Raw genomic sequence first — 72,089 nt, 5'->3', positions numbered from 1 at the left:
CCATAGTGACTGAATGCAGATTGGTGGCTGCCAAGAGATCTATAGGAGGTGTGAATGGGGAGCGATAGCTAAATGGGCTTGGAATTGTCTTTTGGGATAATGAAATTAGTTTGAAACTTGATAGAGATGCTTGTTCTATAACATTGTGGATGTACCAAAGGCTAGTGAACTGTAATATTTAAAATTGCTAATTTTATATTATGTAAAATTCACCTTAATAAAACAGGAATCATGTACATTTCCAATTAAATAAAGGGTAATAAAATGAAAAGGTAGTCAAACTGAAATTATTGTATTATATTGCACTATTATTTATGCTCAAGGGTCCATGTTTAGCCATCATATATGTACAGAGGGCAAGCTACAAACTGATGTGTTACTATGCATCTCTTCCCAACTGAAACTTTCTCCTGGAAAATGAAAGCCTAGGCATTTAAAAGTGGTTTTAAAAATAGTGATTTATCAGAATTATCCTGTAAGTTCTCAACTTTCTTCTGTAGTTGGAATGGGTAATTTTCAGTTGGCTATTTTACATAATGAAAATGAGTAAATGCTACAACCAGGAATTACAGGCTGGGAGTACAGCTCAGTGGTAGAGTACTTACCTAGCATGCACAAGGCCCTGGGTAGGATCCCCACCAATGACAAAATTCCAAACCAAGAGTTTCTTCTCCTGAGAGTTGTTAGACATTTACTACACGCATGGAATGGAACTTTCATGGTCTTATCTGCTTCCCTTAGACCATTGACTATGACCTCAGGGACCACAGATAATTCAACTTTCAGTTTTGAAGACAGACAACAGTTTCTGGCAAAGATTGAGCATGTTCAGGAATCAGAGAATGTGCTCTGCCAACTTTTTTGTCTCCAGGCTTCTGCAGTTTCTTTCCCTGTTTTCTATCTGAAGTTCCTTTGAAAGAATTCTAGCTGTATTCTGGAATAAACTAAGGGAATTTGGTAACACATTTTTTTTTCTGGGAGAAGAAAAAGAACCAATGATTCAGGAAACCATACCCAGCTTTGACTAAAAGGCATTTAGCAATGTGGGGCGGAGAGAGAAAATAAGATGGTAGCTGTCATGATTGCACTTTTCCTTGTGGAGTTCTCTAAAGTTAATAATCAGCTGAGAATGAATATTTCTTTCTAGTCAATGAGTTATGATTGACTAGAATATTTCTTTCCAGTAAATCTCTACTAAAAACCAACTTACTTTTTGAGCTACATAAGAAATGTAGAAAATATGTCATGGACACCTATTCCATTATCATTTTGCAAAAATTCTGCTCACTTTTTTCTTCACTTTTTCCTAATATAGTATAAGTATTCATAAGGTCTGCTCTTTTATGATGTATAATAAAATTTTAGTATTGTATTTAAATGTCATAGAAAAATCTCTTGAAATAGATTCTTAGAAAACTGAAGATTTCCTCTTTTATTATATTTACAGAGATATTTGTCTGACTGAAAATATATCAAGAATAGCAACAATGAATATTATTCTTACTCATATGATCTAATCTGTGAATATTTATAAGTATTAACTTTTTCTGGTCTCTGTTAATTAAATTGTAAGGCAAGAAGTCTGGTATTTTTTTTTAAAAAAAGGAAGAAGGCAAAAAATATTCTTTATCCTTGGTCTCAAAACCATGACTTCATTGTTTAATTGTCATCAGGGACAAGATCTGAAATTTTGGTAACAGGTATGATATGATGATCTTTCACTAAAACCTTAAAAACATCAAAACACCAAAGTAATCTGGTACATAAAGAACAGTTTCAAGAGAATGAGTTTGGTAGAGTGCTATGGATCAAGCCAGAAGTTGTGGAGTAAGCTTTAGGATACCATTCTTTACAAAAACTAGCATGAGACCAATGTATAGGATAGTAGTTTATCTGAAAGTCACCTATGGATGTGGCTTGTGTCCAATGGAGTAAGGCCCCAATGAAATATATCACAAGTTCTTGAGAATATTAGTGTAAGAGGACAGATAGATGAGAATGATGGAAACACTGCTTAAGAGAATAATTGTACACAATTGGCCCACAGTGCTGACCCTCTTCATATACATGCTTTCTTTGCCAAAAGCAATATGCCGGTAGCCCTTCATAGTCTGAGTGGACAGGTTATGTCACATTCCTCAGCAAACTGAGGCAGTGGGCAAAGGTCAGTCCATCATTGTAGGTAGGTAATGAATAACTAGGATGAGGGCTGTTTATCAAACAGAGGACAATGGGTTGTAACTCTCTCTCTCTCTACCCCATTGCTCAACTTGTTTTTCACCTACTTGTCTCCTAAAGGCCAACAGTCTGTCAAGTGCACTGCTGAGAGCAGTTTTCTTCCCCAAGTGTGGGAAGCTGAGGATTCACAGCTGAGGATTCACACTCTGGTTGCTAACAACTAACCCACAATTCCCTGCTTCCAGGAACACACATGGAGAAGAAAGAGAAGACAATGAATAAAAGGGGGTTCTGAGGTGTATAGGAGAACAAGATGTGCACCCAGCTCAGGAGCCCCTTCTCTTAGGAAAAGTCTGTCTCTATCACTTCCTTAACCAAAACTGGCTTTCTACACTTGCCTCTGCATTTCTTGATGTTTAATCTTCAACACCAGGGAACAAGGACCTGTTTCTGATATCCAAGACACATATCATTAGTACAACAGAGAGCCTGCCAGCTTGAACTGAGACACGATTAGTACAAAATGAAAAGTGTCTGTTATAGCCTATCATCCCACCCCCAAATTCTACTGATAGGAAGCAAATGACAAAACGGTCAACTCTGAACATTTACTACTTTTCATGAAAAAAAAAGGGTGACTCACAGGGCAGAACCAGGAGCCCAGGGAGCAGAAGCAGAGGCCATTATTGCCCTTGGATATGGAAACCTAATTGAGGAACTCCAACTGCAGTTTCCCATCTGGATTTCAGAATCATCAAGTCTGGTTCTTTAAATTTCTCCGTCTCCCCCATTGCTCAACTTTGTTATTCACCTACTTGTCTCCTTAAGGCCAACAGTCTGTCTTCATGTTGCTCCAGGAAAAAAGTGCACTGCTGAGAGCTGTTTTCTTCCCCAAGTGTGGCACGCTGAGGAGTCACAGTTGCATTCAGTTCTGGCTTCTTTCCTGGGAGAGGGGACTGAACTTCATCTCAGGCCAAGGCACCTCCCAGTTTCTCTTTCTGTTGTGGGAGGTTCTCTCTTATGCATGTGATATCCTTAGTCTTACACAAAGTGAATTAAATGTATGGCTGTTCAACCCATGTGTGATGATTGAAAAAAAACTTTCATATCTGAACTGGTTTCTGCTTTTGTTTGTGGGGATGAATTTGATAGATAGTAGCTACATTGAGCAGTAAAACGCAGGCAAGGCCACAAGTGTTCTTTAAATTCCTTTATGTTCTTCTTAAACTACTTCTAGAATAAACATGAAAGCAAAGGGTGGTAGTTAACTTGTATAAAATAAACAGAAGCAAAAGGAGCTAATTGGGAAATATGTCAAGAGAAAAGGATAATGGGACTAACTCTTGACAGGATCCATTGATGCTGACATAAAGCTAGGAATTATGGCTCTAAGTGACTCCAATTGTCTGGGAAGACAGTTTCCTTTAGTAATGCAGGTGCACTAAGGTAACTTCTGAGCAGCTATTTTCCGTAGTGCCCACGTTAACATGGGATTGACTTGTAGATAAAGCCCCCCTAAATAGGATGGCCACCATGACAGTTTCAGGGAGGACCAACTAAGGTCAAAAACTGTAAAGCCCAGGAACTGAACACCTGATTGACAAAGAGAACAGAAGGTGGTCCCCAGTTCTCCTGGTAAACATCAAACAGTGATAAAATTAGGGACAACATTTTCTCTTTGTCTTCTTGGAGATATCCCACTCTCTCCCTTGAGAGCGCTTTTTGCTTAAGCCTCACTTTTCTTTTACTTTACTTTCACGTCTAATAAAATTCTCCTGAGTGACCTTTGGTGTCTGACTTTAAATCTTCTGTCATTGGAACACACGAACCAAGGTTTGGAGTTTCATCTCCCTGCTTTCCTGTGACAAATTGGCGTGAGGAACACAGGGGATATAAAGAGGCTGACACAGTGTATTACCAGTAAGACTGATCTCCCTTTTCATAGGAGCACTTTCTAAAGAGGGAGAGTTTTAGTATTAGTCAAAGCTTTAACCCAGGATTCAAGGTACTAATGAGGGAAATCAAAATATCTCACTGTAAATGTATTTATTATTTTTTTATGGACAGCATGCTTTTATTTTATTTGTTTATTTTCATATGGTGCTGAGGATCCAACCCAATGCCTCACATTTGCAAGGCAAGCACTTTGCCACTGAGCTACAGCCCCAGACCAACTGTAAATGTATTTCTTTGGTATAGTTTGAGTTGGTTATTTAGTGACTGCTGATCTCTTAAACAAAGGAAGGCATCTGAAAACTTTTCCTTTTATAAAAAGTATTCTACATGTACCTGCCCTAGTAAAGTACACTGTGGACTCAGGCAGAGGCTTTTCTATCTGATACCCTCTTTCTATCTACAAAAGATCTTTTTCACAAGAAAAAGAGATGGGGAGTCTGACACCATGCCCAGACAGAAGTTACTAGTGGTGACTGCTACCTGGGAAATTCACCTGCAAGAAAGACAACATTGTGCTCCTCCTTCCCTGCCTTTCCAGTGCCTGTGACACTCCCCCTCCCAGAAGTCCAGCACCTTTACACTTGTTCAGCTCTCCATGAAGTTCACAACATCTTGCCCTCTTTGAGTCTCAAACATTGTTATTAATTCCATGCTTAAGCAGATTAATATCCTGTAGGCATTTTTTTCTCTCACAGTATGTATGTTGTAAATTTATTTTTCTGACTAAACTTATAAAATCTGTGGAGGAAAAAGAGTAAATTTAAAGCTTCCCTACATGACCTGTCTGTAGGAAAAGAGCAGGCAAAATACTGAGAAGAAACTAAATGGTGGATGAATTTGCTAGTGGCAGTACTATTATCTAACTCAGTAACAGTATTGAGGACAAAAGGAGATGACATTGATGACTTCTACCTCGTCCTTGTTCTGCAGTACATGTTCAAATATGAATTCTTTTCTCCCCAGCACAGAGTTGACTTTGAAGATCAAATGTGTCAGAAGAGGAGGTACTGGGGAGGCCCTCTCCTGCTATCATATTCTAAGAGTTTAATTTAAACCTATGACACTTATCCTATGACTGCCAAAATCTTTGATTTGTTGGGGCTTAGAAAATGTCATTCCCCAAAGATTGATTTTTTTTTTTTTTGGCTTGTTGAGCAATTTCATGTAAAAGGAGAAGCCACCTGGATTTTTTTTTATATGCATTAAGACTAGACTGCAAAAGGGAATGAGTGCCTTACTCCCACCCTAAAATCCCATTATCTATGTGAAAAATAGGGGGGATTGTTTTGACCCCTTGTGCTGAAGATTTTTTTTAATTTTTTAATTTTTTTATTAGTTATACATGACAGTATAATGATCTTGACATTTCATACATTTGAATCAAATGGGGTATAATTTCTCATTTTTCTGATTGTACAGGTTGCAGAATCACATTGGTCATACAGTCACGTATATACATACAGCAAGAGGATTTTATTGGTGCCTGTGTTCTCTGCTGCAGGGGAATACAACTACATTTGTATGGACTTTCCTTATAAGATTCTGTCCTTTGGGCTCTTTCAAAATTCTAAGACACCCTCCTGGAAACCACCTTCTCGACTAATAATAATTATAAGCTCTCCAAAATATCTACCTGTCCCAACCTCCCCCTACCTATATAAAAAGGGATATGTTACTTTGTGCATAATGCTAAACAGGTGGGTAATCATACTCTTGTGATTGTCTCTCATGCTGTGATTTTTCTAATTTTCATCATAATCAATCCATATGCCTTTTCTCCCATCTAATCTTGTTTCTTCCCAGTGGTCCTCAAGAGGGCTAAGGGGAAATTTCACATTGCTTCTACACAGCTCATGGGGGGGATTGTCTTGACCCCTTGTGCTGAGGCTTTTATTGGTGCCTGTGTTCTCTGTTGCTGTGCTAGGAGTTCACAGGTGATAGTCTGTGTCCGATCCCCCTGAAATTTCTTCATAGTGAGAGCACACTGCCTGTACATGGTCGGATCTCAGTAAGGGTTGTATCAATTGATGAAGTTGGTAAAACCCACCATTCCACCGTCTGTCTGTGTCCTCAAATGCTGGCTCATTCCCAGAACTGAAAATGGACTTTGTTTCTTTTACAATCCTCAGAAAGGCTTATATTTAACATGACTGATGACTTGTTTCCTTGTAAGCAGTTTTCACTAGGTATACCTGTCTTTTCTTTTCTTCTTTCTTTATTTCTTCATGTCAGTTTCCTAACTTAAATCTACTTGAAAAATTCTGACTTTTTTATGATGCATTGAAGCAAAGGGAATTCACCTAGACCTCCCTAGGGAACATTGGAGAATCCTATGACCCAGGACTACCCAGGGGGACAAGGAAATCTGAGAGCTTTTGCTCAAATACTTATCCAAGGTGCCTCACTTCTCTCATCCTATTTTCAGCCCTCGCCAGGCTCCGACTGAAAGCTTTGTGGATTGGGCCAGTATATTTTTCATTCATTGTTTAAAAAGTGAAGGGCAGCTAACTTTGCTGGTTCTTTCTTGCCTGGAATTTACCACTAGCCTTTTCCTGAAAGCAGGCTCAAACTTTGTTAAGAGGTTATTTTATAAGGGCCTCCTGTTAATCACTTGAAATCTATGAGCAATACTTGACAACAAAGAGAACAAGGGAGAAGAGGAATAAAAATCAAGAACTCGTGGACAGAGAGGGAAGATCCTGCCTTCTGTGGGCTTCTCTCCCCACCTCTGAGGGCAGTGCCAGCTGCAGTCAGTAGGCTCTGCTTGCCAGAGGAAGTATAGAGGAAGAATATCCCCCATGCCCTGTGTGTTTGGAATATTTTCTATTTCAACTATCCAATCATATGCCCAACCTGCTCACTTTAGGATGCATGAATTTCTGAGCAAATTATCAAGTGTTGCCATCTTAGCATATGGGCCCCTCTCACACACTGTGCGGGGCTGAGTAGAAGGTGTGTGTTTCAACATATTTGAGCTACCTCCAAGTTCCAGAAAAACAACTTGGGCAACTGGTATCATTTTGACCTACAGGTCAAAGGTGTTATCTATAGTGAAGCTAGTGGCAATATATTGTTTCACTCTGTGACCTTGAAAAATTTGTACCATTTTATCAATTGGCAAATTGGTAAAATCAAGTGAAACTACAGGGTTTATTTGGATTTCCTGTGAGTTTTATTGATAAAATTAGATTATTCTAGTGGCACACCCAAAATAGGGGATCACATCACAGGTGCCTTTCATGTCTCCCTTCCATTTAAACAGGGTAACCCTTTCTTATCAACTCAATCTAAGCCCTAAGTGAGGATATTAAACCTGACTCTGAAAAACAGAATATAGATCTCAAGCAATCTTCTGCCACCAAGCCAAGGGGAGATGTTGTACTTTTCTAAATATCACTATCTTTCTGATAATCTATGGTAATAACTGCTATAAATATAGGATAAGTATCCACAATTGGAGATCTAGAGGAGTAGGTAAGGAGAACTTAAGGTGAGTGAGGACTTAGGGCAATTCCCTTTGCAGAGAGTCCATGGAGACTGTCAACATGGCCAACCTTAGAAGTGCCCACCATAGAAGTCAGTGATAGGGATGGGCATGGAGGACAAACTACAAGCTGTGTGGCAGCAGTTATGGGCTTTTTAAAAATTGATTTAAAAAAAAATGACAGCACAACGCATTATGATTCTTATGTATACAGCACATTTTTTGTATCTCTGGTTGTATATAAATACGTTGACACCAATTTGTGTCTTCATACATGTACTTTGGATAATGATGTCTATCACATTCCATCATCCTTGCTAATCTCCTGCCCCCTCCCTTTCAGTTTTGGACTTTGCTTGTCCTCAAAGGGCTTCAACTGCATTCTGACACCACTGGTCATTGTGGAGAAATACTCCCTTTAATAGAAGAGATTAGTAACCACCAAAAATACTCCATGGGTTTGGGATCAAGTTTGAGGAAGAAACTGATTCAGGGATTTTGTTAGTTTTGCCAAATAAGATTTGTAGTTAATGGAATTTGTGATAACATTTTGAAATGATATTACTAAACCTTCCAAGTCAGGAACCTGGAAGAACACAGCATTTTCATATGTAATCCAAGCAAATTCTGATGGTGCTACCATCAGAATTCTGTATATTCAAAATGCATGCTGATTCAGAAGACTTGTACCATATGCAGCACTAACCACCACCCTTATGCAAGCTGCCATGGTCTCTTTCCTGGCTCATTACACAGTGTTCTAGATCATTTCTCTGTTTTGCCATTCTACTCTAATACACCTCATCATATTTATTCTTCATATGGCAGCATAATTGATGGTTTTAAATTGTTAGGATGGTAGTTCTCTGCAAAGTAGACCTCCAAGATTTTCCTGCCTCACTCTTAGCAAAGAAAATACTCCTTTTAATGACTCCAAGTCCCTAGGCCATCCTACTGTGTTCCTTGGCCAACTTCTCTCTGACACTTTCTCCCTTGCTTATTGTGCTACAGCCTTACTAGCTTCCTTGTTGTCCTGAGTCACCCTGGGCACTCTCCCTTTGGAGGTCATTGTGATTGATCTCTTTGGTTGAAAAACAATTTCACAGCTCCCTTTCTGATTCATTGATCATGGTCCTCCAAATTCTCCTCATATATTCCCACTCAAAGAAGTCAGCCCTAATGACACAACATAAAGTCATGATCCTCCAAGTCTAGCATTCATCATTGCCATATTTTTCTTCATACAAATTGATGCCATCCAACACACAATTTTATATTAACATTAAAGTAATTAATGTCCTAATTAATTAATTAATATATAATTATATATTTGCAGTACTGGGGACTAAACCCAGAGGTAGTCTACTTCTGAGATACATTCCCAGCCCTCTTTTGCATTTTCAGTTTGAGACAGGTTCCTGCTAAATTACCCAGGCAGGCCTCCAATTTGGGACACATGGGTTTAATAAGTTAATTTAAAAAGTCTCCTTGGAGAGGTAAAGAAGTTTCCCCATGTAATGTAATCAGGTTTCTCCTGGACAAGGTGAATGCTGTTAATGTCTGCAAAAATTACATGTGATGATAAAGCTGTGGAATTGCCCCTGGCAGCTGAGATAGGTGCACTATGTCCTTTGATGGTGGAGGCAAACTGCAGTTGGGAGGTTATGAAACAGGTTTCACAGAGAACATACTAGCCATTTGTACAGGAACAAAATATCCACTAGATGTCAATTAAATATAATCAGTAGTTCTAATATTTTTAAAAATTAACTGTGGATAATAATGGAGAGATGAACATTAAGGTGTAGTAATGCATCTTTGGATGAACTTTGTGGGTTTTTTTCCTTCTTAAATTAGGAATGGGGAAAAGGTTGGGTTGTTAAATTTAGCAGAAGAGTAGATAATCGCCCCTTAATTATGGTTTATATAATAAATTTTAATTCTTTAGGCCCGGTTTAATTTACAATGGACCACATTATGTATCAACTCAGGGCTCTATTTCATCATGACAATTTGTAAATGCCAAAATCTTAATTTAAATTTATTTTTGGGGCTAACAAATACCAAATGTCTTCTTTGATATAATGAGAGCAACTATGAACAGAGCAGGGAGGAAGAGCAGGAAGAAAAGATTAACATTAAACAGAGACATGAGATGGGAGGGAAAGGGAGAGAAAAGGGAAATTGCATGGAAATGAAGGGAGACCCTCATTGCTATACAAAATTACATATAAGAGGTTGTGAGGGGAATGGGAAAATAAACAAGGAGAGAAATGAATTACAGTAGATGGGGTAGAGAGAGAAGATGGGAGGGGAGGGGAGGGGGGATAGTAGGGGATAGGAAAGGTAGCAGAATACAACAATTACTAATTGGGCATTATGTAAAATTGTGAATGTGTAACCGACGTGATTCTGTAATCTGCATTTGGGGTAAAATTGGGAGTTCATAACCCACTTCAATCTAATGTATGAAATATGATATGTCAAGAGCTTTGTAATGTTGTGAACAACCAATAAAAAAATAAAATTAAAAAAAATTATTTTTGGTGTGAGAGCATCTATTATAAACATTAGATATTTAGCATCAATGAGCATATTACTATTAGAAAAACAGGCAAGGTTACAGTTAGAAGGAGATTCAATAGTTATTTGAAAATATTTAATTACCTTCTCAAGATCATTGAGGCTGAGTATTTACATTGAGAGGGATCCTCAGGTATAGGCAGAAGTTTTGAACTCAGCATTAATTCCATGAACTTTTGTCAACTAGTACATTTTAACAAAGGTTGAAGTAACATTGAATCCTATGTTGTAGAGGCACAAAAGTCAATCAATGTGCTTTCTGTCTTTTTTGTTACATGAATTCTTTAGCACATAAATTAATGTATAAATTTCAAATTTTCAATGATTCACACTATGTAAAATGTATATATAGTTTATCAATTAATTGTATATTTATAATGAATTTCATATATAATTTATTTCTTTACTTTTATCTCCCTTTGCTTAACCCCTGCTTTTAAAACTTTAGTTGTTATTTATTTAATGTCTTTTTTTTCTTACTTTTTCTTTCTAGTATCTTTTTTTTTCTTTTACTAATAGAAGCCAATAGAAAAGTCCTTAGTTTCTGATTTTGGTTGATAACAAGAAAAAAAGACAGATGGGAAGAGGCCCAGGCCTTCTAGTAAGTAACTCTTATCTTTTGGACTGCACCCAATGAGAAGGTAGTGAGACCAGGGCAAAGAACAGGTTGCTGATTATCAAACAAAAGATAAGGATTAGATAGAACTCCCCATCACCTGGTTACTAACAACATCTAAGGGTGGGGAAGGATAATATTTTACAAAATAAGTAATCACCCAGGACGGCTCTCTCTGACCCATTTGGTCACCTCATAGGCAGGATGGGAGAAGGGGCCATGAGAAGAAAGGAAACCTGCAATCTATAAAAGGGAAAAGACACTCTCACTCCCTTGGGTGCTAGCTCTAGAACTCCTACTTTCCTGAAGAGACTATGTGTCCCTTCCTTCTTCACTTACCACCCCCCACCTTCTATACTAAAAATAAAACTTGTTTTCCTACCTTGACATTTCTAAGGTGTTTAATTTTCAACACCAGGAAAAGAGAACTAAGTCCTGATTTTCAAAGCCCATTTCAATAGTCCTTGTTTTCATTTTATCTTAAATAAACCCTTTGAAATGGACTTCATTTGAAGATGACTGAATCTCATCTGAATCATTTCCTGAGTGCTTTGGGTGGTATAGAAGAGGCTCTAGTCCATTTGATCTTATAAATTATTACTGGAAAACATTATTGATATCACGTATTCTGCTTCTTGGGTGCATATACATTTCAATCATTATATCTTTTTGATGTAATATCAATTTATCCTACTGTGCTGGCATTATAAGCAGGCACTTGCCTTCCCAGAGTGTTCCAACTGACCTCTGAATGGATGAGGGATGCAAAACCAAATCTGCAAGTGAGGCAGCAGTGTAAGGTGGTGCTAGCCCCAGCAGCCCAATTCTAGGCATGAACCAAGGTACTCAGGGAAACTCAGACATCAAAGCAATCTGCTCCTTTCACCCTGGCTCTAGTTTATCTACCCCTGAAGCAAACTGTCTTATTCAACTGTTACTCAGGAGAAATTACTACTTCCCTGGAGCCTGGTGGCTTTTATCTCTATCACCTTCAAGACTCATCTTGACCAGTGTGGCCTGGCACAAGGATTCCCAATGGCCACTACCAATAACTCAGGTCACTGAAATAGGACACATGTCATAAGTTTCAAATGGTGTCCCTCTGCGGTTCAGGTTGCTGAGGGAAATGTACATTTTATCCTGAATTTGCCTCCTTTGTTTTCAGTGTTGCCCATCACTTCAGCGAGTTGTGTACAGGTACCACAATTTCAGGAAAATCTGAAAGATAGTGCCAGATGACAGCAGTATGCAGCTGCACGAAGTAGCACAAACACTAGCAATCTCTAAGAGGACCACCTTTGAGGACAAGCAAACATCACCCTGTCTACACTTATGCACATGCCTTCCCTAGACAGAGGTCATATGTTTTTCTAGAGAAACATACCGGATTCAATCTTATAAACTGAGGATGAAAATCTAAAAATTGTTCTCACATATATTTCAAAGGGTGTATAGCCACAAAACCAAGAGCAAGGAAGGCCCTTCATTATTATCTAAATAATAAAAGTTGTATCCAAATTTATTCTTAAGCCCATAACTTCTAAACCCTTCTACTCACAGTCCATTTCCAATGCTAAACACTCTGACTCTTACTTCCTGTTCTAAATACCCTGAAAAATCTCTCTCCAACTATGCTCCTACCCATGTCTCAAACCCCAAACTATAGACATTTCTCTTGAGAGGAACTCTTTCAAGCTTCCTCAGTCTGAGATGACCACCCATCACTAGACTTTTTCATTTTCTTTTTTACACTTTTGGCACTTACACTTGTTCTTTAGATGATCTTATTATATGAGACTCTAGTGATCAATAATATCAGGGTAGAGGACAAGAAGACTAAATAAAGGTGCCCTGTACTGTCTTCCTCACAAAAACAAACAAATAAACAAAGTTTTTACACAGGCATTTTGAAGTAAGTAAAGTGATCAAAGAGAACTCTGGAAATCACAAGAGATACTGGAATCTTGTAAGATTCATTGACATAGAACAATAACACAGTAAGAGAAATAAAATACCCCGATGTCTACCACCCTGTCTCCACAGCTAGGAGAATGGGGAGTCTCCCCTTTGCAGGAGGAAGGGTGTAAAGGAGAATCCCTGAAAACTCCATTAGTGTGTGTGCTGGCAATCCTAGCTACTGGAAGGTTTCACAACCCACTCAGATAAGAACACTGAAATCTGCACATTAGCCTTACTTTGGAAAAGGATCTCACATCATCTCCCTAGGTGCTACAGCCAGGTTTCTATCTTGAGAATATAGTTATTTTCTGAGTTTGGACGGCCATAGGGATCATAAACCCCTGCATGTTCTCGGTTTGTGAATGCACAGACATTTGACTGCACTGGTTTGTGAAGGGGGATTAATGCTTAGAGAAACCCACCTGGTTCAGCAGAGTGACACTGACTCAGAAGCACTGGGGGTCCTCAGCTATGGTTACATGTGTCTTCTATTTCTTTCTTTGATTGTTTGTCTAAGTGTCTATCAATTTTGTTTATCTCTTAGATTAACAAACTCTTAGTTTCACTAATGAATAGTATTGTTTTTTAAGTCTCTATTTCATTAGTTCATCTCTTATCTTTATTATTTCATTTTCCAGCTAATTTTAGCTTTTAGCTTATTTTTTAATTTCAGCTTATTTTTTATTATTTTTGCATTCAGGGCTATCTCTCCATTTATGTCCTGTATCATTTGTTCATAAAATTGCATATATACAGAATGGAATATTACTCAGCCTTAAAGAATAATGAAATTATGGAAATTGCTGGTAAATGGATGTAACTGAAGAATATCATGGTAAGAAAAATAAGCCAATTCCAAAAAAACCAAAGGCCAAATATTTTCTGATATTTGGATGCTAACTCCCAATAAGGTAGGGGGAGAGGGAGTGAAGGAAGGGGACAGGGCATGGGAATAGGAATGATAGTAGAATGAATTTGACAATAATACCCTAAGTGCATATATGATTACATGACCTCTTGTAACTCTACATCACATACAACCAGACGAATGGGAAGTTATACTCTGTTTATGTATGATGTGTCAAAATGCATTCTACTGTCACATAAAACTAACTAGAACAAATTTAAAAAAATAAAAATCATGTATTTTGGTTTTGGGTGCATATATATTTCAATCACTATATCTTTTTGATGTAATATCTTTTTACCAAGGGTAGTGATCTTCATGCTTTAGAGTAAGTGTGCCTTGGAGTCAGTTTTGTTGGCTATCATAAAATTCCAAATGGACTTAATTGTATAGATTTCCTGTGGCTTTTCTGGTTTCTAGCTAGGATTGGTTGTGTTTTTGCTTTTGTTTTTTTTGTATTTTCATTTGGTACCAGTGCTTGAACCTAGGGGCACTTAACCACAGAGCCACAACCCAAGCCTTTTTTTTTTGTTTGTTTTAGTTTATTTGGAGATAGGTTCTCCCTAAGTTGCTCAGGGACTCATGAAGTTGGGTGAGGCTGACTGAACTGGTGATCCTCCTGCTTCAGCATCCTGAGCCGCTGGGATTACAGCTGTACACCATTGCACCTCATTTCCTTTGTCAGCTTTCACATGGTTTGTATTTATTTAGAGCCTGATTTCAAATTCTTATGTGAGTCTCCCAAGATCTGGGTCCCTGTGGTAGGTTAGAAGGTGTGTTTTAGACAGTGGATTAAATGAGGTGCAACTTTTGCAATTATTATTATTTTTTTTAAAGAGAGAGCTAGAGAGAGAGAGAGAGAGAGAGAGAGAGAGAGAGAGAGAGAGAGAGAGAGGAGAAAGAGAGAGGAGAGAGAGAGAATTTTTTAATATTTATTTTTCAGTTTTCGGTGAACACAATATCTTTATTTTTATTTTATGTGGTGCTGAGGATTGAACCCAGCGCCCAGCACATGCCAGGCGAGCGCATTACCGATTGAGCCACATCCCCAGCCTCTGCAATTATTATTCTAGTCTTTTCAACAATATGCTGTTTGCAGGATGGGTATGGTAATGAACTATTCTATTTCTCTTATGGGTGTAGGGTCACAACAGATATTTCATTTTTCTCTGCTGTAATTATTGGAGAGAATATCCTGGATCAGATTATCCAGGATTTGAACCACTCCTCCAACCATGCTTACCTGTGGCTGGGTCATTGCCTAAAACTTTGACTGGGCTCTGATTGGAGTAAGGTGCATTCTCCTTTAATCATATTGGAATGTTAATTCAGTGGCAGAGCCTGCATCCAATGTGCTCCAAGTGTCAGGCTTAAACTCTAACATTGTGTAGAAAAGAAGGAAACAATTAACACTACAAAGAACAAATAAAAAAAAAATCGGACACATAAATAAAGGGAAAACCATGCAAAAAATGCAACTTTCATACCAGCATCAATAAAAGTGAGAAAGGCTAAAATAAGCTAAAAAGTCAATGTTTCAATAAAATTAAGAGAGCAAAAAATGATAGCAGAGCAAAAAAAATAGAAAATACAAAAGGAGGAAAGAAAGACAAAACAGGGATAGGTAGAACATGCAAACTACAGTTTTAAAGAAAGAAGAAAAAATAAATTTGAGTCTTTTTCAATTTTTTTTTTATTGTAGATGGACACAGTATCTTTATTTATTTTTATGTCGTGCTGAGGATTGAACCCAGTGCCTCACAGGTGCAAGGCAGGTAATCTACCATTGAGCTACACCCCAGCCCAAATTGGAGTCTTAAAAGAAGAGGAGAGTCATTATATATTTTTATAATTTGTTATATATATAACAAATTATATAACTATATAACTATATATATATATAGTTATGTAAGATATAAGATATATATATATATCTTCCCACTTCAAAAAGCTTTTAGTGGTATTCCACTCCTCTTTTGCTGAGCCAAACCTTAAGAAGTATTCTCATTAGACAGTTTAGTAACATTAGCTCTGAGTCCCTGAGGAGAGGAAATTGCTGCAAGCAGTGAAGAGTGGTGGGTTCCAAGGAAAGCAAACAAAGATATTCAGGAATATAGAAAATGTAGACCATTTTTTTGTCCTGTTAATCTTTTTTAAAAAGTTTGTTATATATGGCAGCAGACTGTATTACAATTCATATTACACATATAGAGCACAAATTTTCATATCTCTGGTTGTACACAAAGTAGAGTCACACCATTGTGTTTTCATACATGTAGTTAGGATAATGATGTCCATCTCATTCCATACCCTTTGCAATGATAAATGTGTGTTAAATGAAATAAGGAGATTAATTTTAAAATTTTTGGAATCAAATGGGAAAAATGATGCAACACACCAGAACCTCTGAGACAGTATAAAGGCACAGTTCTAAGTGAAAAATTATTGGGAAGGGTTCTGAAAATCACAATGATCCAAATTAAACAATTTATAATGTATCTCAAGGCCCCTGAAAAAAAGAACAAACCAATTACAAAACCAGTGGAAGGAAGGAAATAATGAAGATCAGAGTTGAAACCAATGAAATTGAGAATAAAGAATATTAGAAAGGATCACTGAAATTAAGAGATGGTTCTTTGAAAGGATAAACCAGAGTGATAGAAGTTTACCCATACAAACCAAAAGAAAAATGAAGATGACTCAAATTAATAAAATTAGAGAGGAAAAGGAACATTCACCACAGATATCAAAGAAATCAAGAGGGTCATTAAGGACTCTTTTAAATACATTTGTTTCAATAATTTGTAAAATATAGAATAGATATATTTCTGGACACATACGACCTGCCAAAATTGAATCAAGAAGACATAAAAAATATAAACAGACCAAAAACTAGTAGTGAGACAGAAGCAGCATTCAAAAGCTTTTCAGAAAAGAAATGCCCAGGACCAGATGGATTCTCAACTAAAACCTATCAGAACTTTAAAGTACAATGATATAGGCCAAATTCTATGACTCCATTGTTTGTATGTACAAATATGTAATAGCAAGTGAAGCCATTATGTACAATGATAATGTGCCAATAAAATATGGGGGAAAAAGCTACAGGAAAGGATAACTGAATTTTTCACCATAAAATAATCATAAAAATTTAGGATACAAATATATATAAAGTGATATAAACATCATACAGTAGCTACATAAATAAAATATTATATATATATATTTCATTTTATATATAATGTTTACGTTTCAGTTAAAGAATAAATTTTAACAAGATCTTTCTCCAATCTTATCCCTATGTCATCAACAGCAGCTTGAACATTAACAACTTCTATTTTAATAGGCTAATGAAATTATTAAAACAACTTACATAGGTTTGCTATTTGTAGAAACTGAAATATATTTTAGGGGTAGAAAATATAAAAAATAATCCCAGTAATACTGTCAAATTAATATTATAAAATCAATATTTCAATAAGGCTCTTTTAAAATTTCCACTTAATTTTGTCCCTGGTCAGTGATTCTTGCCTGTGGTTGGAATAAGTAGAAAATAGAGAAATTTTTTCAAGGGGACTTGTAATTCTACAACAAATTGTCATTTCATTTTCTCTCCAAAATTTCTTCTGGTTTTGCATATACACATAGATACAAATAAATACAGGGTTATGATAATTTTGTCATAATTATAAATATTCTCAGATTACATTTTTACTTCTTTCTCACTGACCCTTACTTGGAGATGTTTTCTGGAAATGTAATTTTAACAACAATGTATTGTTTCATTAGGTAAATGTCTTATAATTTACTTAATTTACTTCTTTTCATTGGGATTTAGTTCATGCCCAGATATCCTAACTTAAATAATTCCACAGGAAAATATATTCTTGTCTATATATTTGATTTTTCTATGAAATGCAGAAGAGTGATCAAGGTGGGATACAAATACACACATTGCCTTCACAATGGGGTTGGAGATTGCCCACTTATTCTCCAGTGACCTGGGTTGCAGTGCCTTTGCGGACTGAACAGTCCACATGAATGAAAGAGGGATAAATGAGTGTTTGCCTATGAATTTGTTCTCTCTTTTCCTTTGAATATGCTAGAGAAGAAAGTGAATATGTTCTATATTGGTCTCACAACATGGTATAAAAAGTTCAAACAATCCTCCCTTCTGCCAACTAATCCATGGTGACTTGTGTTCTTCCTAGTTTGGTCTCTTCAAACATATTTCTTCTCTGCAAGAAAAATATCCAGGTGCATGTCAGATGTTCTAGTCCTTGGAACACAGAACCACATAATGGTCTTGAAATTAACCATCATGTCTCCAAATTCATTACTTACTAAGAACTTGCAAAGGAAACCAGAAATTACTAATAAGAGGCTTAATTCTTTCCTTTACTCTCTCAAGCTTAGAAAGTTTGTAAGTATATTCTCTTCTCTTTGAAATGCATATACCTTTTATTGAGGATTATATAGTTCTTTTGACCCAAGGAGAGTGTTTCCCAAGAACCTGGGAGCCATCTCTTTGAAACATACAAACATCAAGGGAAAGAGCATTCCAAGTCCCAGCTTCTTTGAGGGTAAGGTGTAACTTCCTTGAGCTCTTTGCTCAAAGCTAAAAAAAGTACCTCTTACCATCAGCTTATGAGAAGTTTGGTTTTGCTCTGGATAAAACTAATTAGATAAAACATGACCATCCAAATTACAGGAGATGTTAGAATAAGATATATTGGACAAGTGATTGTCAAGTGCTCTTACTTGTTCATCTTGAAACATTTCTGTCCTGAATTGTACCTGCTTGGTTACATAGGAGGTTGAGATTTCTTTTAGTCTTTATAATCACAATAGATTTGTTGTGATAAGTACCACATTCTGTTTTAATTGTTTTTTTCAAAAAGAAAAGTGGATTTTTTTTCTCTCTACTACTCTTGGGAAGAGAATTTCTGAGTTAAGATTAGACTTGTTTTTTTAAGTATGATTCCTGAACAAACTCAAATTTCTGTTATATTTAATGTCACCATTTTAATTTATTTCATATGTTCTATTTAATTTAGTACTTATAGTTATTTATGAATATAAATATCTCAAAATTTTCATAGAATAAAGCAATCTTTAAAGAAGAGAAAATTATATTCAAAATATACAAGGGAATTTTTTAGTGAAGAAATGCATTTTTTCAAGTTTTAAAAATTAATTGTAAACTTTCTTATGGCAACAAAATAGAAAAACATGGATCACTTAAAATATTAATACTGCCTATGAGATAAGAAACTACTTACTCAGAAAAAGTATAAATTTTCTTGTCACAGATTTCCTAGATGAACTTCTCTTGAACATTGGTAAGTGGCGTACTGAGTGATGCTGTGGAAAATACCCCTCACCCACAGAATCAGAGTAAAGATTTCTATGCAATTGTTTTGTTCAAATATTTATTTGTTAATTGTAGTTGAACACAATACCTTTATTTATTATTTTTATGTGGTGCTGAGGATCAACCCAGGGCCTCGCACATGCAAGGCGAGTGCTCTACCACTGAGCCACAACCCCAACCCCTATACAATTGTTTTTATAGTGCAATTCAAGACCATGATCCCAAATCCAGAGGTGTAAAGGCAATACAGTAGAAATAATTAGTTTCAAAATTGTACTCTCTGATGGACTAATATTCTTTGGGAAAAGTTTGAAATATTGAAAAGAGTAGAATATTTTCATGTATTTGTCTTGAGTGAAGTTTCTTCCAAGCAAGTGGAAGTTATTTGATTTTATATTAGGTATCAAGCACCTGAGTTGCAGGTATTCTTTCCTGATGCTCATAAGCTGATTCCTGTTGTCTAAAAATAAATAAGATAGAAATTGGGATTTGCTGGAAATGATATGACTAAATCAGAACTCCTCATATGCATGGACTGAGGAAGAGGTGGCTAAGGGAAGAGGATTCTTCATTTATGGAAATGTAGCAAAAAGGGAGGCTGTAAATCTTGGTAATGCAAAAATGAAATAAGACTTCAATTAAGTAAAATATAATAAGCATCTTTAAAATGCACCAGTGATTTTTCAAGAAGAAAAGATGCAGTGACCCTGAATTAGAGGAACACCCAGAATAGAGAGCAATCAGCTCCTGCTGCAATAGCCCAGAGGAGGAGTGTCCTCTCAGGATCATGGGGTTTTAACTTATGTGTCAAAACAGGAGAGGAGGCCATAAACCCAAGAAAGATAGGAAGTTGGTACTAGTATCATCACTTAAATCAGACTTGGACAGAACTTTTTCAGCATTGATATGGTGTCCTAAAAATGGTCGTCTGCTTTTTATGTATATTTTTAAATCAAGCTGTACTCCCTCCCCACCCATTCTCTAGGAATCTCAACTTAAAAATGCAATGAGGCAGTTAAAAAAAAGACACTCATGAGTGAAATGACTTTAAGGGCAAGTACATCACTGAAAAGTAGACCTTAGACTGTTATTTTCTAATCCATTGTTTTATAAACATCTGGAGTTCACCATTTTTTAAATTAGTGTCAGCCTTAAATGACACCATGCTCAAGCACTAGGCATACTATTTTAAACACATACAAAGCCATTCATGAAGTAATACAGTTTCTTAATGCTTCTTTTTCTTGGAACTATGAGCTCAGCAGTGTGTGTGTGTGTGTGTGTGTGTGTGTGTGTGTGTGTAAAACATATGATTAAGATAATATAATTCAAATTTTTGACATTTTCAAACCTTTATTATTTTAAGTAATGAAGCCAACTTAAAACACTCCATTGTTTTGGAGGGAGGGTACCAAGAATAGATCTCAGGGCACTCAACCACTGAGGCACATGCCCAGCCCTATTTTTTTATTTTATTTAGAGACAGGGCCTCACTGAGTTTTTTAGGACCTAGCTGTTGCTGAGGCTGGCTTTGAACTGGCGATCCTTCTACATCAGCTTTCCAAGATGTTGGGATTATGAGCATGCGCCACTATGCCTGGCTTCAAACACTCTTAATTAGTGGAAAGTAAATGCTAAATAGGAAACACCCTGGAAGTGAAAGAGATATATGTTTATTTAATTCATTGAGAACAGAATTTTCATTAGCATATAATGTCAGATTTATAAATGTATACATTTATAAATCTGGCATTGTATGCATAAATTTATAAATGTATACATTTATAAATTTTCCTGCTAATTAAAATTAGAGAGTGACATTTCTAGAAGTAGAGGAATAAAAGAATATGCGAATTTGTAAGCAGTTAGTGTTGTTTGTAATTGTTGGACATTTTAAAGCACATCGCTTTTGAAGCACAGCCTGGGAGGACTGATCAACATTTCTGTAAATGAAAATCCAAAGACTGTGGCCTGACACCCATAGAATGGCAGATGGGCAGCCAACATAGAGCACCAAAATAGGGTCTCTAGAGATCTATATACTAAGGACCCATGTAACTCTTATTCAGAGGAGATCCCATATTTAATAGCATATTCCTGAATTAATAGAAGCATTCAGATATATCTCAAAGTCTTCAAAAAGTTATTTTTCCAGAATATTTGAAAACAACTATATTCACTCAGAATCTACACTAAGAAAACAATCAAGATCCATGTGCAGGTATGTTCATCAGAACATAATTCAGGAAAGTGTTTAATTTGTAAAATAAATACTCAATAATATATAGAGAGTGCAATAAAATAATAATGTACTTCTGATCAATTAATACAGCCTTCAATATGGTATTTGGAAAGACAAATACCTGTGAAAGGCAATATACACAATGCATATTGGGTAAAAGTCAAAATAGGTATAGACACCAAAATGCCTTGGCTTCAACCGTAGAACTGGTTTAGGTAAAAGTAGAAAATAATTTTGTTTCTATGGTAGTAATTAGTATCAAGTTTCCTAATCAACAGCAATAAGACAAACTAGTCCCAAACATCAATGAGATGTTGCAAATGTAAATAAAAACCTTCAGAAATGTGTTTTACAGTCTTCAGGGGAAAGTGGTTTCATATAAATAGAGAGTATTATTGCATGCTCAAATACATATAAGTGAGTTTATACTTCATATAAAATAAATATCAAGCATTTTTGTAGCACAATAGAAACTTCATAAAAAGGAAAAGAAAACTCAGAGCCTGAACCCTGAATTTTTCATTTGCAACATTTACATAACTTTAATGAAGGAATATAACTTAATATCTTTATCTGTTCCTATGTTTTTGGATGGGCCTTAAAATTAGGGAAACATTAAATGATGGCTAACCAAGTGAATTATGTCAATATACAAATGGTACAACTAATTAGCTCAAAAATAATTAGTAACTATTATTCCCTATTAATTTGAGAGCAGAATTAAATTGTATTGTCGTCATTAACTCACATCATATCAGGAAATTTTTTTCCCTGAAAATGTATAATACTTTTCTGGATACATCAGGCTCTCATCTCCATCTGGACTTCTTTATACAAGATGCTGATCAGACACTGAAAATTCTTTAGAGTTTTTATCTCATATTGGCATGCTGCATATAAATACATAATACCCCCCACAACACACACACACACACACACACACACACACACACACACAATTCAGTGAATGGAATTAGATAATTACCCATGTAGAACTAAACATTGTAATTTTAAGTCTATATCAAGTTTTCCCATGTTTTATGTCTTTAAATATCTGACATTGAAATAGCTACCAGTTTCACAGTTTATACTTATCCACAGGATCTTTTATCCAATATTTCAATTAAGTTACTGAGATAAGAAGATTAGCCTTTCAGAATTTACCCTGGAAGAAGGCTCTTGGGACCCTCTCTAGTCACTGAAGCATGGTCATATACCACCACATTATGTTTTCCTCATAAATGGTGAAACAATTCTTTTGCATAAGTCATTTTAAGGGAAACTTACTCAAGGATTGACATATTTATTTTCTGAATTGTTCTCATTCATTTTATTTTTTTCTATGATAAAACAACATGATGTCAACATGATGTATGCAAATCCAGTTTAAAGGAGGAGGTAAATATACACTTAAGATATAAAAAATATAGGACATACCCATTCTTCCTCCTTTTCTTTAGGGATTATACAATTGCACTACAGATCATCCTAAGTCAGTTGCACCTGTATTTGACAATAAATTTTCAATATGTGATAACACATAGATACTTCAAAAATTGAAAAAAAAACATTGTTGTAGTTTATACTCACTGGCATTTTTAAAGCACTATTGCTTATAGTCATAGGTTCAACACAGAGCACAAATTTTGCAACATATCATATTGAAAGTGTATTCTCGAGTTCTAATTGTATTTAAAATAAACATATATGGCATATACCTATATGATACATCTGGCTCTCATCTCCAAATGGACTTCTTTATATTGGATTATGAACAGAATTCTGAAAAATTTTTTAGAGTTTTTATCTTATAATGGCAGCCTGCAAATAAATACACAACCACACACACAAACACACAAACAAAGTAGTGAATGGATATTAGATAATTACCCATGTAGAAAGAAACAAATGTGTATATATATATATATATATATATATATATATATATATACATATACATATAGAGAGATATAGATATAGATAGATAGATATAGGTATGTAGAGTGATATATACCCTAATTGTGTTAGGTAATAAAAGCATGAATTAAATGTAATGTCTTTGGGTTCCTTGATCATATTTGAAATTAGACATATTAAGAACTTTTAAATATTGAATCCCATAAACCAATAGTAAGTATTTTTAGTACTCAACAAAGTGTCTCAGATGTCACCACCTGGTAAGAAGTAGTAAAACACAATTTGTTTGTTATATTTTTAAAAATTAATTCACTGGTTTCATTTTATTTTCTCCTAGAAAGTTTAAACTATGTGATTAGGTAGATTTTTAAAAATCTTCACACTTTAAACTGTGTTTTTCTCTGTATGAAACATCAAAGGCATCAATCTGCAATTTTCTAATAGCATTCATTCCATTTTTAAAATAGGTTGCTAACTTGTTACTGGATTCCTAGTTTAACAATTGCTTTTAAAAGTAGAGTCTGAGAGACATGGAGCATTATAGGAACATTTTGCCAAATAATTTGAAAAATAAATAAAATTTTCTCCACTACTCTTAAAACAAAAAGGTCTTACACATTAGCAACTGAAGCCCACTTCCCTAATAATCACCTAGCTTCAGAGTAACACTAGCAGAACAGGTACCATTGGAAATATAGCTCACTTGGAGAGTGCTGAGGAGATAGCACTCTATGATCTTCATGATGGCTATGAATTAGATGAGAGTAAAATGTGGAATAATGTCTCATCCACTGACCTCAACTTGCCCACTTCTGATAATCACAGCTACTGGGAATTCATTCCACTTGTCAAAGTACCTCAGCAATAAAATGATAAACAGAATAAAAAGAAAGAGATCATATTGGGTAGAGATGAATTTATTGAGCAAGTAAAAAGGCTTTACTATCTCATCAGAGAATGACCAAGAGAGTCAGAAAAGGGAAAGGCTCCACAGAGTAACTTCCTGTTCCTTTAACACAGCAGATAAATTGCCCAAATGGGAGGGGCTGGCAGCTGCTCTGTGTGGAACCAGTGAATGCAGTGATTATAAGATTCACACTGATCTCTTGGGAGGGGCTCTTGAGAGGTTAGGAGGATTAACCAGTGACAGGGACATCATTAGTTGTGTTCCATCCATAGGATCTACAAAATTCTGGCTAGAATAAGCTTTTTTTAAAAAAATTCTCCAATTATTTTAATTAGGTATATATTACAGCAGAATGCATTTTGATTTATTATACACAATTGTAGCACAACTTTTCATTTCTCTGTACACAATGTAGGTTTGTACAATATGTTCAGTTATATATATATATATATATATATATATATATATATACACCTAGGATAATAATGTCTATCACATTCCACTATCTTTCCTGCCCCCATGCCCCCTCCTTCTCCTTGCCCAAAGTTCCTCCATTTTTCCCATGCTGCCCCCTCCCAATTTTGGATCAGCATCCAATTATTAGAGAGAACATTTGGCTTTTGGTTTTTTAGGGATTGGTTTCTTTGCTTAGCATGATATTCCCCCACTCCATCCATTTACCTGAAAATGCCATAATTTAATTATCTTTTAACACGGAGTAATATTCCATTGTGTGTGTATGTATGTATGTATATATATATATATATATATATATATATATATATATATATATCACAGTTCCTTTATTGTTTCATCGATTGAAGGGCATCTAGGTTGCTTCCACAATTTAGCTATTGTGAATTGAGCTGCTATAAACATTGATGTGATTTTAAGTCTTTTGATATAGATCATTAATAAATTCAGCAAAGTAGCAGGTTATAAAACCAATACCCATAAATCAAATGCATTTCTATATATCAGTGATGAATCCTCTGAAAGAAAAATAAGGAAAACTATCCCATACACAATAGCCTAAAAAAAAAACTTGGAATCAACTTAACAAAAGAGGTGAAAGACCTCCACAATGAAAACTACAGAACACTAAAGAAATAAATTGAAGAAGACCTTAGAAAATGGAGAAATCCCCCATGCCCTTGGATAGGCAAAATTAATCATGTCAAAAGGATCATACTTCCCAATATGCTGATACAGATTCAATGCAATTCCAATTAAAATCCCAATTTTATTTTTTATAGAAATAGAAAAGGCAATCATGAAATTCATTTGGAAAAACAAGAGACCCAGAATAGTCAAAGCAATTCTTAGCAAGAAGGGTGAAGTAGGAGGCATCACAATACCAGACCTTAAACTATAATACAAAGCTATACTGACAAAAACAACATGGTATTGGCACCAAAATAGATATTTAGACCAATGGTACAGAACAGAAGACACAAAGACAAACTCACATAAACCCAGTTATGTCATAGTAGACAAAGGTGCCAAAAATATACATTTGAGATGTTTCGACTCTGAAGTGCATCTTCTAATTACCTTCTCCAGGCCACACCCCAGACCACAAACCCCACGCTGCCATCCCTTTCAGGAGTCACTGCCTTTGGAAATAATTGCAAGAGAAAAAGAAGTACTTTCTAATTTGGAACTCTTCACAAAAGAAGTCCAGACGAAAGAAAATATAATCACATGGAATACATTCCATCTGAGAATGAGTTGAAACCCAGTGTAACCATGTCTTCAGGGACAGCTGCATTCATTTTATTAATATTTACCTATCAGTTACATTATTTAATTCCTCAATTCTAAAACATTCTTCAAACCCACCATGGTACCTTTGTTGCTAAATTATGTAGTGGTATAGATCGTAATTCAAGTGTACTGATTTTAACCTTAGATTATGTGCTTTTTGTTTGTTGGTTTTGTGTTGGTTTGTTTTTATTTCTATTGGTTCTTTTTAGTAATACATAGTATTAAGATTCAGTTTGACATAATTATAAAGGCATGGAATATAATTTGCTCTAATTCAGTCCCCAGTGTTTCTCCTTGAGTTCCCCTTCCCCTCCCTCAATCTCTTTCCTCTATTCTGCTGATATTTTTGCTGTTTACTTATATATTTTTTAAATAGATTATGTATTTTTAATTTTGTACTCAGATTCAAATTCAGATGAAATCAATAGATGTATCATCTGATGGAAGGAATTTTGGAAAAAAACAAGTTACCAGTTATTTTAACATGATATACCATATTGGAAGGTTTTGATACTCTCATGTTTTTGCATTTTAATGCAGTGTAACACTCAGGGATAAGGTTTAGACTGACACAGTATATTTTCTGTGAAGTTGCTTTAGAATTTATTTGACCCTCCATGGATTCATATTACTGCAGTGTCTGACCCACAGAGCACAAAGCAATCGAACACTCTTGCTATTAGTGTTCAAATCACACTGGAAACACTTCATTAAAAAAATTACTGCATCATAATTGTTGGATGGTATTTTGATGGGATGGCATCAAATTAGGGTTCAAGTCTAATTTGAATGCTAATTAGGGTATCATGCTAATATATTTTCAGCTAAAGACATAAAACTACCACAGAATCTAAAGAATTAAAGTAGGGACAATTTGCTCACATTTTTAACTCTTTTCATAAACTTTCTCTTCACTACTTATTATTTATTTTTTAACAATAAATAGCATCTAGCAGTTTGTTGATTCTTAAATTCACCAACAATCAGGAGGGATGGGTGAAGAAAAGCTATTTAGTAGGTTGAAAAAGGGGAATGAAGGGTTAAGGGGCAGATAAAGGGAAGACAGTGTAATGAATCTAAACTAATTCTCCTATGTACTTCTATGAATACACCACTGTGAATCCCACTCCTGTATCCATAAGAATGGGATCCTAATTAGAATAAGATATATTCCATGTTTGTATAATTGTATCAAAATAAACTCTGTCATGTATAACTAAAAATAAACAATAAAATTTAAATAATTAAAATGCAGAAGCTAGACCCAAATAAGGGGGAAAACCTGGGCAGGAGGATCCCTAAGAAAGGTCCATAGAGGAGAAATTAAGGAAGGATGGGAAAGAAAGGAACAGTATGATGAAATTGACCAAACCATGCCATGTATATATATGAATATGCCATAGTGAATTTCATAATTATATATATCTATAAAGCACTAATAATTAAGAAAATAAACCTATGGATAAATAGAAGGAAGACCAATAGACCATTCAACCAATACTGCGGTATACTTATGTCATTTGTATTTTGGTGTAAAAGGTTTCTGAGAAAATTACAGGCATATGCAGGGAGGATCTGCTCTCAGTTTAGTTGAATATTTTCAAGTCCCTTGAAAGTGACTAAGATTTTACCTATCTTTGAGCTATACAATGCTCAGAATTAAAAGGTTTGAACTAGGAATCACTTCTGACCTTTATGTAATGTCATTCATTTCTATATCCATGCATACATCACCATGTGTCTTAATGTGATAAAGAAATTAAAGATCGTTTAAAGTTACTCTCCAGTTAATTATTTGGGTAAAATGCATTTGTGCCAATTTTGCTTTATGTACTGGACAAAAATTACTAGAATTCTGAAGATTATGTGTTAAAATATACAACATTCAGTTGTTAAAATTGTTGTAGTTAAAGCAACATCCCGAGGTTTCATAAATTGACTTCCAGACCACTCACGTATAACCAAATCAAGCCTTTATGGAAGCACACCAGCAGTGACTGACCAGAACATAAAGCTATTCCCAGATCAGCCCTGAACAATTGTAAGGGCATTCCTTATAGGCCTGAAAACCACAAAAAGGCTGTTCTGGGGTCTAGCCAAGGCAAGCAAGCCAAGTTACAGAAGTGGGAGAGTGCAGTCAGGTGGCCGGAAGCTTAACCAATCACAATTAGCCCAGTCACCCCAGTTACAGAAACACAGCCCCATTATCCTTGTAACAGAAACAATGCCCCATTAGGTAGCTCCATGTTCTTAAAGATTTCTATAGCAAAAAAAAAAAAAAGAAAAAAAACAAGAATGTGCCCCAGTCTTGACCTTTCTATTTGGCATGGTTGTTTTACAAAATGGAGTCACTTTGGCTTGACTATCACAAAATGAAAAATTCTGTTAATGTAGTGCCTCCAATTCTGAACTGCAATAATTTAAGACAAATTAATTCCAAGACTTTTTAAAATTTATTTTTCTTATCTCAAAAGCCTAGCCCCTACAATCTAAAGAGAATATTCTAGTCAAGTAATCTAATTTGAAGTTCATGATTCACTAGTATTTTTAGTATATTAAACACATTCTACATTTGAAGAAAGACATGTCAGTCAAATGAGAAAAGTCTGCTTATTGAGGAAGAGCCTTATATTTTGAATATTTTAAAGTAAGAAGAGTCGGATTAAAATTTATGAAAACTACCTTTTTTCTACAAATATAGACGGCAGACTAAGATATAGGACACATCACAGCCCTGAGAATCATCATGATTTATCTTTTTCCCATTACAGCTTTGTTGTTTATATCCTAATATACTTAGGAATAGTTTAATGTTGGACATGTTCATGTAGAATTGACTTGTTGCTCACATATTTTTTGGAACCTTAACTCATTAAACATGATTTCATAAAACACATATATAACATATAGTCCTAAGAGCTTTTCAATATAGCTTTTCCTTGATTAAATTAATTCATTTTTGACATGATTGTGGCCAAAAATTATGTCCTTCTAAAAAATAAGAGTCAATGTACTCTTCTGTTGTTGTGATTGAAAATCTTGCATAAGATATATGAGGAATGAAGCAGATTACCTAAATCATTGCCTGACATCGAAAGAAAAAATACATGAGGAAATGTATAGAGCAATTTTTAGACTGAACTAGTTCCAGCATAACAAGTTAGCCCAAGATATGGGCAGTTTTCTTCATTCTCAAGTGCTGAACGTTAACTACAACTGCTATTGATTTTTTTTTCCCCCGTGCTGGCTATTGAACACAGGGCCTCACTCATGCTAGGCAAGTGTTCTTCTACTGAGCTACATCCAGTACTTCTATTTTTATTTATATTTATGAGACAGAGTCTCATTAAGTTGCAGGTTAGCCTTGAACTTTTGATCTTCTTGCCTCAGCACTGGAGTAGCTGGTATCACAGCCCCTGTGCCACTATGCCCAAATCCAACTGGGAGTTTTTAAATGTGGCTCCAATTTAAAATGAAAGCAAAATGATAACACACTTTTTGTTGTTTCAAAATCTTAAACTAGAATGAAAAGACTATGCTTCATAGTTTCATTTGGTTTTTAATTCACAGGTTATTTCCTATTTTCCATGTTTAAAAATCATCATGTAATTGTTACCTAATGTTTGTTCTCAAGTCTAGAAGTCTTCCCAAATAGGTTCAGTCAAAATCTCAATCTAATTACAGTAGTTCATTTAACGGAAGTAAATGAGGGAAAGGTCACTGATTCGTCTTAGCATGACTAATGCATGTTTGAATTAACAATCATGAACCTTGTTTAAGAAGTATAAGAAACCAAACAACTTCTAAAATGGGACAAGATTAATCAAGATTTGCAAATTTCTCAAATGAGCTTTGCAAACACCATGGCATATTCTTATATGAAGGAAGAAATTTCTTTAATTTCGAAAGTGACATTTTTAGAAAGCTGGGGTATGCTGCAGTCTGGATGGGCACAAATCACCAGCCACTGAAGCAGTAACAAACTTTATTTCTGAACTCCACCAGCACACTCCACACATGCTCCCAGGAACTCCCCTGAATGCCAAGCGGCCTCTCCAGGAACCAGCAACCAGAAATATCCCTCCACCAGCACTTCCCCAACCAATGGGAACTCTCCCAGAATCCCCACGAGAGCTCAAGCGGAACTCAATGGGAACTCCACCAGAAGTCAAAAGTCATCATCTTAATGGCTCCCTAGCGTCACCTCTCAACCACTACTTCTGGAAAAAATGCCATGCGTCATCCTAACTTGGCTGTGGCCCTTAACATTGGTATTTTTAGAATTCATTTGAATTTGGGTTTTTATTAAAATCAAGCAATGCAAAACTAAAAGAAATAGGTAAGCATACTGTTTATAGTAGAACTTTAAACAAATATTTTTGTAGTCCTAGGGATCAAACACAGGCCTCATGCAAGTAACAGAGTACTCTACTGCTGAGGTACATCCCTAGCCCTGAACAAAACAAAACAAACAAACAAAACAATGCTCCTATTTATAAATACTTATGCAAACACAAATTAACAGTCTAAAATGCCCATATGGGCAGAACTTCAAATTGGAATATGTTTATTAACGAGTTTGAAATACTTTCCAGGAAAAACCTTTCACATGTCTAGTTCTCAAGTATCTTTTTGGATATTATTTTCAGACTTTCCCTATAATCTTAGTAAAAGGCTCCTAGGAGAGAAGTGCTTCCACTCCCTTCCACTGCTGATGAAAGAGAGTTTCCCTTAACTCTTTTTTAAATTAATTAACTTCTTTAATTTAATTAGGTATATATGACAGCAGAATGCATTTTGATTCATTGTACACAATTGTAGCACAACATTTCATTTCTCTGGTTGTACATGATGTAGCTTCCCACCATATGTACAGTCATACACATATATAGGTAATAAGTACATCTCATTCCACCATCTTTCCTGTCCCCATTCCTTCTCCCCACATTTCTCTCCCCTTTGATCAATCAAAGTTCCTCCATTTTGCCCATCCCCCCCCCAAGTTATAGATCAGCATCCACTTATCAGAGAGAATATTCAGCCTTTGGTTTTTTGGGATTGTCTAACTTTGCTTAGCATGATATTCTGCAACTCCATCCATTTACCTGCAAATGCCAGAATTTTATTCTCTTTTAATGCTGAGTAATATTCCACTGTATGTGTGTGTGTGTGTGTGTGTGTGTGTGTGTGTGTGTGTATATATATATATATATATATATATCTCATAGCTTCTTTATCCACTCATCTATTAGAGGGCATCTAAGTTGCTTCCACAGTTTAGCTGTTGTGAACTGACCTGCTATGAATATTGATTTGGTTGCATTATGATACTATGCTAATTTAAATCCTATGGGTATAAACTGAGGAGTGGAGTAGCTGGGTCAAATGGTGGTTCAATTCCAAGTTTTCTAAGCAATCTCTATACTGCTTTCCAGATTGGTTGCACCAATTTGCAGTCCCACAAGCAATGTATGAGTGTGCCTTTTCCATTAACTCTTGTTACCACAAATGCACTTCTTTCACTATCTATCCCAGGTTTCAATGACCTTGTTTGTTTTTTATGATGAGTTAAGTCTTTAAAAAGAAAAGCAGATGTGTCTTCATTTTCAATGTAGTACATGTACCTGATTGAAGAGAAAATTCTGAATGGATTTGCAACATGCCTTTGAGGTCAGATAAGCTTGCCATATTCTAGAGCCCATGAAGAAGTCAAGCATTGATTTCTTGTCAAATCAACATGTGAGTAGCCCACTTGAAAAAGTAACCCAAATAAAGCCCTTCTTCCTATGATCCAACTGTATTACTTCTGTGCCTATTAGTTTGACATCATTAGAAAATTAATCTATAATTTCAAACTTAAAAGATTTCCATTATGTATGAATTACCATACATGTTCAAAATGTAAGGGAAAAATCAAGCCAACTTTGAAAGTACTAGCAAAGTGATTCTTGTGGTTATTTGTCTAATATTTTTCTTAAAAAGATACAAAAATATGAATTTTTCAAGTTTATATACTGTCATTTAAAATATTTAAATGACACTTTCCTTACATTGAATTAATCAAGGGAATAGAATTGGTTCATGTAAACACTGGGAGCTCTATTGACTGTAGTCACTAGGACACCCACTTCCAAGTTCTCTGTAGCTTCAAGTTGTCATGAAGGTTCTTATTGTCACAAGAAATTTATGAGTGAGGGACAAAAAAAATCATGAAACAGAGTTATAAGATCCTAAGAGAATAATTATTTTTGAAATGAAAAAATGCTTCTATATTTTAAAAATTACAAATTGTGTGTGTGTGAGCAAATTTAATAAAAAATCCATCACCCAGTTTAAGAAAAATAATATTACATTTCTATTCATGTGGCTTGCATTTCTCTCCCCAAACTAATAGCCATATCTCTGTACTCTTAGTAAGCATGATCCTGTGTTTTGTGAGTTATACAGGTGATTTCATTTAGAGTTCTATCATCCTTATTTCCATTGATCCAGATAGACTGTTTATATGTGCATAGTTTTTACTTCATATAAATGGAGTCATACTACTCATAGTATCAGTGATTGACTTCTTAAGCACAAAATTATGGGAAGGTTTTTTCAAGTTGTTTCTTGTGTTTGAATTTATTTATTTTATATATTAAATAACAAAAAACTCTGTGCCTATGCTAGAGCTATTTTTCATTTTATTATATATAAGAATTTTTATTTTCATTTTTTTTGTTTTTCTGTTAAAATTTTACTCTAAACAATCGTCTTCATCTCTTCTGTTCATGTGTGAGTTAGTTATTTGAGGCATATACTTAGGAATAAAATTACTAGGTTTATGATTAGCCCATCATCACATTTATTAGACAATATCTAATGAATTTATCCCATTGCTCTATAATTTTTCTGACATCTGATATAATCAAGTGTATATTTATGCAACCCTAGTAGCAGTGAAACTAAATCTGATTGTCGGCTTACTTTTCCTATTCTAAAGTACTAGTTGCATTGAGTATCTATATATAAACTTATATATCATTTGAGTTTCATTTACTTTAAAATAACTGGTCTAGACCACTAGGTTATTTTAGTTTTGTTAATTTGTACAATCTTTTCATTCTAATAGTTTGTCACTTATGTAGGTAGCAAATATCTCCTCAGTTTATTTTTTATCTTTGGATATAACTCATTGATTTTTAATGAAATAAATTCTATCAATTTTTTTGCTGAGGGACATTTTGTGTTTTATAAACATTTTCTAATGAGGAAATATTTTTCTACATCGTGTTCTAAAAGTTTCATCTTTTTTTTTCTTCCTATTTAATTTTTGCTCTACCTGTTACATATTTTTCTGTATAAGATTCTCCTTCTGTTTATTTTCAGGGATTCATCAATTCTCCCAAAATTTTTTTATTTCCTCCTTTATGTCTTCTGTAACCCATTAATCATTCAGTAACATATTCTTCATTTTCCAGGAGATGCAGGATTTTTCCTTCCTTCTTTTATCATTGATTTCCAGTTTCATTCTATTATGATTGAATAAGATGCATGGTATTAACTCCACACCTTTATATTTACTAAGGGTTGTCCTATGGCATAATATATGGTCTATCTTTGAGAAGGATCAATGTGCTGCTGAGTAAAATGTATATCCACTTGATGATGGTTGATATATTCTATATATGTCGGTTAAGTCTAGGTTATTGATTGTGTTATTGAGTTCTATAGTTTCTTTATTCAACTTTTGTTTGGAGGATCTGTCCAATGGTGAGAGAGGTGTGTTGAAGTCACCCATAATTATTTTGTTGTGGTCTATTTGATTCTTAAACTTGAGGAGAGTTTGTTTTATGAATGTTGCAGCACCATTATTTGGTGCATACATATTGATAATTGTTATGTCTTGTTGGTGAATGGTTCCTTTTAACGGTATATAGTGTCCTTCTTTATCCCTTTTGATTAACTTAGGTTTGAAGTTGATTTTATACGATATGAGCATGGCCACTCCTGCTTGCTTCCAAGGACCATGTAAGTGGTATGATTTTTCCCAACCTTTCACCTTCAGCCTGTGTATGCCTTTTCCTATCATGAGTTTCCTAATAGCAGCATATTGTTGGATCTGTTTTTTTAACCCAAGTTACTAGCCTATGTCACTTAATTGGTGAGTTTAAGCCATTAACATTTAGAATTACTATTGATATGTTGTTTGTACTTCCAGTCATGATTATTTATTTATTTATTTTAATTTGTCTTGTTTTTCCTCTTTGATTATTTCCCCTCCTCCCCGTTTACTGAGTTACCTCCCACTGTTGGTTTTGGGTGCTGGTTTTCTGGCTGCAAATTCTTTTAACTTTTGTTTATCATGAAATATTTTAGTTTCATTGTCAAACCTGAAGCTTAATTTTGCTGGATACAATATTCTTGGTTGGCATCCATTATTTTTCAGCATTTCAAATACATTGTTCCAGGATCTTCTCGCTTTCAACGTCTGTGATAAAAAATCAGCCGTTAACCTAATTGGTTTACCCCTGAATGTAATCTGCCTCCTTTCTCTTGTAGCTTTTAGTATTCTCTCCTTGTTCTGTATGTTGGATATCTTCATAATAATGTGTCTTGGAGTTGGTATATTATGGTTTTGTATGTTTGGGGTCCTGTAGGCTTCCAGGATTTGGATATCCATTTCATCTTTCATGTCTGGAAAGTTTTCTAAAATTATTTTATTCAACAGAGTGCTCATTCCTTGGGTTTGGACCTCTATACCTTCCTCTATCCCCGGGACTCTTAAGTTTGTTTTTTTATGACATCCCATATCTCTTGGATGTTTTGCTCGTGGTTCCTTACCAGCCTTTCTGTGTTGACTATACTCTTTTCGAGTTGATATACTTTGTCTTCATTATCCGATGTTCTGACTTCTATTTGATCTAGTCTACTTGTAATTTTCTCATTTGAGTTTTTGATTTGGTTTATGGTTTCCTGCATTTCTAGGATTACTGTTTGATTTTTTTAAAAAAACTCTATCTCCTGGCAGAGTTGATTTTTTTGTTTCTTGAATCTGCTTATGTAATTCATTTTCAAAGTATTCTTTCATTGTTTGGACTGGCTGTCTAATGACTTCTTTAAGATTCCATTCCATCTGAGTCAGGTATGCCTTGAGTTTTTTCTCTGTCCATTTTTCTGATGCCTCTAAGTTCTCCTATAAATTTAAGTTGTCCTGCATTATTTGTAATCCTTTTTTCCCTTGTTTTTTTCATGGTGTTCACATTACTTTCCAACTCTGATTAACTACTGTGTTTCTGTTTTCTCCTATAAATTTGTTTTGGTTTTGTATATCTCTGTGGTCTCTCCTTTGTGGTGGGAGACTATGTCTAGAGATGTTGGGCTTTATTGTAATTTAAAGCTGATTCATTCATTTCATAAAAGGCTTATGGATTCTGTAGGCATATAGTGATCTATTGTTTGGTCTTAGGACTTTATGTTTAGGTTGGGTGCTATGATGGTATGAAGGTTAGTATGTCTTGGCTACTTTGGAAGATTGCTCTATTGAAGGGGGATATTAACAGGTGAATGGATCAGGGTATTTGGTAGTAGCTGGGGTCTTTGGAGCCCTATAGACAGCCTCAGAACATTCACCTATTCGCATTTAGAAAATTACATGTGATGAAAGTTGTAATGCTTGGGATGAAAGTTAGGGGGAAGGGGAAGGAAGAAGTCCTTAAAGAAAAAGAGGGAGAAAAATAGGTAGAACAAAGGAGAATGGAAAGAGCAATAAAAATTGAAAAGGGAAAAGAAAAAAAATGATAAATGCAAGTCTTAGAGTTCTATTTTCTTCTCTTCCAGTAGGTGGAGCTGTGCCTTCCGAGCCCAGCTTCTGCCCTCTATATGCCGGAAGCAATCCCTGTAAGGCGGCTCCTCTTCCCCTACTGGGCATCTCTCCAATTCTGTTAGCCCAGGGCCGTTTCTCTTCTATGGCCCCTCCCCCCCTTTCTCCTCCCAGACAGCCAGGCCCCGCTCATTGGAGGCATTCTCAGCAGATCTACTTACACTTGCAGCCCCCTGAGTGTCCTGTTTTCCTGAACGAATGAAATGTTTGCCATTCACCCAGACCCCAAGGTTGTGGAGCGGGTGATCTTGGAACCATCGGAGTGTCTGATGGGAGGGGTGGGTCTGGCTTGTCTCTGGTCTGTCCTGGTCTTGGTTTCAGTTCTCGGTGTGCTGTTTCATGAAGGCTTGGTTAGCAACCTCTTCCAAGGGACCAACTCATCCTTTCTCTACACCGCACATGGTCTATGGCAGTGCTGAAACGCCTCTGTCTGCGGCCGGTCGCCAGACAGTGGTGACCCACACCTCTTCGCACAGGGTGGCAGAGATTCACCCATACCAGGGCAAGCTGTCACCTCCAATAATCCCAAACTCCCCGCCTAGGTCTCACTTCAGCAGAATTTGCTGGGAGTTTCTCAGCAGGCAGAATCAACACGTTCTGATGTGTCTTTCTGTCCACGAGGCTGAGGAGGTAATGAAAGCGCTGCCTCCCACCCACTGCCATGTGGAGTCTCACCACCATGTTGAGTCTCACCATGAAAATATTCATGGAAGGTGATATTTGGAATTATATTATTTTCCTAAATTTTAAAGTTTTGTCCAAATTTCATTATTTATTTAAATTCAGTTATAAAATTGTTATCAACATTTGATTTTTTTTCTCTAAACAAAATTATTTAGGGGCTCATTGTGGGAAGCCATTCTTGCACGTGATTTGAGTTACCTCCCTGGCTGGATGAGAGGCACTCAGGCAAGCTTTGTCAGAGCCTTCCCCACCCTGCCTCAGGTGGGAGGGCTTGTCCATGTGGGGGTGTGCCTGACCACTGACCTGAAGACCAATCACTGACCCTGACCTTGGAATGCTGCCCCCCTCAACCTTCATGGGATGGCATTTTCCCTTTAATTTTTTGTTCCCCAATAAAAGCTCACTCCCTGGCATGTTCCCTCTCTCTATCGCTGGCCTCTCATGTTAACCTCGCTACTGCATGAGGTGGCTGGAGGCACGAGCTAGAAGGAGCCGTCTCTGAGCTTGGCAAAAAAGGTAACTGAGAGTCATGTCTCTTTAATTTGAACTCACTAGTTAATTTCTATGCTTCAAACCTCTATTATGAAGCTAGGGTGCTGGTCATGTGGCTGAGCTCATTGTATAGTGGATCTCATTTGGAACAATGTAAAGGTTTCAGATACATTTAGCAATGTCTGGACACATTTTTCATGCCCTTTCTGCTGAGAGGGGTAAAGGCATCCAGTGGTGAATCATAGAGTTGCAGCTAAGCATACTGTAAGACACTGCACATTCCCTCTCAACGAAGAGTTGTCTGACTCTAAATGTTAATATTGCATAGTTGAGGTAAATTGGGAGTCTTTAAACTCATTAGGCACATTATCACCACTTGATGATGGTGAAGTGCCTTCAAATTTCATGTATCTTCAACCACAAGTAAGATGATTGAAATGGGTATCAAGGCAGGAATGTATTGGGATAAACTTTGTAGATTTAACTTGGTGGATAGAAGGGAAGAATCTGTACTTGCACCCATGGGTGTCTCTCAATTCCACAGGATGATGAAACTTTAACTTTTCCATGAATAATTACAACCTGGAGCACAAAGGACCATGACATCCTCCTTCTTTTAGTTCAGTATGTTTTCTCCATTTCACTCTAAGGAATGAATTTTCCAATACCTACTGTAAGGAAAATTAAAAGAGACACAGAGACAAGATGCAGAGGCAGGAAAGATGGCAGGATGGCAAGATGGCCAAGATACCAGCTTTATTTATAACAATATATTACATTAGGTCACTGGTATCAGTAGTACATTATTCCTCATTGTGTCATTAGGCAGGTTACAGAGTTAGCAACATTATGTAGCTTATTCCTCAGTTACATAATATGGTTACAATGTGCAATGTTAGGAACTTTGTGTAGCTCTCAAGAAAGTCCATTCTTTAAAGTTAACTGTTATGTGGGCAGGTTCAGGCTCAGCAGAGCTTGGTGAAACAGGAGCTGTGTGCCTGAAGTCAAGTTTGAGACTGATAAGACTCTAACACAGAGTCTCCTCATACAGGGCATTGCTACAGCAGGTAGGCATTCTGTGTTTTTGCACAGAGGTTTTCCTAGAAGCCACACATTCTGTGTTTTTGCACAGATCCTTCCTAGTCACTAAGCATGCCACAGTCATGAACCATCAGAGCCCACAATCCCAAACAAGAACCCTCACACCCCCCTCCAACTACTAATTTGAAGGCCAAATGGAAAAATATCTATTCTTCTCCTCATTAGTTTTCCTCTTTAAAAAAAAAAAAGAGATTATCAGTTTTCTATTTACTAATTATTACTGACTAATGAGTGGCTCATGTAGCAACTGTGTCATGATTCTCTCTGCTCTTTGCTTTCCTGTCTTCTAGTCTATTCTGAAAGGCTTTCATCCTCTCTGCTGCTGTCTTCATACTGGTTTTTGGAACAGAATATTATGTAGCCCTTATTTTCTTTTTTTCAGTTTCTTTCTTATTCACAAACCCATTGTTCAAATCCATCTGCATACAGCAATCTGTACCAAGGCCTTGAATGATGCCACAGTTTCGTTTTTCCAGAATCAGATGTTGAAACAGCATGAAAGATATTTCTTAGTGGTAAACACTTACGAAAGAAGGGAGAGTAATAGGACTTGGCAGTCGGAGAAACTGAACTGTGGTGCAGGCCTCAGAAAGCTTCCAGGACAAGGCAGAAATTCTGGAGTGAGAGGAGTGTTAGAGTCTGTAAACAAGTCAGGATGGCACCTGGCATTTTGCCAGAGAAATGTTAGAGTCTGTAAACAAGTCTGGATGGCGCCTGGCAAAATGCCAGAGGGAGTGGTTTGTGAAGTAACGCCAGCAAGCCATTAAGTGTGGAGATTCCTTATTGGTTGACTGATGTATCTAGTTTATGCTAATTAAGATAAGCTGTGTGGAATGTATAAATATCACTCTGGTCCTACAATAAACGGCTTCCACTCCTGCTGTATCAACGTACACAAGTTGTTCGTCACCCCCCCTCCCCCGGTTATTTTGCTGCAGCCAGACTGTGGCAGTGGAGCCCATCGGAGCACCCTTGTCAGGCCAACATGGCAGGGCCTCTGCGACTCACTCAATCATGGATGCAAGCTGCTCAGGAGAGCCTGACCCCAGGAGAAAGGCTCTCTTCAATTGAGGCAGATGTGACAACTGATGAGTGGCTGCTTCCTTTACTCCCCTCATGTGGGCAGCAAACCCTTCCTAGAAGAAGGACCTGAGTGGTGCACTTATGTTCCCCCACAGTGGAGATAATGGGAATTACAGGGTAAAGCAACAGATATACCTGATAGTTTTCTTGGTTCAAAGGAGAAGCAAAGGTATTTAACAATTAGGGCTGTTGTTTCTAGAAGAACATTATCAGGTTCACATTTTTTCCCAATTTATGTAAATCCCTTGCATTGCATTAAAAATAATTATTTGGGGGTGATTGGCTATTGTCAAAAGAACCTTATAATGCTCTTACTCAGCCTTTCTTCCTTCTGTTCCTCATACATTTTTTCTTTATGGTTTTTATTATATTTTTTAATATTCTATTTAGATAAAATAAAGAGAAAACAGTCAGACAAACATATTTAAAACATTACTTGGTTCAAAATTTGAAAGTTGGATCTCAATCTTCAGGAAGTTGCAATTGAGCCTTGAGTGGAGACCTCACTGCACTTCATTGCAGTAATAATAATGGCACAATGATTTCTATTAACATGATGTTGTTCCCTGGTACTACAACCAACTAACAAAGGAACATATACCAAGAGCCAGGCATACATATTATTTCCAAGTCATCTTCACACCTTTATAAGATACCAGAATTTTATAGAAGAAGCACATGAAGCAGACACATGCTGACTTATCCCAGGTCAGATAGCTAGCAAAGTGATGGGGTCTTTATTCACATACATATCTAAGCAGTCTTGATGCTAAGTTCCTGCTCTTAACTACCATAGCAAGCTAGCATTCCCTAATAGTCAACACTTGATTAAATCCACTAATTCCCTTCTTCATCTTGAATCCCACCTCTTCTTGAGTCCTCTCTCCATTATTCATTTTTTTACTAGAATAACTTCTAAAACAAATTGTGTACATGCAAATTTATTTCTCAGGCATGAGAAACCTAAGATCTATCTAAGGCATGGGGAACCTGAGATCTATTTCACACTGACAAAAAAAATTACAAAATTGACTTGGTTGCCTTTGGTTAATTTGTGTTTGGAATACATATAGCTATTAATAAAGTACTGAAGAACTTTGATATTCTGAACTACATTTTGAGTTATTAAGTATTAATTAGACATTTTAAAGACTATATTATCAAGTGTGAGTTCCCAAGGAGGCCATGTTGAACACTATTGTCAATGAACATCCAGTGAGACTACTTCATCTATTGGTGTGCTTCTAGTAAAATTTTATTCAAAAGCAAAGGAAAAGGGAACCTGGGATAGACAGCATGACATAACAACTGACACTTACTCCATGTGTAGCATTGTCCTCCATGCCTTGTAAGTAGCCATTCATTTATTAATGAGAATCCTATCATTGCAGTGTTATGATGCCTAAAGACACAGGGGCTAAATTACAAGTCCAAGTTCACCCAGAAACCAATACTACAATGATAGCACTCTTGGTTTTCATCACAAACATATGATATAGTATAATACAAAACAATATAATGTAATACTCTTTATTGCCCTCTAAACTCATATGCAACAATAATAAAGGTTTGAATAGCTTGTTTAGAATTTACTGAAAGTTGGAATTGAGAGAATAACCATTCTCTCAATGTAAGAATAAAGGTAAGAAAAATGACAATTATGCATTTCACAAGTCTATCTTCAGTGTTCCAATGAAAGCACCCCCAAATTTAAAGGGGTCAATTTTTAGACATACCACATTCTGTAGATGTTATTGGGTTCATATTATCTGTCTCTAACAAAAAGAGATCTCCTGAAAAATTTTGAAGCAATTTTCCATCATCTTTTACGTAAATCATTTTTATTTAGTTTTTTAAAAAATTTTATTGACAGATAATAATTGTACATAATATGGGGTACAATGTGATCCTTTGATACATTTATAGATTGAGGAATAAGCATATTAGGCAAATTAACATATCCATGACTTTATGTACTTATCCATTTTTTGCATTGTGACACTTAAAATTCACTGTTTGCATTTTTGTATTGTATAATTCATTAAGCATGATTATTTTAATTCTACTTTATTTTAAGATTACATTTAGAGAAAATAAAACACAGACTGAGAAAAGAGCACTACAAACACTTATGCAACTGAATTAAAATAGAAAGCTTGGACTTGCTTCTTACAAGTGAGCAGACTATAGACACAACCATATTGCAGTAAGATAGCAATAATAATAATGATAATAATTAGCATAATTACTAGTCACCTGGTTTTATAGATCACCAGAATTTTTCCTCTTCTTTAACTGAAACTTTCCCTTTTGACCAAACTTTCCCCTTATCCCCCACTCTGTCCTCAGTCTCTGGTAACCTGCATTCTACTCTCTATTTCTATGAGTTCTCATTTTTGGAGTCCACATATAAGTGAATAACTTACATCCTGTCATGAATTTCCATACTCTTATAGGTCCATTACCATCCTTGCTCCATCTCTATTGGCCTTGTGATTCCTTTACCACGCTACTTGGCACCTTTGCCTTAATGACTGGAACATCTGAAATCTGCTCATGTGGTGACCCCCAATTCCTTTTTCTCTGCTCCTCACCTCAGTGACAGAGGCTCATTCTGCTACCCATGAGAACCCTACCCCCACTAACCTTGCACCTATTTTCAACTCTAATTTTGTGACCTTCAATCAGACTCAGTGCTCTGCATCTTGATGTTCTCATCCCCACTGACTCCTCTCCCCTGCTCCACTGTTCCTGAGGTCTCTTCCCTAATGAGACCCAAAATACTAACACTATTATCTCTCCCATTTCCTGCACCAACTTGATTATTTCCCCTAATTCTATCTTAGAAAACACCATCTCAACAAAGTCACCTTCTTTTATTCTAATTTACCTCTTCCCAATATTTTTGTCATCTCTCTAGTTTTTCCTTGGGATCTCATGTAAGAATCACACTGTTAACATACCTGAGGAATTTATTAAAGGCCTTTTTACTTTTGCAAAATATTGTTGGCTTTAAAATTAAAAGTAATATATGAAACTTATTAGTTGAAGGCTATATTGATTCATTCAATATAAAAAGCATTCAGCAAATGTCAATTGAACATTAAGCCTTTTCAAAGCTTGCAGTGATGAATCTGACAGGCACCATGCTGTGCAGAGCTTCTGTTCCCAGTACTATATCAGGCTGAACTCATTAAGAGATCCTCCCAACTCTCACCAAGACTATATTTCAGAAAAAATAATTCTGTTCAAGAACACCTATATCCTTCACAATTGTTCCTTTTCAAGACTTCTGATACCTTTAATCCCAGCAACCTGAGAGGCTGAGGTAGGAGGCTCACAGGTTGCATCTTAATGAAACTCCATCTCTGAAAAATAAAAAACTAAAAAGCTGTAGTTGATTAATACTGTGCTTCCTGACATGTGCAATAACAGGGTGTAATCCACAGCACTACAACAAAAACAAACAGAAAAATTCTGGAGATTCTAGTCAGTAGATCTGAAACTGATAATATATTTGTAGTCCTGTGGAGGACAAAGATAATAGAGTCAACATTTCTATCTCCCATTTCTGAAGATCTACGTTGTTTCACTACTGTGGCTTTGGTTGTGTCTTTTCACTGTCCATGGATAGGTAGAGCCTGTAAATCAAAAGCAAAGGGTATCTTTATGTCTAAGATGAGGACATTTTCTTCTTGCATCAGCATTCTTTTAGATCATCAGCTTTGGGAACTGAGCATAAGGTATAGGTGTATACAAGGGTGATTCCCCTAATACCCAAAGAGTATAAGGAAGCAAAAATATGTCTGATTGGAGATAAGCACTCCTTTGCATTTCATACATGAAACATATATTTATACATGAAATATAAATTTTTATTAAAATGTGAGAACCCAATTAAGATTAATTAATAATTATGAAATTTTTATAAAAAGTAGATATTTTTCATTTTTTTCTTTAGGGAATATGTTTATAATCATTAATGGCTTTATCTAATTTGACCTCGTCCACAGACTTGATGGACAGGGTCCCATTTACCTGGTTATCATTACACTTGTTTTAGGAGGTAATCTCAGGCAGATAACACCAGCTTTGAAGATCTAAACTTTGTGAATAACTCAACTTTTTGTTGCATGACAAAGAAGTTCCAAGAAACCAGAAAGAAGAGAATATTGATTAAATGAAGCAGTATTTCACTTCTATTTCCTATGTTTGCCTGATATGTTTCCTGACTTGATGAAGACTTCATCCTTGTCAAGTCTCTGGTTTGGTCTCTGCTAGAATAAAATATCCCTATAAAATTCTATACATGGGAATCATAAAATTTCCATGAATGCTTTTGTGTTTAAGGGTGAGTAAATTTTCTTCATGGATTGAATGAGTGAAAAAATTCAGTGAAATAGAGAAAGTTCATTTGTAGTTGCTTGTCAAGACTTGTATATTGGTTCAACAGCCATTCAGTTACTGTAGAGAAATTTGTAGTATCATGAAATTACTTTAAATTTTCCATGTGAAGATGATTATTTTCAGAGGTATTACATATTTTAAAATATGTAGAGCAATATTTCAAAGTAGGAACTAGATACTTGGATTTTCTCATATGCTCCTATTTTAGTAATTTCTTTCTAATCCAAATGGAATTGAGGCAGAGAGATACGAAGTACTTTTCCAGGAACTCTTAAATTCTTGAATTGATATTTAATTGCTTTTTAAACATTTCCTTTACAAAGTGGAATATGTAAAGCTCTAGTTGTAAGCAGGATATGTTTTGAGGTTCCTTGGTACTGTGATTTGGTACAGATGCTAAGGTATTTATGTGGTCATTGAAGATTATTTTTTCAAGTCATTAAGCACTTCCTGCTTTGTGATTTTGCCCCATTCATAGGGGATTTGACCTTTATCTACTAATTTTAGCTGATATTTTTCTTCCAATTTTGTTCTGAAGTGACACATAAACCACTTCCAGTATTGCTGGGTGGATGAATCTGGGGTGATGCTCCATTTGGCATAATCCCCTCCTGCCTGCCAACAGTTCTTATATGGGATTTGCCAATCATCTCTCAAAACAAGCAAACAAACACTTGCTACTAAACTAGTACAACAATCAATGACAAAGTGGTATATTCTATAGCAATTCACTCCACAGACAGCCTGAGTACAATGAAATGGAACACTGTGGTCTCCATCATGTTCAGGAATTTTGTTTGTACAAATTGCTTTACAGAAGGGGCACTATTTCCAGAATACACAGAGATGTTCAGAGAGGATCTTCTCAATTTCAGGAACCATTTCTTTTATAGGAATACTTGACAATTTCTGTTCCACTTTCTTCATTGCAGAATCCAAACCTGCATTCATGGCTTCTTGGAGATAATCCATATCTATTATCTCTTGGTGCTCAATGTTTATCAAGTCTCTTCATGGGAAAATCAAGTTGTTCCCCAGGTGATCACAGAACAAATCCAGCCACCCAGATGCAGTGCTGCTTCTGTCTTTAGCTACTGCTGTGGATTCATGAATGGCAGAGAGGATGGTATTCTTGATATCATCAAGACTTGATTTGAATAAAGTCTTTATTTTTTATCTCTATTGTCTGAACAGTACTTTTTGGTACAGTTATCAATGAAACTCCTAAAAACTGATTTTAGATTGTGAATGTATTGCCAATAATTTTCAAAATTTTCTTCTTCTGCTAGAGAGATGAGAATGTGTTTCTTTAGGTTATACCTGTTTCCACTGAATGCAGGGCAGGAGGCTCTTATCTCCCCAGCTATTCTAGGGACCATTTTCCCCTGGGTGGTAGCAGAGACAGCAGGAGTGAGCTTTTGCCACAGAAAATCAACAAAACAAGTGATGGAGGTTGCACCTTGGCAGGAGATCTTGAAACTCATGAAAAAAATCATCTTTCTTTTGTTCTAGATATTTTACAGGATCATTTGCTCTCCTAAATGCCCTATGCCTTTCCTTAAAATGTTCTGTTGCTTTTTTAAATAAATATGAAGATAATTCAATGTTGTGTTTGCTCATAAATATATATTTATTCTTGATGTGTTCAGATTTCCCTTCCTCTTCTATTATTCTCAGTATTTGATGGAAGCCATTTTGATCATAATCACGTGGTTGATTCATAATACTATCAATACATTGATTAAATCTTGAAAAAATACAATTAGTAGTCTTATTAATGGACACTTTATCACAGGCCTCTAAACTCTTTGGGAAAAAGAAATATTTCTTACACATCTTGACATGTTTTCCAAAATCTGGATGAAAATTCTTTCCAATATTTCTCTTTAGTTTTTCTACTATGTTTTCCTCTTTTGTGAAATAATCCAAAAGGATGTTTTCAGCATGCAAATCAATTTTAGGCTCTGTGGCTTGAGGGAGATTTGAGGACACTTCACAAACCCATTTTCCCCAAAGTTGACTGAATTTCTCATATAACTCTTCATCACTCAACTTTTTACCTTTTACTCTTAAAGCCAAGTTTTGGCTCTTCTTCAATAATTCATTTTCATATACAGTCTTCTTCTGTTCTAGTTGTTCTTGATTTTTTTTGAGATGAATAAGTTCATGGGCTTTTCTCTTGGTGTCTGAAATAAGTGAATATTTAAGGATTAGTAGCTTATTTTCAAAATAGGCTTTCCTTTGGACAAGTATCTCTCTCTCTGGGTCTTCAGTAAAATATTTTTCAAGTACTTGCTTGATGGTTTCATATTTCTCTGTAAGTGGACATTCAATTATGCTTGATGTGAGTGTCAGAATTTTTCTATTCTGAATCTGATTGTGAAGCTGGTTCTGTAAGTCCAACATATGACTCCTGAGCTCCCAGGTCCAGTGGTTATACATGGTTTCCAATTTGTTCATGGCCATGACTTCTCGGGTGTTTCTGAAACTGAAAATGAAGTTCTCACTTACCAGGGCTCTCCACAAATCTTGAACTCTGAATTTTACATCTGATATCTTCATGATGCTTCCCATGGATTCCTGCTTGTCAGTTAAAAGAATTGTACTTTTCAGTTCCTGGACATTGTGGCTATAACGAGGATTGGGAGGGGCCATGGGGGATTGCCATCCCAAAGGTGAGCAAAGTAGTTTTTCTCTTCCTTCCCCAAATTGCTGCAGACCTGATGATAGCTGGTGTCCCCATAGAGCTGATGGATGGAGATGCTTCCTATGTGCCCCTAAAGTGGGTGGCAGCTGTTTTTGACAAGCTCTGTGAGAGACTTGGAGACAAATGGCTCTTTGTCCTCTCTGTCCTTGGCCTACAGAGCTCTGGGAAGTCCACCTTACTGAATGTTCTTTTTGGGCTGCAGTTCAGTGTAAGTGCAGGCAGGTGTACCAAGGGGGCCTACATGCAGCTCCTAAAGGTGGATGAGTCATCCACAGAGGAACTTGGCTTTGACTTTGTGCTGGTTGTAGACACAGAAGGACTTCGGGCCCCAGAACTCAGCAACAAATCCCAGAACTGGGACAACAAGTTAGCCACCTTTGTCATTTGGCTTGCAAACTTGACTCTGATAAATATATTTAGGGAGAATCCAACAGAAATACAAGAAATCCTACAGATAGTAATCCCAGCCTTTCTGAGGATGAAACAAGTGAAAATTTCCCCCAGGTGATTATTTGTCCATCAGAATGTAGAAGTTACAGCTAAAGACCAAACTACAGAAGGACGAAGGCGGTTAGAGCAGAGGCTAGATGAAATAGCAGCACTGGCTGCTAAACAAGAGGGCTCATATGTCACTCATTTCAGTGATGTCATCAAGTTTGGTTTCAATACTCACGTGTACTACATATATCACTCTAGTATGGTGATTTTAGTTCTTTTAAATACATATTGAGATATAGAATAGTGGTGTCATATAGATGTTCCATTCCTAGTCTTTGGAGGAATCTCCATATTGCTTTTCTGAATTGGATGTACTAATTTGCAGTCCCACCAATAATGTATAAGTGTACACTTTGCCCCCACATTCTCATCAGCGATTATTTCTTTTTGTATTCTTGATGTTAAAACTCTTTTTATTCTTTTTTTTTCTTTACCCACTGGCTCTTTGATTTTTTCCTTTACTTGTCTTTATTAGATTGTTATAATATTATCCCATCTGCTCTGGTTTGAATGTTTGTATCTTCAAAAACTCATGCTGAAATTTGTCATTTTGCAGTATTAAGAAGTGGTATACTGAGAGAAGATTTTGGCATGAAGACTGCACCCTCATGGATTCGATTAAGTCCACTATAAAATGGTGATTCCAACACCCTTTAGCCTTTTTGTCCTTCTGATTTCTTTATGTGCTAACACAGCAAGAAGTCTCTGTTCAGATGTTTGTGCCTTGACTTGGACATTCCAGCCTTTAGAACTTTCAAGGCACTAGGATCCAATTTATGCTTCAAATATAAATCTTATTGTGTGACCACTGGTGGACTATTTTTAAATTGGCGTGTGTTTTTTTTTTCTTCTTCTTCTTCTTCTCTTCCCCAATGACAAGAGAAAGGATCATTAACATTCTTTCTGTTCTAATCCAAGTTATCTGCTCTTCTCCTCATTGTACAGAAGAATAAAGAATTTCTACACTAAAAACTCTAAGAACAGATTTTTTATAGATATAAACTTATTAAATCTACTGAAAAAAATACCTGGAAAATAGCCCTCATATGCCTATATCAAAGTTCTCTGTTTCTCCTGGAATTGAGAGTGGTTTACACAGTGATGTGTTTATTGCCTTTCTGATTTGCTAAAAAAATGCAACCTTTCTTTTTTTCCCAAAATTTTATCTTCATTATTGGATTAGCATCAAGAACTGAGTTTTGGTATCAAATTTGGCACTCCAGGTGGGACCTGAGAACAGCCTCTGTACCTTAGGTAGGTCTGGTAATCCAGGTGTGAGCTGCTTGAGAAGAAACCACTGGAGAATTGGGAGATAGACAAATTTGCTTTAGGTCAGATCAGAGTACTTATTCCTATAAGTTAAAGGAAACAACTGAGGGACAATCCCAGTGGCTTCCAAGGCTCTGTGACTTCAAGGAACTCCTGATTTTTTTCTCTAATCTATTCCATCTTGTCTTTCTGAGAACAAAGAAATTCAGTGGAATAAATTTTAATTGGCAATCTGGCATCCTGTGTTGTGTATGCTAAGACCCTTAATTCTATACATCTAGTTCTTCATATGAACATCTGGTCCTTCTTTGTGGGGACATCTTTGGGTCCACTGGCATAGAAATCATGGTTTAGTGTAAGTAGGAAAGCTGTAGGATTTGTCCTCATCTAGGGTATCTGTTTTAAAGGTTTCCAATCTGTTGCTCCTGGTTTTGGAGATCCCCTCTGTTATGATTTAGATATAAGGCTTCCCTCAAAAGCTCATGTATGAGACAATGCTATAAAGTTCAGAGGTGAAATGATTAGTTATGAGAGCCTTAACTCAATCAGTGAATTAATCCCCTTATAGGGATTAACTGAGTGGTAACTGAAGGCATGTATGGTGTGGCTGGAGGAGGTAGGTCTTTGGAAATGTGAGTTTGGATTATATATTTTGTCCTGGAGAGTAGAGTCTCTCTGCTTCCTAGTGTGATGTTTCCTGTTGCTTTCTTCTGACATCCACTATGGCCCTAAATTTCTGCCTTACCTCAGTCCCTGAGGAATAGAGTAGATCACTTATGGACTAAGACCTCTAAAACTATAAGCCACCAAGTAAATTTTTCCTCATCTAAATTTTTTCTTTTCAGAGATTTTGGTCACAGTAATAAAAAGTCTGACTCAGTTCTGTCAAGAAAAAAGGAGAAGTGTTGGAAAGTATGTGGGGAGACTAGAATACTTATTTTTATTGCTAGAATAGAAACATGGTTCAAATGCTATGGGAAAGTGTTTGGCAGTTCCTTAAAAAGTTTCTAATCCACAAAACAGGATTTGTTCCATTTATTTGTGTCTTTAATTTCTTTCAGCAAGTTTTCAGAGATTTTGCTGTTCAATATTTTACTTCATTAGTTAAGCTTTTTCCTAAGCATTTTATCCTATTTGACACTATTTTAAAAATAACTGTTTTCATAATTTCATTTTCATATTCACTGTCAATATATAAAAAAGCAACTAGTTTTTGTATATGCTGATTTTTTATGATTCAGCTTTGCTGAATTCATGTATCAGTTATAACAATTTTGTGGAATTTTTAGGGTTTTTAGGGTTTTCCACATATAAACATTTCTACATATGAATAGAGATAACTTTACTTCTTCCTTTCAAATTTGGAAGCCTTTTTATCTCTTTTTTTCTTGCCTTACTCCTATGGCTAGTATTTCTAGTATTTTTTTTAAATGGAGTTAATGAAAATTTATATTCTACTAAAAATGGGTCTTATAAGAGTTAGGGTTTATTCAAATATTTGTTCTGAAGTTTTTTTGTTGTTTAATAACTCTGGTTTAAAAGCTATTATTTTATAATAAGATTACATGTCTCATTAAGACAAATACTCTATATCTCTAACTATCTGATTATCTGGATAGAATTCTATAAATCATAATTGTTGCCTTATAGTGTAGAGGAAACTCTATTGTTTTCTGAGTTGCTTATGTCTCTATGCAATAATAGAATATTTTGTTTGGGGTCACTCTAGACAATAGAAGTCATATACTTGGTAAAGGAAAATCCTGCTTTCTTCATCATTTATCTCATGGTAAATTAAAGTTGTAGATTTACTATAAGAGATACAAAAACTAGCTGTTTTAAAGAGTTTCTCTCAGTTGTACTGTTTGCATTTTAATTTCAAAATATATTTAAGTACATATGTGTATATGCTTAATTAGTGAAATTATATTAATACCTATAGCTTGAATTTCAAACTTAATGGTTCTATAAAATATATCTATATTCTGAAGATGTTATGAAACATAATGCCCAACTACCTGCCCAGAAGGTGATTAACTTTAATTTGCATAAACACGCTCCCTAACAAGTACTCTTTGGTGCAGATTTGACAAGACTACTTTTTAAAGACAAGTTGGTTTTCTTTGTTTGAATAAAGTAAATAGAATTAAACAGATTATGTTTGTTCTGAAGTTTTTTTTGTTGTTTAATAACTCTGGTTTAAAAGCTATTATTTGATAATAAGATTACATGTCTCATTAAGACAAATACTCTATATCTCTATCTGATTGTCTGGATAGAATTCTATAGTTCAAATCTACTATACAGACTGGATTCATTTGTTCATTCATGTTTTGCTCTTTTCTGACCTAATTGCTAATCTTTCAAAAGAACTGTTTCTTAAAATTGACTAAAAATGAGTCTTCTGCAACTGACTTATAATGTGTTTGTCACTTTTCCTCTGGTGTAGGACTACTAAGACCAAAGATTTGGTCTTAGCCCAAATATGTTTAGAAAAACAATTTTGTTCCTTGTTACAAACAGATATTTATCTACTAACATAAGTATATATATATATATATATATATATATATATATATATATATATATCCATTGGAGCTGGTGGAGATGGAGCCCAACTTCAGGCACAAATGGGAAAGCATACCAGCATGGATACTGAAGCAGATAGTATAATAGAAGTGTATAAAATAACTTCATTAACTCTCCACCCCACTTACATTGGCATATTTACTGCAGTGCTGCTTATAACTGTGGGGCCATTACTACTCACTACTCAGAAAAGTCACCAAATTTAGAAAGCACAATAAAATCCTATGCAGTAAAGCACTGTATTTCTGAACATAGCACAGTCAATTGTTGGTTGTTGTTGGTGGACAGTAGAGGAAAAAGGAAAATAAAGTTCAATATAGGGAAAGAGGGAATGAAGATATTCATTTTGAGAGCCAGGCTAGTGATCAGCCAAAGACACAGATGAGGGAGTTACCAGTCAAAACTCCCTATGAAGATGGATCAAAGTACTATGTCCAAAAATGCACTCATTGTCTGTTTATCTGAATTTTTCTCCTTTCATTTGCCCATCAAATTCCCCCTATTTTAATATTACTTTGTCTCACACTCCAAAGAGTCATCTTTAATTTATGTGACTCTTTAACACCTTTCAATTAGAAATCATATTTTCAAATCTTCTCCATGCAACTTGCACACATATTTGATGCCAGATTATGTGTATTATGAAATATATATATATATATATATATATATATATATATATATATATATATATATAGGAGTCACATTTTATGTGATAAGTGAGTGGATCCAGGGCTCTACCTTTTCACTGAAACATTGGATAAACAAAGGGAAACTATCATTAGGCAATTTGCATCACCTTTTTATAGCTAAGCAAAGCTAGGCACAGAAAACCTAAGTCATTTGCTGTTGGTCACACATCAACTAAACAAGACAGGATTCAAACCCAGCAGCACAGCTTTAGAACCTAGTGCTAATATGTTAGCTTAGCTGACTCCATAGAACTGAAAACCTTCCATGATAGTGAGAGATGCTGTAGAAATGGATACAGACTGAAAATACATGCATGTATGCAAACATACTTCATCTAAAAAACACTAAGATGTACATCACAAAGGAAATCTGATGGCTGTTTTTCACTTAACCATCTATCATAGCTATCCTGCTATATCATCAAACTTGGAAGCTATATCATTTTAAATTTTACCTAAAAGGCAAAATATGATGTCTTATTTTTTCAATTTGCATTTTTTTTCACATTTATTTTTCAGTTTTACCTATCTTTTGTGAGTGTGGATTTATATTCTTCACATTTTACTCTAATGGATTTCACACCTTTTATTACTGATTATAAGAGGTCTTCATATACTAAGAATCATAAAATAATTAGGAGGAATTTTTGTAAATATTTTCATAGATACATTTTGATTATATTTTTATTTTATTCATAATGCCATCCACTATACAGCAATCTGATATTTTTAATTGCCAAGGTTATTAGCATTTTCTTTTATTCTGTCTATATTTACTTATTTATTTTACAGCAGTGGGGATTGAACCCAGGGCCTCATGCATGCTAGACAAATGGACTTCCTCCCTCAGCCTTTTAAAAATTTATTTTGAGACAGGGTCTCACCAAGTTATCTAGATTGGCCTTGAACCTAAGATTCTCCTGTCTGAGCCTCCGAGTAGCTGGGATTGTTCATGTGCATCAATAAGCCTGTCTAATTTTTAAAAATCTTTGATACATATTATGGAAAGCTTTACAATCCAAAGATTGGATAGATGGATGGGTGACAAAATATATAGGCTATTTAATTTCACATGAAACCTTAATGATATATGGTTTGGATGTGAGATGTCCCCCAAAAGCTCACATGTGAGACAATGCAAAAAGGTTCAGAGGAGAAATGATTGGTTGTGAGATTCTTAACCCAATCAGTGAATTAATTCCCTGATAGGGATTAACTGAGTGATAGCTGAAGTGGTAGGGTGTGGCTGGAGAAGGTGAGAATTGGGGAGTGGTTTTGGAGCATATATATTTGAATCTGGCAAGTGGAGACTTCTCTCTCTGCTTCTGATCATGATGTGAGCTGTTGCCCTCTGCCACACTCTTCCATCATGATGTTCAGCCTCACCTCCAGTCCTGAGGAATGGAGCCAGCCTTCTATCCACTAAGACTTCTGAAATCTTGAGCCCTTAAACAAATTTTTCCTGCTCTACAATTGTGCTGGTCGTGTCTTTGAGTCACAGCAAGGAAAACAAATGCCTTAAATATTAAATTATTACTGCTTCCACAGAGACCTATGTACATAATTTTCTAAAGTGATTAAGCAATAATTTTGTTAATTAACACACTGATGTAAGATAGTATTTTATCATAAATTTCTATCTATACTAAGGTCTGTTGCAGTTCTAAAATATACTTATTGATTGGAGGTTTGATGCCTACTCAGTGTACACTATGTAAAATAAAGGGAAATTGATAATATATTTTATATCTTCCAGGATATGTTTTCTGTGCCCCTTCATTTTAATAATTTTATTATTATTATTTATTATTATTTTTATTACTTTTCTTTTTGTTTTATTTTTGGTACCAGTGATTGAACCCAGAGGCACTGAACCACTGAGCCAGATCTATAGCCCCTTTTTAGTTTTTATTTTGAGACAGAATCTTAGGGCTTGCTTAGGGCCTTGCTAGGTTGTTGAGACTGACTTTGAATTTGGGATCCTCCTGCCTCAACCTCCTGGGGTTCAAGAGTGTGCCACCACCCCTGGTCTACTCTATGTTTTTTGTGTGTGTGTGTGTGGTGCTGGGATTGAAACCAGGACCTTGTGCATGCGAGTATATCCCAGCTCTTTATTTTACTTTTAATTAACACAATAAAATGACACATTTATGGGGTTCACTGTGATATTTTATTACACATAAGGGTAATAAGTTTATCTGTCACCTTGAACATTTATCATTTCTTTATTTTGGGAACATTCAAAATCCTTTCTTCTGGCTCTTTTGAAATATACAATAAATCATCATTAATGAGAATCACCCTACTGTGCTATAGAGCTCTAGAACTCTATTTTCCTGTACAACTGTATTTTTTGGCCTGTTTACCAACTGTTGTCTATGCCTTTCTCTCCTCACCCCTGATGACCATCATTCTACTCTCTACTTCTGTGAGATCAACTTTTATAGCTTCTATAAGTGAATGATTTGTCTTTCTGCTCCTGACTTATTTCTCCTAAAATGAAGTTATCCAGTTGCATTCATCTTGTGGCAACTGTTAATATTTCATTTGCTTATGAATGAAAAACATTCCAATGAATGCATATATACCACATTTTCTTTAATCATTTAATGGTTAAGGGAAATATTGTTTTGTTTTTTCATCTTGGCTATTGTGAAAACTACTGCTATAAGTATGTCATTTTTCCTATTGCAAAACATTTTCCCAAAAATTTTACTTGACTATTTTGGCATATAAAACACAGGAATGTTCAATTATTAACCTTATATCATATAATATTTCTTCAGTGATTAAAGGCTTGATTCAAGTTTTTAAAGTTTTTATGTACACCACAAATTATCTGTAGATACTGGCTTTTTTTGGTAGGGGGCGGGAGGTGGTACTGGGGATTGAGCCCAGGGGCACTTGAACACTGAGCCACATCCCCAGCCCTATTTTGTATTTTATTTAGAGACAGGGTCTCACTGAGTTTCTTAGCACCTTGCTGTTGCTGAGGCTGAACCAGTGGTCCTCCTGCCTCAGCCTCTGGAGCTGCTGGGATTATAGGCATGCATCAGTGTGCCTGGGTGTTTTTCTTTTTCTTTTTAAAAAATTTTTCATTGAATTCTTTCAATTGTCCTTTGAGAAAGGCCCCAAAAGTGTTGGAAAGAACTTTTAAAATCTGCTGTTAACTTTCCAGGTACTTACATTGCAACCATTAATTTTAGATAATTAATTTAATACCTTTAAAATGGAAAATCTTGTGGGTTTATATTCAAGGAATGGATGTGAAGGAGAATTTGGCCTTCCCTACAAACCTGTTTTTGAAAAGGAAAGACTGGTTAGTGGTAATGAATTCCCTCTGCTTTTGCTTATCTAAATATGACATTATTTCTTCTTCATTTCTGAAGGATTGGTATGGTAGGCCTAGTATTCTTGGCCTGCAATTGTTTGCTAGTTTTTGTTTTTTCTTTCAATACTCTGAGTATATCACCCTATTATCTCATGCCTGCAAGTTGTCTGCAGAGAAACTTTTTTAAGTCGAATGGGGATTCCTTTATATGTATGACTTGATTTTTTTCTCTTGCTTTAAGGATTCTATGTTTTACTTCTGACAACTTGTTTATAATGAATTTGGGAGAACATCTCTTTGTGTCAAGTCCATCTTCCATGAATTTTGTGGATTTGGTTGTTCATATCATTCCTAAGACTTGGGAAGTTTTCATTGATTATCTTATTAAATATGCTTTTAATGCCTTTTCCATCTCCTCGTCTGTACTGTTTCCATCTGCAAGCATTTGTTTGCTTAATGGTATGACATAGGTTTAATGATTTAAGAGATGGAAATATTTCTTCCCTGATTCAATAATATACATTGTATACCTGAATTACATGACCATACTATAACCCATAAAGATATACAAATTTAAAAATTTAAATGGTAAATAAATAAAAGATTCAAGAGGAGAAAAATAGAAATGACTTTCATTTGTTAAAGCTGAAAAAAGAAACCTTAGTCTTTGTCATATGGAAACTAAGTGTAAGAGAGGAATCAAGAACCAAATTTGATGCTGATTAAAAAATTTTGAAGTGATTCAGATTTTCTGACATAACTAATGCACTTCTTATCTTGATACTGTTCTATAAACAGGGACAGACACTCATGGGAGAGGAGAACCAAACCTCTGTGACAGAGTTTGTCTTCCTGGGCCTCTCACAGGACCCACACACCCAAGTCCTGCTCTTCCTCCTTTTCCTCATCATCTACTTGCTGACCTTTCTGGGGAACCTGCTGATGGTGGTGCTCATTCACATGGACTCCAGACTCCACACTCCCATGTACTTCTTCCTTAGAAACCTGTCCTTTGCTGATCTCTGTTTCTCTACTACTACTGTGCCCCAGGTGCTTGTCCACTTCCTGGTGAGGAGGAAAACCATTTCCTTTGCTCAGTGCAGATCATGGTTCTGCTTCTGACTGGGTGTACAGAGTGTGCTCTTCTGGCGGTGATGTCCTATGATCGGTATGTGGCTGTGTGCAAGCCCTTGTACTACTCCACCATCATGACCCATTGGGCATGCGTCAGGCTGGCTGTGGGGTCCTGGGCCAGTGGAGCATTTGTGTTCCTGGTGGACACCACATTCACATTTCGTCTTCCCTACTGAGGAAACAATATCATTAACCACTTTTTCTGTGAGCCTCCTGCCCTCCTGAAGCTGGCCTCAGCAGACACCTACAGCACAGAAATGGCCATCTTTGCCATGGGTGTGGTGATCCTCCTGGCTCCTGTCTCCCTCATCCTGGTCTCCTACTGGAACATTATCTGCACTGTGATCCAGATGCATTTTGGAGAGGGGAGGCTCAAGGTCTTCTCTACCTGTGGCTCCCATCTCATGGTGGTGGGTCTCTTCTACGGCTCAGCTATATTTGCCTACATGAGGCTAAACTCCAAGCTAATGTATGAGAGGGATAAAATGATCTCTGTGTTCTATTTAGCAGTAACACCTATGTTGAACCCCATTATTTATAGCCTGAGAAACAAGGATGTCAAAGGGGCTCTCCGGAGAGTAACTGAAAAATAATGTTTTTTGGAGATGGAGATCTTGGATTATGATGACCAGTTCAGTGACTTGGAGAGAAGAGATTTTTCTTGAAAAGTTTTCTGCTTTCTTCCCATTCTTTCACTTTTTTTCTTCTCTTTTCCAATGTCTTCTCAGATCAATTCAATACATTTCAAAGTAAAATACCTTGGTAGACAGAAAAGAAGTTAAATTAAATCACAGGAAATGAACAAAAGTAAAAGAGAAAAGAAGAAAACAGGGAGATATGGAAGGGCAAAGAAGAAAAGAAAGAAGGGAGGAAATAATCACTTCTCTTTTAGGCCATATAAGCAAATTGGGAAATTAAAACAAGCAGGCACATAAATGTATGTCAAAAAACAAAGACAACAAATCATCACTAATAAGAGTATGTTTCTGGCAATGGAGTAATTTCCTTCATTCTTGCATGATTTTTAACCTGGCTTATATATTCTAGGCACATTGATGGAACTTAGGATACAGACACAAAAATTGTATTATATTCTATGTGGCCTTCAATCCTAAGTTTAACAATTTCTAAAAAAGAAAAAAGTGTATTTAGGGAATAATGAGTGGTAGGATTTTTTTTTAATTGTATGTGTAAGGAAAATGCATATGAGGCTGAAAATAGAACAAAAGGTCTAGTTTAATAAATACTTTGAATTTCATACTAAAGAAACTGCCCATAAGGTAATCATAAAAAAGCTAAAGATTGGAGGATTTAGGAGAACAGTAATAGAAAATTAGAATGAAGTAAGAAAAAGAGGTCTGTCTATCTTATATGTTGGTAGGACAATTGAACTTAATAGTGTAGCCCAGAGTTTGTATGCAAGACTAAGTTGCTTCCTGAGTTGCTTGTTAAAAAATAGTATTTCTCAGTATAGAATGAGGAGGGGAAGTTGACCTGAGGAATTTCCATTTAAATCAATCCTTAGGTAATTCTTAGTAATAAAAACCGTGCCCTTTAGAGCAATAAGATGCCTTTGAACACAAAGGAGATGTGCAATTATGTGCTTAAGTCTGAATCCTCTATTAGACTGTGAACATCATGGCAGTAAAGCCTGTGACTGTTTTATTGATGTCTGTGTTACCACTGTAGTAAGTGCCTAGTCACTGCTGTTGCTCCAGAAATAAACTTCTCTATTTCTAGAATAACTAAGAAAGCTGGTGCTTAAAATGAAAAATGAGGAGGAGAAGTGAATTTAGATATAAACTTAAATATATGCAAGGAGTGTTTAATAAATCTAAGAAAGTGTGCCAAAAGTTGAAAATAGAGAACCAAATGTCTGGGTGGTTTTATTAAAATGAAGGTGACTGGCCTTATAGCATACCATAGGAGTGACGAAGTATATGTAGAAAGACATAAGGATAAGGACATATTCCATATACATCATATACTCCATATGGTCTCTCTCTCTCTCACACACACACACACACACATACACACACACACATATACACACACACTCACACAACATATTATAAAAAAATGTAATTGTGCATTATAATCCCAGATAAGACTTGATGTTTCTGAAAGGCAGAGGGAAAGAATCCAGGATAGAACCTTGAAGTTACCAACAAGTCAAGGAGAAGAAGAGTCGCCACTCAATTCTGACATAGCAAGAGTCAGATACTCAGAACGGGGACCCAAATAAAGATGTGTCAAAAGCAGCTAGAAAAGAGGCCTTTCTGAAAGATTCTTAAAAGCCTCAGACTTTTATGGATTAACAAAAAGTTATTGAATTTGTCAATGAAGTCATTATTGAACTTGGCAAAAAACTACTACAACTGAATAATGGAATCACATAGTAGTTATAGATTCACAAATGCTACAGAATGCATTACTGAGAAGGTGTTGTTTTGTTTTTGTTTTTGGTACTGAAGATTGAACTCAGATGTGCTTAACCACTCCATCCCCTTTTAAAAATTTTAAGACAGGGTCTCTCTAAGTTGCTTAGGGCCTCATTATATTGCTGAGACTGGCTTTGAACTTTTGATCTTCTTGCTTTAGCCTCCCACGCCAAGGAATTACAGACATGTGCTGCCATGCTTGGCTCCTTTCTACTTTTAAACTTGTCAAGATCAAATTTTAAAATGCAATGAGAAATTTATGGTTATTATATTGAATTGGTAGATTATTCATAAAGTTAACATTTAAGTAATAGTATTAATTATTTTTCATCTAGGAATGGGTATATTCCACTATTTCTCAGGTGAAGATATGAAGATACACACACACACACACACACACACACACAATCACAAAATTCCTAATATAGATATTATGCTGAAGTTATTCCCAGATTTTATGTAGAGGCAACAATGATACTTGTAATGGTTAATTTGAATTGTCAACTTGATGGATTAAGAGGTGTTAAAAATTGAGAGGCCTCTGGGTATGTCAGTGAGGGTGTGTCTAGGAATGATTGGCCTGTGGGGTATTGAACTGAAGTGGAGATCAGCCCTAAGCATGGGGAGCACCATCCATTAGGCGGGAGGCTTGGATGGAATAAGTCAGAAGAACAAATAAGAAGCAGCAGATGCAAGCTAGATTCTTAGAACAGGTTCTTGATTGCTGTTGCAACTGCCTGAGGATATCAGACTCTCCATCCTTTAATCTTCCAAAGTTGACTCTGCCAGTGATTCTTCAGGGAGTTTCCAGAAGCCTTCAGTCTCAGACTGAGACAGCATTGTTGATCCTTCTTGTTTTGAGGTGTCAGCATCATGGACTGTGTAGCTATTGGTTCCTCTGGCTCTCCAGCTTGCAGATGGCCATGTGGGCTATCCAGCTTCTGGTTGTGTAAGCCCATCTAATAAATCTCCTTTTTATAATCATACTTCCTGTTGATTCTGTTCATCTAGAGAACACTGACTAATACAGCACCAATACCATAGCTATTCTTAAGGAGATTTCTAGAAGGGTAGAATCAGAGAGTAATGAAGTAAAACATGCCTAAAAAAGTAAGTTTGAACACAAATAAATATGATGATGAAAATAAGACAAGATGCTTGGTAATGTCCTTTTGTTTGGACCCAAGCAAGGAGCCCAGGCTAGGGACCTAGAGGGGGGGGGCGTGCAAGGCCAAAGCAGGGAGGGGTCGGGAGCGTGCACGCAGGCGGCACAAGGACAGGGCAGTGCGGGCAAGCCAAGGGGAGCAGGGAGGCAGGCCAAGCAAGGGCCCCGCTTTCATCAAAGCCCACGGGCGGGCGCGCTGAGCCACCAGGGCCAGCACAGGCTCAAGCCAGGAGCCAGGTCATGGGAGGCAGAGCCAGGGGCTGAGGGCTGGGGCAGGGGACTCTGGAGTGTGGACAGGGCCAGGCAGGGAGGAGGGGGGTGCGACGGGCGGGGGGAACAGGAGCTCGTGGCCCAGGTCTGCCGCCGGCCAGCTGTTGGGGTTCAGGGTGTGGGACCGAGGGTCCAGGCAGGGCAAGGGGCCTCGGCGAGGGGCAGGTCTGTTTCCCAAAAGGCGCCCTGGCCCCCTGGGCAATCGGGGGACAGGGACCTGGCAGAGGGGGCCTGGCAAGGGACGGGGGCCTGGAGGAGGGTGACGGGAGGGCTCGGCGCAGTATCACAGTCGGGGCGGAGAGGGGTGAGAGCCAAGACCCAAGCAAGGAGCCCAGGCAGTGGACGCAGGCGAGGGAGGACGACGGACAGAAGCCCCCCACCCACCGACCAACTGACGGGATGATCCATCCAGGGACCGACCCACCCACCCACCCCGGGAGCACAGGAGCAGGAGGCCAGCGCCAGGGGAAAGCAGGGAGGGGGAGGAAGGGGCGGCGCGAGGATGAGGAGACAGCAGGCGGCGCAAGGGACACCGAGGGGAGCGCGGTAGGGGGCCCAAGCAAGGGGCCCCCAGTTCAGACTCGACACCACGACGCCCCGCGACGCCCCGCCCCGCCACCCCAGGCCACGCGACGCGACAGGAGGAACGCGGTCTGGGGCTCAGGGGAAAGCAGCGCGAAGGGTCGGGCTTGGGGAGGGCTGGGTTGGGGTGGGGGGCAGCCTGCCAGGCCAGAGGGCGGGGGCGGGGGCGGGGGTAGGGAGGGCACGGCGCGGGGAAATGGACGCAAGGCCCTCGTCCACTGCCAGGTGTCAGGGTTCGGGCAGCAAGGGGGCCCAGGCGAGGGGCAGGGCGCACAGGCCAGGCAGGTCCACTGCGCTGACGCAGGGGAACAGTTCCTCAGAAAGGGGTGGGAACCAACTAGGGCCAAAGGAGGGCACCACCGTGTGGGGAGACACTGGGAACCCAGCCGGCCCGGGTGCGGGGAGAGCCCGGACCCAATCGAGGAGCCCAGGCTGGGGCCAAGCAGGGGACGGGCGGTTGCGGGCAGTGCAAGGATACACAGAGTGCCAGGGGCACAAGGGGAGGCACAGGAGGGGGCCCAAGCAAGGGGCCTGAGATGAAGGGACAGGGACAGTTTCCTCCAGAAGAGCGGCCTGGGCTCAAGCAAGGAGCCAGGCCATGGCACTGGAGACCACGTGTGACGGCCTGGCTGCACTCAAGGGAAGGGACAGGGCCTGGCGGGGGGGGGGGGGGGGGGGTGCGGGGAGGGAGGGGAGGGCTTGGCCCCTGGGAATGTAGGCTCAAGGCCCAGGTCCACTGCCGGGGGTGGGGGCGCAGGGCATGGACCGAGGGGCGCAGGGCCTGGGGCGAGGGAGTGCAAAGGGACCTGGCAAAGGGGTCTGGCAGCGGCAGGGAACAAAGTAGAGCCCAGGGCGGGCAGGTACAGTGCCGGGCCCGCCGCGGTGGGAGCAGAAGGGTGGCAGAGGGGCGTGGGGCCTGGACCCAAGCAAGGAGCCCAGGCTAGGGACCTAGAGGGGGGGGGGGCGTGCAAGGCCAAAGCAGGGAGGGGTCGGGAGCGTGCACGCAGGCGGCACAAGGACAGGGCAGTGCGGGCAAGCCAAGGGGAGCAGGGAGGCAGGCCAAGCAAGGGCCCCGCTTTCATCAAAGCCCACGGGCGGGCGCGCTGAGCCACCAGAGCCAGCACAGGCTCAAGCCAGGAGCCAGGTCATGGGAGGCAGAGCCAGGGGCTGAGGGCTGGGGCAGGGGACTCTGGAGTGTGGACAGGGCCAGGCGGGGGGGGGGGTGTGACGGGCGGGGGGAACAGGAGCTCCAGGCCCAGGTCTGCCGCCGGCCAGCTGTTGGGGTTCAGGGTGTGGGACCGAGGGTCCAGGCAGGGCAAGGGGCCTCGGCGAGGGGCAGGTCTGTTTCCCAAAAGGCGCCCTGGCCCCCTGGGCAATCGGGGGACAGGGACCTGGCAGAGGGGGCCTGGCAAGGGACGGGGGCCTGGAGGAGGGTGACGGGAGGGCTCGGCGCAGTATCACAGTCGGGGCGGAGAGGGGTGAGAGCCAAGACCCAAGCAAGGAGCCCAGGCAGTGGACGCAGGCGAGGGAGGACGACGGACAGAAGCCCCCCACCCACCGACCAACTGACGGGATGATCCATCCAGAGACCGACCCACCCACCCCCCCCCCGGGAGCACAGGAGCAGGAGGCCAGCGCCAGGGGAAAGCAGGGAGGGGGAGGAAGGGTCGGCGCGAGGATGAGGAGACAGCAGGCGGCGCAAGGGACACCGAGGGGAGCGCGGTAGGGGGCCCAAGCAAGGGGCCCCCAGTTCAGACTCGACACCACGACGCCCCGCGACGCCCCGCCCCGCCACCCCAGGCCACGCGACGCGACAGGAGGAACGCGGTCTGGGGCTCAGGGGAAAGCAGCGCGAAGGGTCGGGCTTGGGGAGGGCTGGGTTAGGGTGGGGGGCAGCCTGCCAGGCCAGAGGGCAGGGGCGGGGGCGGGGGTAGGGAGGGCACGGCGCGGGGAAATGGACGCAAGGCCCTCGTCCACTGCCAGGTGTCAGGGTTCGGGCAGCAAGGGGGCCCAGGCGAGGGGCAGGGCGCACAGGCCAGGCAGATCCACTGCGCTGATGCAGGGGAACAGTTCCTCAGAAAGGGGTGGGAACCAACTAGGGCCAAAGGAGGGCACCACCGTGTGGGGAGACACTGGGAACCCAGCCGGCCCGGGTGCGGGGAGAGCCCGGACCCAATGGAGGAGCCCAGGCTGGGGCCAAGCAGGGGACGGGCGGTTGCGGGCAGTGCAAGGATACACAGAGTGCCAGGGGCACAAGGGGAGGCACAGGAGGGGGCCCAAGCAAGGGGCCTGAGATGAAGGGACAGGGACAGTTTCCTCCAGAAGAGCGGCCTGGGCTCAAGCAAGGAGCCAGGCCATGGCACGGGAGACCACGTGTGACTGCCTGGCTGCACTCAAGGGAAGGGACAGGGCCTGGCGGGGGTGGGGGGTGGGGGGAGGGAGGGGAGGGCTTGGCCCCTGGGAATGTAGGCTCAAGGCCCAGGTCCACTGCCGGGGGTGGGGGCGCAGGGCATGGACCGCGGGGCGCAGGGCAGAGGGCGCAGGGCCTGGGGCGAGGGAGTGCAAAGGGACCTGGCAAAGGGGTCTGGCAGCGGCAGGGAACAAAGTAGAGCCCAGGGCGGGCAGGTACAGTGCCGGGCCCGCCGCGGTGGGAGCAGAAGGGTGGCAGAGGGGCGTGGGGCCTGGACCCAAGCAAGGAGCCCAGGCTAGGGACCTAGAGGGGGGGGGCGTGCAAGGCCAAAGCAGGGAGGGGTCGGGAGCGTGCACGCAGGCGGCACAAGGACAGGGCAGTGTGGGCAAGCCAAGGGGAGCAGGGAGGCAGGCCAAGCAAGGGCCCCGCTTTCATCAAAGCCCACGGGCGGGCGCGCTGAGCCACCAGGGCCAGCACAGGCTCAAGCCAGGAGCCAGGTCATGGGAGGCAGAGCCAGGGGCTGAGGGCTGGGGCAGGGGACTCTGGAGTGTGGACAGGGCCAGGCAGGGAGGAGGGGGGTGCGACGGGCGGGGGGAACAGGAGCTCGAGGCCCAGGTCTGCGGCCGGCCAGCTGTTGGGGTTCAGGGTGTGGGACCGAGGGTCCAGGCAGGGCAAGGGGCCCCGGCGAGGGGCAGGTCTGTTTCCCAAAAGGCGCCCTGGCCCCCTGGGCAATCGGGGGACAGGGACCTGGCAGAGGGGGCCTGGCAAGGGACGGGGGCCTGGAGGAGGGTGACGGGAGGGCTCGGCGCACTATCACAGTCGGGGCGGAGAGGGGTGAGAGCCAAGACCCAAGCAAGGAGCCCAGGCAGTGGACGCAGGCGAGGGAGGACGACGGACAGAAGCCCCCCACCCACCGACCAACTGACAGGATGATCCATCCAGGGACCGACCCACCCACCCACCCCGGGAGCACAGGAGCAGGAGGCCAGCGCCAGGGGAAAGCAGGGAAGGGGAGGAAGGGGCGGCGCGAGGATGAGGAGACAGCAGGCGGCGCAAGGGACACCGAGGGGAGCGCGGTAGGGGGCCCAAGCAAGGGGCCCCCAGTTCAGACTCGACACCACGACGCCCCGCGACGCCCCGCCCCGCCACCCCAGGCCACGCGACGCGACAGGAGGAACGCGGTCTGGGGCTCAGGGAAAGCAGCGCGAAGGGTCGGGCTTGGGGAGGGCTGGGTTGGGGTGGGGGGCAGCCTGCCAGGCCAGAGGGCGGGGGCGGGGGCGGGGGTAGGGAGGGCACGGCGCGGGGAAATGGACGCAAGGCCCTCGTCCACTGCCAGGTGTCAGGGTTCGGGCAGCAAGGGGGCCCAGGCGAGGGGCAGGGCGCACAGGCCAGGCAGATCCACTGCGCTGACGCAGGGGAACAGTTCCTCAGAAAGGGGTGGGAACCAACTAGGGCCAAAGGAGGGCACCACCGTGTGGGGAGACACTGGGAACCCAGCCGGCCCGGGTGCGGGGAGAGCCCGGACCCAATCGAGGAGCCCAGGCTGGGGCCAAGCAGGGGACGGGCGGTTGCGGGCAGTGCAAGGATACACAGAGTGCCAGGGGCACAAGGGGAGGCACAGGAGGGGGCCCAAGCAAGGGGCCTGAGATGAAGGGACAGGGACAGTTTCCTCCAGAAGAGCGGCCTGGGCTCAAGCAAGGAGCCAGGCCATGGCACGGGAGACCACGTGTGATGGCCTGGCTGCACTCAAGGGAAGGGACAGGGCCTGGCGGGGGGGGGGGGGGTGCGGGGAGGTTGGGGAGGGCTTGGCCCCTGGGAATGTAGGCTCAAGGCCCAGGTCCACTGCCGGGGGTGGGGGCGCAGGGCATGGACCGCGGGGCGCAGGGCAGAGGGCGCAGGGCCTGGGGCGAGGGAGTGCAAAGGGACCTGGCAAAGGGGTCTGGCAGCGGCAGGGAACAAAGTAGAGCCCAGGGCGGGCAGGTACAGTGCCGGGCCCTCCGCGGTGGGAGCAGAAGGGTGGCAGAGGGGCGTGGGGCCTGGACCCAAGCAAGGAGCCCAGGCTAGGGACCTAGAGGGGGGGGGGCGTGCAAGGCCAAAGCAGGGAGGGGTCGGGAGCGTGCACGCAGGCGGCACAAGGACAGGGCAGTGCGGGCAAGCCAAGGGGAGCAGGGAGGCAGGCCAAGCAAGGGCCCCGCTTTCATCAAAGCCCACGGGCGGGCGCGCTGAGCCACCAGGGCCAGCACAGGCTCAAGCCAGGAGCCAGGTCATGGGAGGCAGAGCCAGGGGCTGAGGGCTGGGGCAGGGGACTCTGGAGTGTGGACAGGGCCAGGCAGGGAGGAGGGGGGTGCGACTGGCGCGGGGAACAGGAGCTCGAGGCCCAGGTCTGCGGCCGGCCAGCTGTTGGGGTTCAGGGTGTGGGACCGAGGGTCCAGGCAGGGCAAGGGGCCCCGGCGAGGGGCAGGTCTGTTTCCCAAAAGGCGCCCTGGCCCCCTGGGCAATCGGGGGACAGGGACCTGGCAGAGGGGGCCTGGCAAGGGACGGGGGCCTGGAGGAGGGTGACGGGAGGGCTCGGCGCACTATCACAGTCGGGGCGGAGAGGGGTGAGAGCCAAGACCCAAGCAAGGAGCAGGCAGTGGACGCAGGCGAGGGAGGACGACGGACAGAAGCCCCCCACCCACCGACCAACTGACAGGATGATCCATCCAGGGACCGACCCACCCACCCACCCCGGGAGCACAGGAGCAGGAGGCCAGCGCCAGGGGAAAGCAGGGAGGGGGAGGAAGGGGCGGCGCGAGGATGAGGAGACAGCAGGCGGCGCAAGGGACACCCAGGGGAGCGCGGTAGGGGGCCCAAGCAAGGGGCCCCCAGTTCAGACTCGACACCACGACGCCCCGCGACGCCCCGCCCCGCCACCCCAGGCCACACGACGCGACAGGAGGAATGCGGTCTGGGGCTCAGGGGAAAGCAGCGCGAAGGGTCGGGCTTGGGGAGGGCTGGGTTAGGGTGGGGGGCAGCCTGCCAGGCCAGAGGGCGGGGGCGGGGGCGGGGGTAGGGAGGGCACGGCGCGGGGAAATGGACGCAAGGCCCTCGTCCACTGCCAGGTGTCAGGGTTCGGGCAGCAAGGGGGCCCAGGCGAGGGGCAGGGCGCACAGGCCAGGCAGATCCACTGCGCTGACGCAGGGGAACAGTTCCTCAGAAAGGGGTGGGAACCAACTAGGGCCAAAGGAGGGCACCACCGTGTGGGGAGACACTGGGAACCCAGCCGGCCCGGGTGCGGGGAGAGCCCGGACCCAATCGAGGAGCCCAGGCTGGGGCCAAGCAGGGGGACGGGCGGTTGCGGGCAGTGCAAGGATACACAGAGTGCCAGGGGCACAAGGGGAGGCACAGGAGGGGGCCCAAGCAAGGGGCCTGAGATGAAGGGACAGGGACAGTTTCCTCCAGAAGAGCGGCCTGGGCTCAAGCAAGGAGCCAGGCCATGGCACGGGAGACCACGTGTGACGGCCTGGCTGCACTCAAGGGAAGGGACAGGGCCTGGCGGGGGGGGGGGGTGCGGGGAGGTTGGGGAGGGCTTGGCCCCTGGGAATGTAGGCTCAAGGCCCAGGTCCACTGCCGGGGGTGGGGGCGCAGGGCATGGACCGAGGGGCGCAGGGCAGAGGGCGCAGGGCCTGGGGCGAGGGAGTGCAAAGGGACCTGGCAAAGGGGTCTGGCAGCGGCAGGGAACAAAGTAGAGCCCAGGGCGGGCAGGTACAGTGCCGGGCCCTCCGCGGTGGGAGCAGAAGGGTGGCAGAGGGGCGTGGGGCCTGGACCCAAGCAAGGAGCCCAGGCTAGGGACCTAGAGGGGGGGGGGCGTGCAAGGCCAAAGCAGGGAGGGGTCGGGAGCGTGCACGCAGGCGGCACAAGGACAGGGCAGTGCGGGCAAGCCAAGGGGAGCAGGGAGGCAGGCCAAGCAAGGGCCCCGCTTTCATCAAAGCCCACGGGCGGGCGCGCTGAGCCACCAGGGCCAGCACAGGCTCAAGCCAGGAGCCAGGTCATGGGAGGCAGAGCCAGGGGCTGAGGGCTGGGGCAGGGGACTCTGGAGTGTGGACAGGGCCAGGCAGGGAGGAGGGGGGTGCGACTGGCGCGGGGAACAGGAGCTCGAGGCCCAGGTCTGCGGCCGGCCAGCTGTTGGGGTTCAGGGTGTGGGACCGAGGGTCCAGGCAGGGCAAGGGGCCCCGGCGAGGGGCAGGTCTGTTTCCCAAAAGGCGCCCTGGCCCCCTGGGCAATCGGGGGACAGGGACCTGGCAGAGGGGGCCTGGCAAGGGACGGGGGCCTGGAGGAGGGTGACGGGAGGGCTCGGCGCACTATCACAGTCGGGGCGGAGAGGGGTGAGAGCCAAGACCCAAGCAAGGAGCCCAGGCAGTGGACGCAGGCGAGGGAGGACGACGGACAGAAGCCCCCCACCCACCGACCAACTGACAGGATGATCCATCCAGGGACCGACCCACCCACCCACCCCGGGAGCACAGGAGCAGGAGGCCAGCGCCAGGGGAAAGCAGGGAGGGGGAGGAAGGGGCGGCGCGAGGATGAGGAGACAGCAGGCGGCGCAAGGGACACCCAGGGGAGCGCGGTAGGGGGCCCAAGCAAGGGGCCCCCAGTTCAGACTCGACACCACGACGCCCCGCGACGCCCCGCCCCGCCACCCCAGGCCACGCGACGCGACAGGAGGAACGCGGTCTGGGGCTCAGGGGAAAGCAGCGCGAAGGGTCGGGCTTGGGGAGGGCTGGGTTGGGGTGGGGGGCAGCCTGCCAGGCCAGAGGGCGGGGGCGGGGGCGGGGGTAGGGAGGGCACGGCGCGGGGAAATGGACGCAAGGCCCTCGTCCACTGCCAGGTGTCAGGGTTCGGGCAGCAAGGGGGCCCAGGCGAGGGGCAGGGCGCACAGGCCAGGCAGATCCACTGCGCTGACGCAGGGGAACAGTTCCTCAGAAAGGGGTGGGAACCAACTAGGGCCAAAGGAGGGCACCACCGTGTGGGGAGACACTGGGAACCCAGCCGGCCCGGGTGCGGGGAGAGCCCGGACCCAATCGAGGAGCCCAGGCTGGGGCCAAGCAGGGGACGGGCGGTTGCGGGCAGTGCAAGGATACACAGAGTGCCAGGGGCACAAGGGGAGGCACAGGAGGGGGCCCAAGCAAGGGGCCTGAGATGAAGGGACAGGGACAGTTTCCTCCAGAAGAGCGGCCTGGGCTCAAGCAAGGAGCCAGGCCATGGCACGGGAGACCACGTGTGACGGCCTGGCTGCACTCAAGGGAAGGGACAGGGCCTGGCGGGGGGGGGGGGGGTGCGGGGAGGTTGGGGAGGGCTTGGCCCCTGGGAATGTAGGCTCAAGGCCCAGGTCCACTGCCGGGGGTGGGGGCGCAGGGCATGGACCGCGGGGCGCAGGGCAGAGGGCGCAGGGCCTGGGGCGAGGGAGTGCAAAGGGACCTGGCAAAGGGGTCTGGCAGCGGCAGGGAACAAAGTAGAGCCCAGGGCGGGCAGGTACAGTGCCGGGCCCTCCGCGGTGGGAGCAGAAGGGTGGCAGAGGGGCGTGGGGCCTGGACCCAAGCAAGGAGCCCAGGCTAGGGACCTAGAGGGGGGGGGGCGTGCAAGGCCAAAGCAGGGAGGGGTCGGGAGCGTGCACGCAGGCGGCACAAGGACAGGGCAGTGCGGGCAAGCCAAGGGGAGCAGGGAGGCAGGCCAAGCAAGGGCCCCGCTTTCATCAAAGCCCACGGGCGGGCGCGCTGAGCCACCAGGGCCAGCACAGGCTCAAGCCAGGAGCCAGGTCATGGGAGGCAGAGCCAGGGGCTGAGGGCTGGGGCAGGGGACTCTGGAGTGTGGACAGGGCCAGGCAGGGAGGAGGGGGGTGCGACTGGCGCGGGGAACAGGAGCTCGAGGCCCAGGTCTGCGGCCGGCCAGCTGTTGGGGTTCAGGGTGTGGGACCGAGGGTCCAGGCAGGGCAAGGGGCCCCGGCGAGGGGCAGGTCTGTTTCCCAAAAGGCGCCCTGGCCCCCTGGGCAATCGGGGGACAGGGACCTGGCAGAGGGGGCCTGGCAAGGGACGGGGGCCTGGAGGAGGGTGACGGGAGGGCTCGGCGCACTATCACAGTCGGGGCGGAGAGGGGTGAGAGCCAAGACCCAAGCAAGGAGCCCAGGCAGTGGACGCAGGCGAGGGAGGACGACGGACAGAAGCCCCCCACCCACCGACCAACTGACAGGATGATCCATCCAGGGACCGACCCACCCACCCACCCCGGGAGCACAGGAGCAGGAGGCCAGCGCCAGGGGAAAGCAGGGAGGGGGAGGAAGGGGCGGCGCGAGGATGAGGAGACAGCAGGCGGCGCAAGGGACACCCAGGGGAGCGCTTTAGGGGGCCCAAGCAAGGGGCCCCCAGTTCAGACTCGACACCACGACGCCCCGCGACGCCCCGCCCCGCCACCCCAGGCCACACGACGCGACAGGAGGAATGCGGTCTGGGGCTCAGGGGAAAGCAGCGCGAAGGGTCGGGCTTGGGGAGGGCTGGGTTAGGGTGGGGGGCAGCCTGCCAGGCCAGAGGGCGGGGGCGGGGGCGGGGGTAGGGAGGGCATGGCGCGGGGAAATGGACGCAAGGCCCTCGTCCACTGCCAGGTGTCAGGGTTCGGGCAGCAAGGGGGCCCAGGCGAGGGGCAGGGCGCACAGGCCAGGCAGATCCACTGCGCTGACGCAGGGGAACAGTTCCTCAGAAAGGGGTGGGAACCAACTAGGGCCAAAGGAGGGCACCACCGTGTGGGGAGACACTGGGAACCCAGCCGGCCCGGGTGCGGGGAGAGCCCGGACCCAATCGAGGAGCCCAGGCTGGGGCCAAGCAGGGGACGGGCGGTTGCGGGCAGTGCAAGGATACACAGAGTGCCAGGGGCACAAGGGGAGGCACAGGAGGGGGCCCAAGCAAGGGGCCTGAGATGAAGGGACAGGGACAGTTTCCTCCAGAAGAGCGGCCTGGGCTCAAGCAAGGAGCCAGGCCATGGCACGGGAGACCACGTGTGACGGCCTGGCTGCACTCAAGGGAAGGGACAGGGCCTGGCGGGGGGGGGGGGTGCGGGGAGGTTGGGGAGGGCTTGGCCCCTGGGAATGTAGGCTCAAGGCCCAGGTCCACTGCCGGGGGTGGGGGCGCAGGGCATGGACCGAGGGGCGCAGGGCAGAGGGCGCAGGGCCTGGGGCGAGGGAGTGCAAAGGGACCTGGCAAAGGGGTCTGGCAGCGGCAGGGAACAAAGTAGAGCCCAGGGCGGGCAGGTACAGTGCCGGGCCCTCCGCGGTGGGAGCAGAAGGGTGGCAGAGGGGCGTGGGGCCTGGACCCAAGCAAGGAGCCCAGGCTAGGGACCTAGAGGGGGGGGGGCGTGCAAGGCCAAAGCAGGGAGGGGTCGGGAGCGTGCACGCAGGCGGCACAAGGACAGGGCAGTGCGGGCAAGCCAAGGGGAGCAGGGAGGCAGGCCAAGCAAGGGCCCCGCTTTCATCAAAGCCCACGGGCGGGCGCGCTGAGCCACCAGGGCCAGCACAGGCTCAAGCCAGGAGCCAGGTCATGGGAGGCAGAGCCAGGGGCTGAGGGCTGGGGCAGGGGACTCTGGAGTGTGGACAGGGCCAGGCAGGGAGGAGGGGGGTGCGACTGGCGCGGGGAACAGGAGCTCGAGGCCCAGGTCTGCGGCCGGCCAGCTGTTGGGGTTCAGGGTGTGGGACCGAGGGTCCAGGCAGGGCAAGGGGCCCCGGCGAGGGGCAGGTCTGTTTCCCAAAAGGCGCCCTGGCCCCCTGGGCAATCGGGGGACAGGGACCTGGCAGAGGGGGCCTGGCAAGGGACGGGGGCCTGGAGGAGGGTGACGGGAGGGCTCGGCGCACTATCACAGTCGGGGCGGAGAGGGGTGAGAGCCAAGACCCAAGCAAGGAGCCCAGGCAGTGGACGCAGGCGAGGGAGGACGACGGACAGAAGCCCCCCACCCACCGACCAACTGACAGGATGATCCATCCAGGGACCGACCCACCCACCCACCCCGGGAGCACAGGAGCAGGAGGCCAGCGCCAGGGGAAAGCAGGGAGGGGGAGGAAGGGGCGGCGCGAGGATGAGGAGACAGCAGGCGGCGCAAGGGACACCGAGGGGAGCGCGGTAGGGGGCCCAAGCAAGGGGCCCCCAGTTCAGACTCGACACCACGACGCCCCGCGACGCCCCGCCCCGCCACCCCAGGCCACGCGACGCGACAGGAGGAACGCGGTCTGGGGCTCAGGGGAAAGCAGCGCGAAGGGTCGGGCTTGGGGAGGGCTGGGTTGGGGTGGGGGGCAGCCTGCCAGGCCAGAGGGCGGGGGCGGGGGCGGGGGTAGGGAGGGCACGGCGCGGGGAAATGGACGCAAGGCCCTCGTCCACTGCCAGGTGTCAGGGTTCGGGCAGCAAGGGGGCCCAGGCGAGGGGCAGGGCGCACAGGCCAGGCAGGTCCACTGCGCTGACACAGGGGAACAGTTCCTCAGAAAGGGGTGGGAACCAACTAGGGCCAAAGGAGGGCACCACCGTGTGGGGAGACACTGGGAACCCAGCCGGCCCGGGTGCGGGGAGAGCCCGGACCCAATCGAGGAGCCCAGGCTGGGGCCAAGCAGGGGACGGGCGGTTGCGGGCAGTGCAAGGATACACAGAGTGCCAGGGGCACAAGGGGAGGCACAGGAGGGGGCCCAAGCAAGGGGCCTGAGATGAAGGGACAGGGACAGTTTCCTCCAGAAGAGCGGCCTGGGCTCAAGCAAGGAGCCAGGCCATGGCACGGGAGACCACGTGTGACGGCCTGGCTGCACTCAAGGGAAGGGACAGGGCCTGGCGGGGGGGGGGGGTGCGGGGAGGTTGGGGAGGGCTTGGCCCCTGGGAATGTAGGCTCAAGGCCCAGGTCCACTGCCGGGGGTGGGGGCGCAGGGCATGGACCGAGGGGCGCAGGGCAGAGGGCGCAGGGCCTGGGGCGAGGGAGTGCAAAGGGACCTGGCAAAGGGGTCTGGCAGCGGCAGGGAACAAAGTAGAGCCCAGGGCGGGCAGGTACAGTGCCGGGCCCGCCGCGGTGGGAGCAGAAGGGTGGCAGAGGGGCGTGGGGCCTGGACCCAAGCAAGGAGCCCAGGCTAGGGACCTAGAGGGGGGGGGCGTGCAAGGCCAAAGCAGGGAGGGGTCGGGAGCGTGCACGCAGGCGGCACAAGGACAGGGCAGTGCGGGCAAGCCAAGGGGAGCAGGGAGGCAGGCCAAGCAAGGGCCCCGCTTTCATCAAAGCCCACGGGCGGGCGCGCTGAGCCACCAGAGCCAGCACAGGCTCAAGCCAGGAGCCAGGTCATGGGAGGCAGAGCCAGGGGCTGAGGGCAGGGGCAGGGGACTCTGGAGTGTGGACAGGGCCAGGCAGGGGGGGGGGTGTGACGGGCGGGGGGAACAGGAGCTCCAGGCCCAGGTCTGCCGCCTGCCAGCTGTTGGGGTTCAGGGTGTGGGACCGAG

General features: G+C 42.0%; 1 pseudogene; it reads left to right on the top strand.

The window, feature by feature from the left end:
* The first annotated feature begins 55,415 nt into the window (after positions 1-55,415).
* LOC144254531 (olfactory receptor 2D3-like) lies at positions 55,416-56,332 on the top strand (annotated as a pseudogene).
* The last annotated feature ends 15,757 nt before the right edge of the window (positions 56,333-72,089 follow it).

This window comes from Urocitellus parryii, chromosome 4 (genome assembly GCF_045843805.1).
Source record: "Urocitellus parryii isolate mUroPar1 chromosome 4, mUroPar1.hap1, whole genome shotgun sequence".
In the NCBI taxonomy this organism is placed as follows: Eukaryota; Metazoa; Chordata; class Mammalia; order Rodentia; family Sciuridae; genus Urocitellus; species Urocitellus parryii.
Note: the sequence above shows the minus strand (reverse complement) of the source record. Positions and strands in the feature narration are given on the sequence as shown.